The 72,089-nt window shown below is 42.7% G+C and overlaps 2 protein-coding genes across 3 annotated transcripts; one reads left to right on the top strand and one right to left on the bottom strand.

Moving 5' to 3' along the window:
* The first annotated feature begins 25,551 nt into the window (after positions 1-25,551).
* On the top strand, positions 25,552-30,404 carry PPM1M (protein phosphatase, Mg2+/Mn2+ dependent 1M). Of its 2 annotated transcripts, XM_033133229.1 has the most exons (11): positions 25,552-25,819; positions 26,622-26,745; positions 26,886-27,140; positions 27,587-27,699; positions 28,081-28,165; positions 28,254-28,372; positions 28,534-28,597; positions 28,807-28,914; positions 29,024-29,172; positions 29,518-29,590; positions 30,070-30,404. In XM_033133229.1, the coding sequence occupies exons 1-11, from the start codon at positions 25,596-25,598 to the stop codon at positions 30,226-30,228; spliced, it is 1,473 nt and encodes a 490-aa protein (XP_032989120.1). In that variant the 5' UTR covers positions 25,552-25,595; the 3' UTR covers positions 30,229-30,404. The 2 variants fall into 2 exon arrangements, with proteins under 2 accessions (XP_032989120.1, XP_032989121.1); XM_033133230.1 differs by having other exon boundaries at positions 29,518-30,082.
* Positions 30,405-34,024: 3,620 nt separating this feature from the next.
* On the bottom strand, positions 34,025-50,898 carry WDR82 (WD repeat domain 82). Its single transcript, XM_033132404.1, has 9 exons — positions 50,411-50,898; positions 46,089-46,186; positions 43,144-43,210; positions 38,362-38,461; positions 37,764-37,880; positions 37,383-37,538; positions 36,876-36,945; positions 36,158-36,300; positions 34,025-35,149 (listed from the first exon to the last, which is right to left on the bottom strand). Exons 1-9 carry the CDS (start codon positions 50,569-50,571, stop codon positions 35,120-35,122), a joined length of 942 nt encoding a protein of 313 aa, XP_032988295.1. The 5' UTR covers positions 50,572-50,898; the 3' UTR covers positions 34,025-35,119.
* Positions 50,899-72,089: the final 21,191 nt, after the last annotated feature.

The following is a 72,089-nucleotide window of genomic DNA, read 5'->3' on the forward strand; positions in this document are numbered from 1 at the left end:
TCGTGTTGTTTATGGATGCCCTAATCACTCACGGTTGCTCTTGGAAAGTTCCTGATACATGACCTATCTTGAGATGCAAGGCCTTTTAAAACTGCAAACCTTTCTCTTCTAGAAATACAAACCCTTTTCTTCTTTTAGAAATCATAACCACCTTGGTGTATTAAACTTTTTCCCATGCAGATCAAGATTTCCTGAAGCTATTATGTTTTCTATAAAATGAGAGTGATTAATAAAATCCCAGGATAAGGAAAACTAATTTCTCCAGGTAGGTCAGAGCAAGACTGAGAGCAAACTGGCAGAATTGCCTTTTTTCTCTTCTTCAGGAAGAATCCAAAGACATGTTGCAGCCCCAGTTGAGCCACTTATTGGTTTAACTTGGGTAAATTCCTTAACTACACATAATGTTCGTTTTCTAATCTGTTAAAAGAGGATAATATCACTGCAACAGGATGACTTTCAAACAGGTAAAAAGATGATACTCATGCCAATATAAAACGGACATGTGTTAAAAATTTTACTCAAGTTATTGAGGAGGAGAAAGGAAGGGAAGAAGGAAGGAAGGAGACTATTCAACAGGTAATGTATACATTCTTCAAAGCCTAAAATATTTACTATCTGGTGCTTTACAAAAGTTTTCAATGGCTGGTCTGTACCCTTGTTGACTTAAATAATCCCTGGAGGTTTGCTAGACAATGTTTGTGCTGATATCGAAAGAAAAACATCCTCCCTGTTGTCTATTTTCAAGTTTTGGATAATTTTCTTCTTTTTTTTTTTTTTTTATTCAGGAATATTGGGGAACATTGTGTCTTTCCAGGACTCATCAGCTCCAAGTCAAGTCATTGTTTTCAATCTAGTTGTGGAGAGCGCAGCTCACTGGCCCATGTGGGAATCAAACCGGCGACCTTGGTGTTATGACCGTTGAGCAAACCGGCCACCCCTGGATAATTAACACTATCTTCCATCTGAACTACCAGACAATTGTGAGGGTCAACTTAACTAATAAAGCAGTTAGTAAACTCTAGAGTGCCATATAGGTATAAAGGGGTGCTGTGCCTTAAGTGAAGGGTTGGTGGTTTTCAGAAGTAATCCTCCAGGGTGTGACAAGTTTATAACGAAATCTGCCCAAAGTTGACTCTCCAACAATATTCAGAATCCTGAAGTAAGATGAATTTGCCTCCATGAATTCTGCCCCACTGTGTCATCTTCGATCCCCTCAGGTTTTATGATAAATTTTATACTTTTGTCCTTCAAGATTGGCTCATAAATCATTAAGAATATTGGGTCTTTTGCTGAGTTTTTACTTTTTTTTTAACACTCAACTGCTTTCACTATGACAGCACTGCCCTCCCTCCTCTGTAGCACAATTATGATGGCAGCATAAGCACCTTGGTGTATTAAACTTTTCCCCATGCAGACCAAGATTTCCTGAAGCTATTAATATGTTTTCTATAAAATGAGGGTGATTAATAAAATTAAGCAACTCTTTCTGCTTGCCCACCCCAAAATAAAACTCCTACATATAATATATGGAAACCCATTCCAGTTTTATAAATACACCATTTATCTCCATTAGTTTACTACTATCTATTGACCTCCCCCTGGGTATGAATCTGCCACATATAACTGCCAGCAAATAGAAAAATTATAAAAAGATCCCATTCATGTCTCTAAGAAGCTTTAATTCTATTTAGAGAAATGAAAAAACAAAACTGCAAGGGCAAACCCATGGAATGCAAAGTCCAAAGTATGGTGAAATCCATAGGGGTGATATCCTAGCACCCCTAGGATTAGAATAGTTCATGTTCATAATTCCACGAAGCAAAAAGAAGTCTCCCATTTCATAAGCACCTTTGTAAATATTAGTTACTACTATGAGAAATTAGGGTATTTCAGATAAAACAGAGATTTTGGGGTATTCTTGAAAAAGTGCAATGAGCTAGCAAACCTGAACCCACCTTGTCACGTGACAACAATCAACTAGATTCTTACTTCTCAGAGGGTGGATGAGGAAACCATGAGCATGGCATCACTTGGGAGCTTGTTAGAAACACTGAATCTCAGCCCCTTCCCAAAACTACAGCTCCAGAGACAGGTACCCAGGTGACCGCCCCCCACCCATGCCCACGAAAGTCTACCTAAGAAGCACTGAGCTGGACCTGGGCAAGATCTTTAGATAGGCATGTGCTCTCCAGACTGGTATGGTCCCCACCAGTCCATCTTCCTTCACATATGGTCTTTTTTACTCACTTACATTACCTGCCTGGCCCATGTAAACATTCAGCTTTCAACCCTCATCCAAACCCCTTGGCGTATCAGCAAAGCCATCCAGAACAATATTTCAAAACTTTCTCTCACTGCTCCCTAGCCCAAACTCTTCCATTCAACTTTTACTGATTCTTTAATGTATCTCTTTCCTCCCATTACTTTCCCCAACATTTATTTCACCTCAAGTGCCCTTCCCTTTAGGCACCAGGCCTGACACACAGCAGGAATTTCATAACTGATTATTTCATCTATCCATTCATTTATTCACATTTGAAAGCATGCACACAGACACAGTTTACATTCCTACTTATGGGACTCTTCTTAGGGACAGTGTCTGGCATATAGGAGGCAACCAATAGTGAAACTCTGAAAGTAAGAATAAACCAATGAGTGGAGGAATGGCTTATTAAAGCCAGAACTTTCAGGTGACAAATATTGCCTATCAGGTATTGTGCTTGGACCTGCGAATACAAGGGACATAAAATATCATCCCTACTCTCATGGAGCTCCCAATATATCTGGAGAGCCTGACAGGTAAGCCATAATTGCAACACAAGAGAATGTGAGCTATAAGAGAAGTGTAACCGTTATCTATTGCTTTAATAACGCTGCATAACAAACAACCACAGAACCTCAGTGGCAGGCTACTGTTATTACTTGCTCATGAATCCAAAGTGATCATCTAAGTGGCTTTTGCCATTCTCGGCTAGAGTTGATTAATACATAGGAGCTGACTGGAGGTCAAGTTCTCTTGGCTGGAATGACTGGCTCCCCTCCATGCGTCTCTCTTCCTCTCCAGCAGACTGCTCTGGGCATTTTCATGGTTATAGACGACATGTGATTTGTTTTTATTACAGAATGCTTAAATTTATTTTTTTCTTTTGATAATGTGAAACCACTTTCCCAAGGAAAGAACCCAATTTTGCACAGAGACTAAAGGAACTACATCTGTCTTATGTTTTAGGTCTATTTTACAATATATGAACTGCCACCCCTGCCTCTTCACCTGGCAACAGTTCTTGGTGAAGCCCTTGGTTTTGAACCCCAGAGCAGGATACAGACATGGCATGAAACAGTTTGAAAGAAGTGACTCACTGCTATGCTAGATTGTCATGAAACTTGCACCAATTAGAAATATCCTTCAAAAGAATCTTAATAGTAATGTAAAGAATCTTGGCATTTTGGTGTGAAAAAACTCAGAACTAGCAGAAACACTCAATGACTTTGTTAAGCCTTTCTTTGTATCATGTCTGCTAACATCTCATTGGCCAAAGAAAGTCACATGGCAATTTCAGAAACAAGGGGCAAGCAAACAAGAACCCCTTCTTGAAGGCAGGAACTTCAGAGTCACGTGGCAAAGAGTATGGATAGAGAGAAAGAGGAAGAATTGGGCCATTTTTGTTATCTACCATAAGAAATATGAACAAAAGTGCTATAGGCAGAATCTTAAAATCTAAAGACAGGAAAGCAATTTTAGAACTTTTTCCATTCCACAATCCCAAGATCATTTTTTCTAAATACTATCTAAAGCAGAAAGAACACTGCCATTCAAAGCCATAAAAAATGACAAATAAAATGTATTGAGCCCTTTCAATGCATCAGGCTCTGTGCTAGGCATTCCATATGCTCATCAGTCCTCCTAACAAGGCTAAAACGTGTATGATTACTCCAGTTATAGGTGAAGAAACTAAGGTTCAGAGAAGTTTGACAGCTTGCTCAAGGCTGCACAGCCAGGATCCAAGCTCTCTAGAGCCTTCACTCTCCTGACCACACCATAAAAATTAAAGTTGTACCCATTACCTTGTCTTTCTTTTCCTTACTGAGAGAGGCTATGTAGTGGTTTTCACAGATAGAATATTTGGGGCCAAACATTCAGTCCCAAGAATTAACATTTCAATAAATGAACAACCAGAAGTAAATTACAGCACAGGTCAGCCATGAAATTGTAGTTGTTTATTTTTAGGGACACTATACTAACAGACAAGGCCTATTTGTTTTCCTTTTCCTGCAACATTGAATTTTGAAATTGCTTCCTTGGTTCAAAAAGTTCTGATGCCATTTGTGTTGTGTCAGTTGCAAAACAAATTAAAGTAGTCCTGACGGTCTAATAATTATGTGACAACCAAAGATGAAAGCTGTGTTTTTTCATTCTGTGAATAATGCATTTTTAATGAAACCATTTCACTTCTCAGGTTTGGAAACTATAGCCTAAGTTTTCCTTCCTATCACATTATTTTGTTCTGGGTGGTCATTTGCCTGCCTTTACTAACAACTTCAAGATGCAGGGAAGAAAGAAATCAAGACACGAATATTCAGGGTCATTTGGTATTGACTTGCCATCAGGGAAAGCTTTCTCACCTAAAGGACTGGATTCTTACTTGGTGCAACCTATTTGCTTTCTCTCCTGAAATACACAATTTTCCATCTGTTCCAGGAGTTGGCTCTCATCAATGTCTGGCATGGAATTAAAAGCTGAAAAAATCAAATGAAGCCTTGCCTCATCAAACCTGTCAAATTCTCCAGTGGAACTTCTAAAATGCCCCACTTTTCAATGTGACATGACAAGCAATGAGCCATTTATTGATTCAGATGGAAAGACAAAGCCCAGGCTGTTTATCTGTAAGCCTTTCCATAGGTTACCAAAAAAAAAAAAAAAAAACAGCAAGGAGACATAAGAAAGATAACTTTTTCTTGTTATCTACATCCAGCATGGCAAAAGGCTTCATTTCACATGACAACTCCCGTCAAGTGGTAGTTTGGCCTGGAGCACTGTGGTGAGAACGATTTTGAAGACATGATGGGAAATGTACAGCAATCAATTAGTAATGTCTGCTTAGCTATACAATTAGAAGCAGCAGCCTGTGTGCTCTTCTGGCTTTGTTCTCCCAAAGGTCACAGCTGTTTAAAAATTCATTTATCTAGAGTTATCCAGTATGCTTTTTTATATATGGACAATAAAAAGTATCTTTTGATGCTCAGCATAACTGATGGCATTAAAGGGATTACAGTAGATATCAGCATCTTTCCACAGTGGGCTACTATTCAGAAAAGTGATCTAGGGTTTTTCCCTAGACAACTGTGTAAGAAACCTATAACACACTTAATATTTATTGTTCATACCCAATCTCCACAGAATTGGCTTCACCCAATTGGATTTTTCTTTAAAAATAAATCATTGTTCAGCGGCCAGAGGGCTCATTGGTTAGAGCGTGAGCTCTGAACAACAGGGTTGCCAGTTTGATTTCACATGGGCCAGTGAGCTGCGCCCTCCACAACTAGATTAAAGACAAGCTGCCACTGAGCTGCCAGAACAGCAGCTGGATGGCTCAGTTGGTTAGAGCGCAAGCTCTTAACAACAAGGTTGCTGGTTCAGTTCCCGCATGGGATGGTTGGCTGTGCCCCCTGGAACTAAGATTGAAAATGGCGACTGAACTTGGAGCTGAGCTGCGCCCTCCACAACTGGATTGAAGGACAATGACTTGGAGCTAATGGGCCCTGGAGAAACACACTGTTCCCCAATTAAAAAATAATAATAATAAAATTTTAAAAATAAGTAAATCATTGCTTTTTCCTATTCTCTCCCTATAGTTTAGAAATTGAGTGCTATAAAGTGACTATGTAACCATGTCTTTCTGCAGCCCAGAATCAAATCAGCGGTTTTTTACTAAGGTCAGACAATACAGAGAGTCCTGTTCAATAAAAGCAATGCATCCCATAGCATGACTTCAAGGACCGCATCAGATCACCAGGGAAAAATCAACTGCCTTTCTTGTCTGGTACCTCATTAAAGTTCAAAAATAATAGTTGTTCCGACTAGTTAGCAGTTATTGTACATCTTCCCCTATCACCTTGTAGAGCCCTGGTAAGAGTAACAGCTTTATTGAGTGATATCAGTAGAAACCTGGGAACCAACAGTATTTTGTGCATTAAACAAAGGTTGGTGTGCAATCACAATTGAAAGACCAAAATAAAAATAAAATTTAAAAAAAAATAAAATAAAATAAGGCCTGTCTTTCCTTCTTTTCCTTATCCTTTCCTGCCACCTTGAGGATTTTCAAAGAACAGCTCAAACAAAGTCAAGACCTTCAACCAAACAGGGAGGGCCAGCATTCCAAGAGAAAACTCACCCAAGTTCGCCTTTTGTGAAGCCGGGCACTATGGCCCCTACTGGTACCTAGCAGGTTAGTCCTTGGTCTTGCTTCTTTCCCTCTTTGTAGTGTTTCCCCCGCCAACATAATAAATGTAAGCAAAAAAAATTCCAAACCTAAAGAAAGGTTTAGAGTTTATGATGAGCCGGGCATTTGGGGGCCCGGCCAGGAAGCAAAATCTCAAGAGACTGAGATAATGCTCCGGAGAACAGCAATTTTGCAGTTTGTTTTATTAATTAGAATCAGAGAAGACCTAAGAAAAGTCACATGAAATCCTTTGGTGGCAGATTAAGGAGGCGGGAGAAAGCAAACAGGAGCATCTCTGGGAATGGATGAAAAGTAAAATGGAGAGATAGATACATGTTCTTTCATATTGGCGGGTGCAGGATAGTTAACATTTAACATACACGTAGTTTATAGAGATTTGCAGGTAAAGGATAATAGTGAGGAATGTTGGGGTTGCCTCATGCGTACTGGGTGTTTGTCTTTGGAGGTCCAAAGAAGAGATCATTCTGACATTTTAAGTATGTTACTCTAGATGCACAAAAATTATGGACAGGGCTTGTTCAAGGTAGAAATTAATCTATTATATAGGCCTTAGGACATGACTTCCCACCATCACATGGAAATAGAACATGTGTTTCCAGAGTTTCCATTTTTAAAGGTGGTGAGAATTCTAGATTTTTGACTGTGATATCCTTTAAATGAAGGCTCAAACATTTTTAAATGTCAACACACGTCAGAAAACAGACCAGTGTACCCAATCCAGCTCTTGTGCTTCCAGGGCCCCTGGTTCAGATATGTAATCAGTTCAAAAAAGAAAGATCTTACTATGAACTATACCAATCAAAGAATGCTACAGAACCTGTGAGTCCTGAGCTGGACCTTAAAACGCAGGGAATCTTCTTGGCAAGAAGAGGGAGAATATTCCAGTTTAGAAGAGTCACTCATCGAATGGGAAGCTGCAATCAAACATCTTCAAGATCTTACCAACTCTGAGGTGGGGCATAAAGATGGGAATGCATGAGGTACTCAGCAGGTACATTTTACATGTGTAAAATGTAAGACTGAAAAACAGAGATAAAAGAGCCTTCCTCTTTAAACTCCATGCTTATTTAGATCAAGCGGAAAAGCAGAGGCTCCTGGTTCCTTTCATGACTTATGCTTGTATTCAGAGAGGGAAAATCCATTTTATAATGATCATTTTATGGGAATTTTAAAATTCAGAGACGTCTTAGTGGCAGAGAGAAGAAAGAGAACATGAGGGGTGGAGAAAGCTAAAGATTCATTTATGCATGCATTTATAAGTCTAGAGCATCTTCTATGCGCCAAGAGTTATTTTAGGAGCTGAGGATACAGCAGGCAATGCCCGATCTTTAAGGAGTCTCTATTCCAGTGAGGGACAAGAGATAATAAACAAATAAACATATAAATACATAATATAACAATTATGCAAACCATGTGACTATATGGGGAGGAGTCCCAGACAGAGGAAACAGCAATTCCAAAGGTACTGAGGTGAGACTGACTGATCACAACATGTTTGAGGAATAGCACGGGAGGCTAGATTTCTAAGAGGGGCCCCATGATTGCCCCCCAATCCCATATCACTCCCATGATTATACATGTTAAAGGAATTTTGCTGCTGTCATTAAGATTACTAATCAGTTGACCTTTAATTAGGAAGGTTACCCAGGTGGGCCTAACCTAATGACATGAGTCCTTTAAAAGCAGAGTTTTCTCTGGCTGGCTGTAGAAGGGGACCTCAGAGAAATTCAAAGCATGGGAAGGATCCAATGCACCCTTGCTGGCTTGGAGATGGAGGAGACCACGTGACAAGGACTGTGAGTAGCCTCCAAGCACTGAGAGTAGTCCTCAGCTGACAGGCAGCAAGAAAACCGGAATCTCAGTGCTACAACCACAAGGAACTGAGTCCTACTGAAACCTGAATGATTTCTGGGAGTAGCCTTTTCCCCAGACCCGCCAGACAAGAATCCAGGCCAGCAGATAGCTGATAGGCTAAGCAGAAAATGTAGCTGAAACTTCCCATACTTCTGACCCACAAAACTGTGAGATAATAATAAACGGGGGTTGTTTTGAGCTGCTACCCTTATAGTAATTTATTATGCAGCAACAGAAAACTAATGGAAAAGGCAAGGAGGCCAATATGGCAGGAGTGGAGTAAAGCCAGGGAAGTTTTTGAGAAGATTAAATCGGAGAGATAGCCAGAAGCCAAAAAAATGCAAAGCCGTCTGTGCCTTGGTCAGGCCTTTGGATTTCCAATGAAGGAGATGGGATGCCCCTGGAAGATTTGAGCAGAGGAAGCCTGGCTCCTGAGGACTCGGCACTGCTCGATGAACTGATAACCAGAGAAAGCAACTGCACTGATGGGTTCCTGATGACCTCCAGTGGCACTGGAAAATACTGGCTTGTAAAATATTCAGAAGGTGCCAGCAAAACAAATGGAGAACAACCAGAGAGCTTGAGAGACAAAGCATGTCAAATACAGCATTGAAGATATACCAGCAGTTTTAGAACAGCAAGTCCATAAAGAGAGATCACAGGAGGCCGCCTGAAATGCAACCATGCTTCCCACTTTCTTCAGCTCCCACATGCAATAGAGAAAAGGTTTTCTGTAGACATGCTTCTGTGTAGACACATCTGTGCTATACAGACTCAGCCTCAGAAATACGTATCTGGAGTTTGCCCCACGCCATCCTGGCAAATGATTAACATGTGATTAAGCCTCATGATTAGCCATGGCCAGGAATTGATTGCTAATACATATAGTCAGAAACTTGGGGGGGCAACTTTTATTGGTGGCTGAGTACTTTGCCAGAAATTGCCTCTCAGAGGGATCTGGGGGATTGGAAAGACGACTAAGGAGCACCATAGTGATAAAAATGAAACTGTAGACCCATGAGATAATAACAGCAATAGAGAGAGAGGCAGAGCCTCCCACACAGACACCAAGTCAGAAATACTTCAAGTATAATTAAACCCTACTCCGAAATTTAGCACTTTTTTATAATAAGAACCTTTCCTTGCAGTCATCAGCAGTCTGTTGCTTTGGCAAAAACCTTATCTCTTGACATTTGAGAGGTTTCTGTCCCAGTTTCAAAGAATGATCTTGGTGATGATGCCTTTAAAAATGTGTTTTGTATCTGGGATGCCGTTACCACTAACTCCCCACTAAACACACCCAGGCAGAATCAGTTCATATCCTTTACCTGATTTCTCTATAACAGGTATTCCCCCACCCCCATTTTCACCAGTAGACCGTGAAGAGGATATGCCATGGGGCCCCAGTTGTTGAAGGGTGCCCCGGCAGGAAATGACCGAGATCTCCATGTCACATCTTCTTGGGGAAGATGCCTAGTGGCCTTCTACTTCTCTTTGACCATGGTCCCTGGCATTGGTAGGCTCCTGAACCCTGTTGAGCTTCTTGAATTTGGGATTGGTGATTTATGCTTTCTTGACTGGATTCTGATCAGCTTTATCCTTGTCAGTTTTGGGGGATTCCTATTTTCCATTTCCATTCTTGCCCATATTTGCTTTCTCCTGGATTCCTGCTTTCTCTTCAAGATCTATGGTCAGAACCTAATGCTGTTGGAATAAACTATAACCAGGAATTCTGTATACTAGGAATAGTTGTGATTTGACCACAAATGGTGACAGTGATAATTTGGAAAATAACACATTTAAAGCACTGTGCAGGTGGCTGTCATATGATAACTGCTGAACAAATGTTAACCATTTCTAGTAGGAAAGCTGGTGGATGGGTGGGAAAGGGATAAGGATGAAACTCAGAGAGCATGTGCTGGTAGGAGAGGAGACTTGGGCTATGGGAATAAAATGTCAGAATCCTATTTACAGGCAAAAGACACTGTGCAGTGGATCCCATTTCATGAGCATCAATTCAGCCCTGCAGTCACAGAAACACAGAATGTGGCCCTTGGAAGTTTGTTTAAAGCCATTTAAGGTTGAGCATGCTGTGCCTGAAAATTCCAGTGATGGTAAACTCACTTTAGTCGTGCTTTGGCCTTCTCTGTCATAGTGGTGAAAATTATCATGTCTTCATTCAATAACTATATAGAGAGTTTGTGCTTGTGCTAGGTATACTGCAGAAAGCAAAGCAAAGTCCCTGCCCTCATAAATCTTAACAGTCTGGCAGGGAAGATAGATAATAACTATGTACATAAACATAAATGTTTATGTTACTGTCACTATAGTTGAAATGGTGGTATGAATAACAGGAGAGAATCTCTTTCAGATAGGGTGATCAAAGAAGGCCTTCTTGAACTGAGATTTGAGGAAAATGAGAATAAACAAAGCAAGCAAAGAATGGAACTAAGGCAGAAGGAAGACCTAAGGTGGAGAAAATGATTGTAATCCTTTACCATAGAAGAGCTGTTACTCTTCTATGCCAGCCCCTTTACAGGTCATCTCTTTTGACCCCACAACTCTATGAGGAAGGAACAATTTTTCCAGGAGTTAACTGAGGCTCAGAGAGCTCAAGTAAATATCCCAAGGCGAGTGACAATGCTGACTAATACTGAGCCACCTCAACATCTAGCTGTGGTACACAGCCTTGATTGGGAAAGCCAAGATCAGAGCAAGGCAATGAACCAGAACCAGTAAGAACAAAAATGACAAAGTTTCCAGGCCCGGGGAAAAGCCTGCAGCCGCCACGATTGATTTCAAATGGCTCTCTTAAAGAGAATTATGGTACTAGCCACTGTTCTAAGTGGTGGTCTTGTGCCAGGCCCGGCGCTAAGCCCTCCACAGCATCATGCACGTCTTCCTCCCAGCACACCACAAGGTGGGAAGCGTTGCATTCCCTGCTTTGTAGATGAAGAAATGATGTACCACCCCTCTCGGCACCCACTTCTCCCCACCGCCAGGTCATACACAGACCTAAGCAAGAGCCAAGACTTCAATCTGGAATGTTGACTACAAAGCAAGTGATGAGAGGAACTGTGACTCTTTAAACCATGTCATACGAGAATTGGTTAAAAGTAGGGTTTCCAGGCGGGAATTCCCGCCCATTCTCAGGAATTGTTTGCGCTTTCCCGTTCCCAAATCCTGAGATATACACTGTTTTCCGACCAACTTTTCTCATGATTCGGGAATGGGAAAGCAAAAAAAAATTTCCCGAGAACGGGCGGGAACTGCCTCCCAGAAACCCTAGAGATAAATAGGAAAAATGTCTAAAAGATACATTGTGAGTAGTACTTTTGCACCAACCTAGTATCTCTTATGGAAGCTGGACTAGATTTGTTGATCGCAGAAAGCAGAACACAAGTCGGTAGGTATCGTGGAGGCTCAGTGTCCCTCCCAGATCCCCCTTACCAGACCATCCTCTCAAACCCAAGTTTCTGGGAGTGCTGGCTGCCAAGTTCTCACAGTGGCACCTTTTTCTGGAGAATGTACACTGGGGATGTACCACAAAACTACTGAATGTTTGTTCTTTCTCAGCCGCTCAGTTCAACCTGAATTTTGACACATATAATGACTATCTGAAAATCCAGCCCCCCCTTCTTCTACAGCTCACTTTAATAATTACTAAAAAGCAATAAGACTTGAATTCCATCAAATCCTCATTGTCCCCAGCAAGTAGACACAAAACAAGCGGACACATCAAATATGGACCACAGGAAATACGGTTTTGGACTTTCTCCCTGCCAATATTATATTTATCCCCTGGGGCTTTTTTATCTCACTTGGACAATTTACAGGTCAATGATTTCTATTCTCTTTGCATACCTAATATCTGCCTCCTCACTTTAATCAAGGAAAGATGGAGGCAAAAAGCACGGATGTCTGACTGTAGCAAAAAGCAGTTATGAAAAGCGTTATGCCAAGATCAAATATTTATGCAGTGGCAAGCTAGCTAACTGATTGTAATATCAAAGGATAATAAATCATTTGAAAAAAAGGGAGAAAAAGCTAGCAATATGAATAGTATAATTTGCCTTTCATCCGGTACTGCTGAGATCTCGATTTTTTTTTTTTTTTTGGTTGTTCATGGAACAATGATCATTTCTGACTTTCTTTTTTCTCGTTTAAGAAATACATTTCATTTCCCTGCCCCAAGCCACTCAGATGTGCAGTGTTATTAGATGAGGTTTTGTAAAGGAGGCATTGAATTCCCTATTTGGTGCCCTGTAAAAGGGAACATGTGTAGTTTTCCATAGTCCATGTCTCTTTTTCAATGGCTCTGGCTGTTGTTACATTATTAAAAAATTGATTGAACTCCAGAGCACTTCAACGAACACCGTATTCAAATTACAGATTTCAGTAAATGAGAATAATGAAAACTTAACAGCAGCCAACTGGCCAGTATTTCTCATCCCCAGCCACCCCTCCCCCTGCTCACCAAGCCCAAATGGGTAGCAGCTAATAAATTAAAGGTAGATAACAAAGAAAGATAATAATCAACAATTTGGCATCTTTTCACCATTGTTTTCTAAAACTCTACCTTTTTAGTATTTTTAACAGCACCATTCATCTTGTTGTCTTTTTATTTTTTATTATGTACCTCAATTACAAAATCTTCCTGGGAAGTCTGCAACAAGGTCATACTTAGAAGATAAGTTACCCTAAGATTTGTTATCTGACTGTTAATTTCCAGTGAAAATGACTTGATTCTCAGAAAGTTTAGTGCTTATGTGTTTGGGCCTCTTGAATTTTTTCTTTTTATTTGCAACAGCTTTGTTGAGATATAATTCACATGACATACAATTCATCCATTTAAAGTGTATAATTCAATGTTCTCACGGTACTCACAGAGTTGATTTTCCTTTGAGTAACCACAATTCTGTTGTTTTGATGTGGTCATTTTTGGAGGGAAAGCCTTAATGAAACATCTACAAGAATTTTGAACTCAAAGAATCAATGGCTACTTTTCTTCAACCCCATGGTTTCTTTCTTTGTAAATATTTTTTTACTTCTTTTATTTTTGGACATAGTCATTCCACCAGCTGAAGTCCTCTATGCCTACTGCCAGTACAGAAGTACTGTCATTAGGTGAAAGCTGCACCTTGGCAGAAAGCAGAATTGGGGCTCTGCTGCTGGGAAATATAGCCTTGGTTTCCTTGTTTTTCCTTACAGACAGTTTGGGCACAGCTCATTACATACTGATCTTTACTATTTCACATTTACTCAAGGCAAGTGATTTATTAGCATCAGCTCCAACAAAAATTCATAGAGGAAAAATCTTTATAAAGTATCAATGGACCAAGGTTCACTTTTCACACTTTGTGGTGCCTGTGCGTGTGTGTATGCACGCACGCACTCACATTCCGTTATTCAGAGCACGATTCACAAGTCTGATTCTCCCTTTTTATAAGAGGAGATAATGAAACATGAACACTTATTGTCCATTCAATTCCTGCACATCATTCTTTCTCACCCCAGGCTTCCTGAACCTCTTGGAGGGGTGGAGCCTGGGAATCTGTATTTTAAACAAACTTTCCAGGTGACTCTGATGGCCTAACATTGGGGGACCAAGGCTACTCTGTCACATACTGAAGACTGGGTATTCAACATAAGCGGTGGCTTCACACCTGATATACAGGGAGACTGACACACTGGAATTAAACCTCCACGTAACTGCTGTGGTCGGAATGTTTATATCCTTCCAAAATTCCTATGTTGAACTCCTAACCCCCAAAGTGATGGTATTAGGAGGTGGGGCCTTTGGGTGTTGATTAGGACATAAGGGTGGAACCTCGAGAATAGGATTAATACCGTTATAGAAGTGACGCCACAAAGATCCCTGCTTCTTCCACCATGTAAAGACACAGCAAGAGGTGCCGGATATAAAGCAGGAAGAGGGGCCTCACCGAACCCAACCATGCTGGGACCTTGACTTTGGACTTTCAGCCCCCAGAACTGTGAGAAATAAGTTTCTGTTGTTCATATGCCACCCAGTCAGTGATATTTTGTTATAGCAGCCTGAACAGACTGAGATACAAACTGTTCTGAAGTCTGAAAGCACCCAAATCTGTGTGTGTGTTACTACACACCTCTCCCCTACTTTCACATAGGTCAACCACATTGCTAAAAGTCCCCGTAAGTAAAGGAAGTTCTGAGTCACTATCTTTTCTACCTTTCTATATTGTTTGCTTGAATTTTATTGACACGTATGTATTACATTTGAAATTAGAAATTTTTTAAATGTTCAGAAATATTTTAAATGCATATTTAGTCCCGTTAAGTCATCAACATTCCTGGAAATGTGCCACTCCTCACCAGGTTCACGAACTGCTAGAAAGCATCATGTTTCTGGGGAAATGTGGGAGCTTTAGAAAGGGCAAGAACAACAGTCCAGTGAAAAGGGCAGTTAGAAATGGACACTGGAGAAGGCAACCAGGAGGGACCTAGGCATGGGGACTGCCAAATGCCTTTTTTTTTTTAATGGTAAAACCAATTACAACAATAACAGTTACAAGGACTGCTACATTTAGTTGTGCAATATGTGCACTGCAAAAGGGGCTCATCCAAGGTGGGAGGGGCTGTCCTCTGCTTGCTCCTCCCCCACATCCAGAAAGCATCTTTTTCTAATTTACATAAAGGCCCCATAACTTCTACAACTGCCTCAGTGAGGTAGAATTTAGGAAAAAAATGTTACATGCTAGCTAGTGTACCAACTAGCCTAAGAGTCACAACTCCCATTGGAAACTTTTCTATTACAGAAGGAACATTCTGCAGGAAATTCAGCGCACTAGCAGGTAACATGGGTACTTGCTGTCACACATTGAAAGCTGTCACCCCTTCTTTAGCCTGTCCTTCCTCACACTGGACTCCTAAGAGAGGTGGGGGATTATTGTATTTGCCAAAGATGGCTGCAATACGCTCTTTTACTATGTAACTCTCCAACCTGGAAACCAGACAGGGTTGCAGGTGCTTCACCTAATAGAGAAGAGCAGGGTTGATGCAGTTGGATTTGGAGGCTAGGTCATAACAGGTGAGGCAACTTCCACCTCAAGTCTAACTACCTTGAGGCCACCATGCTGTGAGGTAGCCATGCTACCAAGTATAGACTCTGACTCATCCTGGTCCGGGGACAAGATATGTGCAGGAATGAACCTTCAGCAGATTCCAGCCCCCTGCTGTTGAATCACCATCAAACTTTGAGTCTTCCCAACTGAGACCTGACATCCTGGAACACTGACATGACACCCCCCACTATACCATGTCAGATTTCCTGACCCACAGAATCCACGGGCATAACCCACTTTGCGTTGCAGTAACGTGATCCACAGCCATAGTACCTAGGACAAGAGAACAGAATGCTACCTGACCTATGAACCTGGTGAGAGCCAACAGCTTCTAGCAAAGCCTAGAGAATGGAGTGGTATAAGCAAAGCCAACTGCATTGTCCTGAAATCAGCCAGAAATGGGCTGCTTCCCTCTGGCCTAAAACAGTATTTCCAGCCCATTTGACCATACCAAGACAGAAATTGCAGGACGTAAAGAACCAGCAACCAGCAAAAATGACTTTACTCTCTCATTATTGCCTTCCAGAAGCCATGTGAAGCCATATCCAGATTTTTCCACACTGCTCCCATCCTCTGGGAAAGTTTGGCTCCTCCCAAAGTTTGGAAAAGTCTGAATATCCCTGCACCCCAGAGCTTACAGAGCTCACTCAGCTGTGGGGTAGGACAGAAAATCTTGCAGGTGCAATCGGGCTAGGAGAGGGGCAGTTTGATGACTTTTAGTGCTCTGCCCCAAAAAGAAATTATGAGGCTGTTGTGTTATCCTATCCCAAATTTCTTGGGCCATTTTGAGGGATACAAAGTATAGGCTTCTCCCTAATATGAATAAGAACGTGCCTAAGAATAAGCATAACAAGTAAGCATGATTTTTACATGGAGAAGAGTTCAGCAGAGGGTTTGCAAACATTAAGAATTCCCTTACTTTGAGCAGATAGATACCCCGCCCATCTCTGGGGAAAGACACAGAAAGCTTAGAAGACACCACAAAAAGAATGTTAGAAACTAGCTACAGTTCATAAATTCCCAAGAAATGAAAAAGTCCTTACATAGTGTTGTCAGGAGTCTCAAGACCTAGGTAAGGGATTTTTCTGAGGGCCTCCCATGACGCTTGCATATAGTTTAAATAAGCCTCTGCAATGATTTACTCAAGTCCAAGAGGATGCCCCAAATCACCTCTGTGCCCACGTGGGACTCACAATTTCAGACAATCATTGCCACCAAGAAGAACAGCCAAGATCCATGAAAAAGTTTTGGATCAATTAAAGAGGTTGTACACTACTATTTAGAAACAAAAATAATGGTGCTCATTTTTCATAGTGACATCATCAGGGACAACAAAGACTACCTCTGCTAGTGACAAACCATGAACCAAATGGACCTGGTAGCAGGTTTTAAGACTTCCTGCTTATATTATATACTAATAGTCTGCCTGGAAGGGAAAGTATTAGCCCAGATGTCTTGTGAAATGATGAGGTGCAAGGTACTTCCAACTCTCCAATAAATGACATGATGTAGTGGCCCAAGCACTGGCCTTAGACAAGTTTGAATCCCAGCCTAAACACCATCCTACACAACCTTGAGAAAGTCATGAGAATCTCTTTGGAACTCATTTATTGTAACCTGTACAATGAGGAGTTTGGGCCAGTATGGTGTCTCCCAAAATGTGTTTCTTAAAATATTAATTTTACAAGACATTTTATAGATTAAAAAAGAAAAAGAAAAAATACCCTGTGATCAAATAAATTTGGAACATGCGGCATACTGAATTACCCTTTTGGAGAATCACAAAATGCACTGACACGCAAGTTCTGAGAAGTCCTGCATTAAAGGAGCTTGTTTTATTTTGTTTAACTTTCATTTCCAAAATATGATTGACCATGAAACGCTTTTAATCTGCAACTCCTATTAACACTTGGAGCATGGTTCCACGGAAGCCATTTTAGGCAATGCCAGGCTGTTTATTTATTCATTCACTCATCCACTAATGTGTGTTCTCTTCATCTCCCCAAGTTCCAGAATTCTTTCATGCCACTTCAGTAAGTTTGCTTGTTTGAGTGAGACACCTGCCAAGCGGTTTACAAGAAAGCCAGTGGAGTCTGAACCAGATCTGAGACACAACATGTTTTCTGTCAAATTGGCTGAGGGACAGCCCCAGGTCTCATCAGTAGGATACTGGAGTTAAAAGTATTAATAAATGGGGCCAGCCCAGTGGCTCAGGCGGTTAGAGCTCCATGCTCCTAACTCCAAAGGCTGCTGGTTCGATTCCCACATGGGCCAGTGGGCTCTCAACCACAAGGTTGCCGGTTCGACTCCCGCAAGGGATGGTGGGCTGCACCCCCTGCAACTAGCAACGGCAAACTGGACCTGGAGCTGAGCTGCGCCCTCCACAACTAAGACTGAAAGGACAACAACTTGACTTGGAAAAAAGTCCTGGAAGTACACACTGTTCCCCAATAAAGTCCTGTTCCCCTTCCCCGCCCCCCAAAAAAAGTATTAATAAATGAGTTCTCAAGCAACAACAAAAAAATGCCTAACAGAAGTGCTGAGAAATATTTTCATCATCACACTGAGGGTTCCTATTATTCTCTGTGATGCTACTCTCACCATTTAGCTCCTGCCAGGCTGACTAGGGTAAACCATTCCTCTTTAATAGCCCCCAAATGAGCAAGATTGCTCCCCTTTTTCCCAGAAGTAGACAGCTCTGAACAATTTTCTATTGCTATTCTGAGAACTGAATATTTATCTTGATCCACTTCAGATAAAATGCCTGTTCTTAATCTAAGGATAGCAACTACGTTGACTTCTGACCTATTCTCTCCGCTTGCTTGGACTGCAAGGCAGAGAAGGATTCTAAGGCCATGTCTGGAGTCAGGGGGAAAGAGTCTCTGGCTGATCCATGATGTCTGCAAGGAAGAGAGCCAAGACCTGTGCCATGGTCTTGCTATCCCTGGCTCTGAACTCAGGTGAGGTGGAAGCCACCATCCCAAAACAACAGGACTATGACAAAGATCGCTGCAAAAAAATAATACATCAGCAGAGGAAATACGAACAAGTGCTCGTTTTTAAAATTTTTTACACCATCAGCACCAGGGGGGAAAAATGTAAAAACATGAATCCATTTTATTACTCTCAGATCCTGTTACTGATTCTAGTGAGATTCGAGTTAATAAGCCTCTGAGATGGAAGGCTGAGTTATAGTTGCTGCAATCCCATTTTATTTTGTTATAGATAATTTGTACTCACCAAAAGTAATTTTATGATTCTTCTGACATCTTCTAATTCAGAAATGGGTGATTCCAGCCATGCGTGCTACATTCCAGAAGCTGGGCAAACCCACGTGCTGGTTATGCATGAAGAAGGGTCCGTGCTTGGCCCCTCTGGGTCTCCAGGTAGCCTCGGTGGCCCTGAAATCAAATTCACATGAGCATGTTAGTGACAGCTGCTTCCTACTTCTCAGTCACTACCTTGTAGCGATGGGGTAGGAATAATTGAGCTGCTCTGGACTCCACTCTGGTTTAAGGGCTGGGGAGAACCTCCAGGTCTAGCGCAATACAGTTACTGACCTCAGCCCGCCAAACACTCAGAGACCCCAGACTGAGTCGGGACTCCAGCAGTGCGTTAGGCAAGGAATTTCAGGAGACCTGGATTCTCAGTGAGAGCCCTGTCCAACAGCACTTTCTGCAACAATAGAAATCTTCTATAATCTGCCTGTTCGATAAGTGTCTATTGAGCACTCATATTGTGGCTGATGCCCTGAGAATGGAATGTTTAATTTTACATCATTTTAACTAATATAAATTTAAATAGCCACTATGTGATGTTGGCAATTCAATTAGCTTCTCCAGCCCTCAGTTTCACTTCCCACAGCCCTCCCAAATCCACCCACTTCTTTCCATCTCTCTGCCAGCACTCTAATCCCCGTAATTTTTTGAGGACCTTCCATACTGTTTTCCACAGTGGCTGCATCAATTTACATTCCCACCAACAGTGCACAAGGGTTTCCTTTTCTCCACATCCTCACCAGCACTTGTTAGTTCTTGTCTTATATGTAATTTTTTTTTTTTTGCTTGAATTTTCACAGAATACCACTGACACCTCAGGAAGGATCCATAAGAACGTAGTGATATTGGATGTTTCCAGGGAGAGGAACTGGGTGGCCAGGAGATGGGTTTGTGTGGGAAGCTTGTTGCTAAATAAACTTTTGCACTTTTTTAGTTTTGAGTCACGGGAAAGTATTAATTTTAAAAAACTAAATATTGGGAGTTCCGGTCAAGATGGCACAGCAGGCAAATGCTGTGCTTACCTTCTCTGACAGCCGCATCAAAATTACAACTAAACTACAAAACAACCACCATTGAGAATCACCTGAAATCTTGCCTAACGGACGCCCTACAACTGAGGACACACAGAAGCAGCCACCTCAAGACTGGTAAAAGGGGCAGAGATGCGGAAAGGGCTGGTCCCACACCACATAACCACTAAAAATCAGGAGGCCTATCTCGGCTGCGGAGGTCCCCCCACCAGAGGAGCGAGGGGTCCCAGCTACTCCCTAGCCTAGGCTTCCAGTGCCAGGGAGAGACATCCCCATAATTTCTGGTTGTGAAAATCAGCGAATATTGGTGGCTGAGTGAGACAGAGGGAGTCTAGAGTCCCAGGGGCTCCTCTTAAAGGGGCTGTGCACGAACTTACCAATGGAATCATTGGCTCTGAGCTCCAGCACTGGGGCAGCAGCTGGAGACACGGCAGGGACATATGGGGCAGGAACTAAGTTTTCTGGCTTCAGGAGGAGAGCTGGAAGGGCGGCTTTCTCCCCAACAAAGGAACTGGCAGAGGCCATTGTTTCTTTGTTGAGCCCTCCCCCTCCCTGCGTGCAGACGCAGGCAGCCGCCATAACTGAGGTCCATCAAGCTGGCTAATACCGTTGGTTCGCCATGCCTTAGTGACTCGAGACCCCACCCCACCCAACTTTCAGACACACCCAAGCTGTTTCCAGTTTTTTCGTACAAATCACCTGCCTTTGCTCATGATGCAGACTTTCCTAGGGTCTCTCAGAGGTTTGTGGAACCCAGACAAGAGCAGCATCTAGCTTAACCGTATCCCGTACATCTGGCTGAGCAGCTCTAAGACGGCACTAGCAGCAGCCAGCCTTCATTTGCAGCTTGGCCTCTCAAGGCACTTCCAAGCATGACACAGGTGGTGGCCATCTGCGGATTGCTTTGTGGCTCCTGCCAGGTGGCCCCAGGTGGGGCACGAACTGCGGCTGAACTTGATCTGCAACAATCCCCTCCCAGGTGGCCCTAGGCCTGGAGTATCCAATGGCCAGCTTCAAAATGAGCTGGAGAATCACCCAGCCTACTCGAAGGATGACACATCCAAAGGGTGGATTGGACAGGCACCAGAGCCCTGCTGAGGCAGATCCTGCTCTATAGGGTCAGCCCTTGCTCTACAACTCTTTCACTATAGTCACGGCCAGTCCTCACAACCACAGAGCCTGGAGCCCGAGGGTCAATCCTTCCCATTGACATGCAAAAGGCAACTAAGGCTCAATACAGGAGGAGGGTACACACAACCCACACAAGGGACACACCTGGAATGCATGGCTCAGATGACCAAGAAGACTGTGCCACTAAGCCCCGTGGCACACCTACTACATAAGGCCACTCTATTAAGACCAGGAGACATAGCAGCCCTACCTAATACATAGAAACAAATATAGGGAGGCAGCCTAAATGGGGAGGCAAAGAAACATGTCCCAAATAAAACAGAACAAATCTCCAGGAAAAAAACTAAACAAAATGGAGACAAGCAATCTACCAGATGCACAGTTCCTAACTCTAGTTATAAGGATGCTCAATAATCTTCGGGAGAACTTCATCAAAGAGACAGGACATAAAAATGGAGATAGAAAACATAAAAAAGAACCAATCTAAAATAAAGAATACAATAACTGAAATAAAGACTACATTAGAGGGAATCAACAATAGATTAGGTGAAACAGAGGATCGAACCAGCGATGTAGAAGATAAGGCAGCAGAAAGCACCCAATCAGAACAGTGAAAAGAAAAAAGAATCCAAAAAAATGAGGAGAGTTTAAGGGGCCTCTGGGACAACATCAAGCATACCAACATTTGCATTATAGGGGTACCAGAAGGAGAAGACAGAGAGCAAGGAATTGAAAACCTATTTGAAGAAATAATGACTGAGAACTTCCCTAACCTGGTGAAGGAAATAAATATACAAGCCCAGGAAGCACAGAAAGTCCCAAACAAGATCAACCTAAAGAGGTCCACACCAAGCTACATCATAATTAAAATGCCAAAGGTTAAAGACAAGCAGAGAACCTTAAAGCAGCAAGAGAAAAGCAGTTAGGTATCTACAAGGGAGCTCTCATAAGATGGTCAGCTGATTTCTCAACAGAAACTTCGCAGGCCAGAAGGGATTGACACAAAATATTCCAAGTGATGAAAAGCAAGGACCTACAACCAAGATTACTCTACCCAGCAAAGCTATCATTTAGAATTGAAGGACAGATCAAGATCTTCCCAGACAAGAAAAAGCTAAAGGAGTTCATCACCACCAAACCAGTATTACAAGAAATCTTAAAGGGACTTCTTTAAGATAAAAAAAAATAATTTAAAAAAAATGCGTAATAAAATGGCAATAACTACATACCTATCAACAATTATTTTCAACGTAAATGGATTAAATGCTCCAATCAAAATATAGTGGGGATGAATGGATAAAAAACAAGACCCTTACATATGCTGCCTATAAGAGACTCACTTCAGGTTGAAAGACACACACAGACTGAAAGTAAAGGGATGGAAAAAGATATTTCATAAAAATGGAAACAAACAAACAAAAAGCTGGGGTAGCAATAATTATACCACACAAAGTAGACTTTAAAACAAAGACCATAACAAGAGACAAAGAAGGACCTAGGAATCCCACTTTTGGGTATTTATCCAAAGAAACCCAAATGCTACTTTGAGGGCACATGCTTATCCAAATGTTCATTGCAGCTTTATTTACACTAACCAAGATATGAAGGCAACCTGGATGTCCCTGAATGGATGAATGGATAAAGAAGAGGTGGTACATGTATACAATGGAATATTACTCAGCTGTAAAAAAGAATGAAATCTTGCTATCTGCCACATGGATGGACCTAGAGGGTATCGTGCTGACTGTAGTAAGTCAGACGGCAAAAGACAAATGTCATATGATTTCACTTATAAGTGGAATCTCAAAAACAAAATAAACAAACAAATGAAACAGAAACAAACTCATAGAAACAGAGAACATTTTGATGGTTGCCAGATGAGATGGGTTTAGGGGTGGGTGAAAAAGGGGAAGGGATTAAGAAGTACAAATTGGTTGTTACACAGTAGTCATGGGGGTGTAGGGTATAACATAAGGAATGTAGTCAATAATATTGTAATAACTATGTATGGTGTCAGACGGGTACTAGATCTATTGGGTGATAGATGGAAGGGGGTTTGGGAGGGTAAAAAAGGTGAAGGGATTAAGAAATACAAAGTGGTAGTTATAAAATAGTCATGGGATGTAAAGCATAGAGAATATAATCAATAATACAGTAATAACTATGTGTAGTGCCAAGTGGCTACTGTTGAATATGATGTACACATGAAACTAATATAATATTGTATATTAGCTCTATTTTAATAAAAATCTTTAATAAATGAAAAACTAACTCTTGTTAAGGACAGATATGGGACTCAACAAAAGCTATTTTATTGTGAGTGGAAAAAAATGTAGCATAAAAATCTTTCTCCTTTTTCTAGGCTTGTTCCATCCCTCATATGATGGCTGAATTAGCTGAGGAGACACTTCCAACCAGGAGAGGACCCATTTGGGTTCATTCAAACCATTGAGAGGAGGGTGTCAAAAGATTGTCACTAGGGAGTGAAGAGGTGCATGACCTCCAGGAAGGGCCAGCCCAGGAATGAAAACATACCAACCCTATCGCCCCTCAACTACAATTTCAGACAGCAGAGACAGAGGAACCAGGAAGCTTCTGGAGAGAGAAAAAGACAAACACAAGCCAACCCAAAGGTCTGGGAATGAGAAGGGCACTGGATTTTAGCAGCAGCAATAGGCAAAAGACAATGAACAGAGCAGTCAGAATTCTGAGCCAAAATATCAATCAAAAGCAAAGGCAGAATACAAACCTTTTCAGACTTGCAAGGATCCGGGAAATTATCTTCCAGTCATCGTTTCTTAGAAAGTTGTTAGAGATGAGCTTCAGCAAAATGAGGGAGTAAACCAAGATAGTCAGGCTTGGGATCCCGGCAAGAGTGAACCAAGGCTCACAGGAGCTCAGGGAGCCAGAGGAGCCTGGGTGGAACTGAAGGAACATTCAGGACACCTGGGAACAAGAAGGATGGGATTGCCATAGGGCTCCACATGGCTTTGAAAACTTAAAATGGTTAAGCTGGGCAGCAGACCACCTGTGACATCTGGCTGCCAGGAGCTTCTCTGAATACACCTTCATCCCACAAGCGGAGTTCGGAGCTGGGGCAATAAACTGTGTTTGTGTTGTTTCCTCTAATTTTAGACTTTAAAAGCCTCTGAGCTGTTGGCTGATGGGGATTGAGGAGCCTTCCCCATAGCCGGAATTGGGTCTGCCCCACACTGGGTCCCTGGTCCATTTCTGTCCAATGACAGGTCATAGCTCAGGTGTCCTTTGGGAAGCTTTCTCTAACTTTGCCCCTCCCCCTCGCCAGCTGGCTCAAGTACCATCCACCAGGACTTCCACCATCACTGTAGGGGCACTCATGACCACTAGTGCTGTGCTCCTGTGCCCAGCGTGGGGCCTGGCACACACAAATGGGTTCAGTAAATTAGCCCCCAGTCTTTTTTAGAATTGAGTCATCTGAAGAAGGGGGCATTGAGCACAGCTCCCTTCCCCAAGAATTTTCCTTTTTGGGTAGCGGGAACTCCCAGTGAGGCAGGTCTGGCCACCCAGAGGAAGTGAGCATGTGCTATGCTTAGGCAAAGGCAGAAACTCCTCCCTGTGGGCCCCAGGCTGTGGCCTCAGGGGCTTTGAGTTGGCTAGCCTTCCTTCCTGGAGGAGGAAAGCGGAAGAGAAATCCCCTGGGGATGTGGGTTTTGAGTCAGCTGCACTGTCATAATGGAAACAGCACAGCACTGGGCGGCAGGACACTTCCCCTGTGTGGGTCTCAGGGTCCTCATGAGACAGAAACAACAGTCCTGTACAGGGAGTTGGGCTTAAGGGACAGAGGATGACAAAGCACCCTGTTAACATGCACATCTGAAGGGGGACAATGCTGCTGACCCCACAGTGACAGCTAGCCAGGGCTTCAGAGACTGCAACATCTTGCCTCCAGCCCAGATGAAAGTCTCACTTCTTTTAGTCCCAGGTCTGAATTCTGACCAGTTAGTTGGAGCCTTTTGAGGACCCTGATTCCTGTTATCCATCAGTCACTTAAACTCCAGTGAGGATCCCGCTGTCTGCCCATAGAGGACATTTGGTGCAGCAGCCATTTGGGAGACTGGCAGAGGGTAGGAGAGGGTTCACAGGATAACTAAAGCCAGTGTGACCACCAAGCCCCATCTGGGAGTGGAGGGGCCAGGCTGGGCAGGTGACGAATGGAGGCCACCTGAGGGAACACTGTGCTCTTGAGACTCTTACTCAATGTGTCAGCCTGACACCTCTGAGGACAGGCTGTTCCCATCTTACCCTTGCGTAAGGTCCGGACCCAGCAGAAGGAGACCTGAGCTCTATGTGGACACTGACCCAGCCTAGAGGTCCATCCAGGGTGTGCTCTGAACTCCCACAGCATCGTTATGTGGGAAGGAAGAACTTTTCCCTCTCGAAGGCTAGTGCCCCATAATCAGCCTGCTCAAGTTACTGTGTGACGCAGAGCAAGCGACATCCCATACTAGGCCTCAGTTTTCTTGCCTGTAAAGTGGGGTTGGTAACAGCGTTTTCTTATTAGGATTGTTATGAGGCCTGACAAGCCCCACAGCACCAGGCCGCACACGGGCTCCGAGGCGAGGTTGAGTTGGGGGGAGTCACCGCCCCGCCCCGCCCCGCCCCCTGACCCGCTTCCTCCTCCCAGAGGCGGGCGGCCAGGTGGCGTCCCGCCCAACCCGCCCGCCCAGCGCCCTGCAGGCAACCCCCTGCCGCCGCGCCATGTCCACCGGCTGGTTCCGGCGTCGCTTCCTGCCGGGAGGTCCGCTGCCCGGGCCGCGGCCACCGAGGCCGCGTACCAGCCCCCTGCCCTACCGGCGGCCCCGCTTCCTGCGCGGCTCGGGCTCCTGCTCCAGCACAGCCGACACCCCGCGCCGCCCGGAGGCCCGGCCAGTGCGCTGCCCAGCGCGGGGCCGCGCGCTGCCCTGGAATGCAGGCTACGCAGAGTGAGTGTTCCACCCCCGAGTGAGCCCCATCCGACACGCTCCACTCCGGCGACCCTCGTCCCGGGATCCCCGACCCCAGACCCCTGCTGATCCAGACTGGGGGAGTGGCTCAACTGAGTGATTGAGTCCCCCCATTTCCCCCAGCCCTGTGGCTCATCCCTCTCGTCTTCACTTCTGGACTCGACAACTTCTCTATCCCACCGCGGCTTTTTATTTGGGACTCCAACCTCCCTCAGAGAGCCTGCAAGTTGGGAAGGACCTGCACATGAGACAGGGACACAGGGTAGAGTGCCAGCTTTCTGGGCTTTGGAGATTACTCCCCACCCCAGCCCCGACACACACACACACACACACACCTCTGGGCTTTGGAGATTACTCCCCACCCCAGCCCCGACACACACACACACACACACACACACACACACACACACACACACACACACACACACACACACACACACCAACGCTGGGTTATGGCCTGTGCAAATAAGACAGGGATTCTGGCTGAGATGGGAGCCGGGGAATTGCCAAACTGCCCTGCCCTTGCCTCCAAGACTCCCCGCGGCACACTCCAGCAGGTCAGCGAGTTGGCTCCAGAAGGGCCGGGCCCTGAGTTTTGCCTTAGCCAGGAGCTCACTGAACAGTTAGCAAACTTACACCATCTTTGTCCACGTATAAGGGACAGCATGGAGGCTACTGCCGCAGAAGGAGGGCTCTTCCCTCTCTGCACCAGCTGTGGTGTCTGTGCCCACTGGGACATGGGTGTGTCCCTGAAGGGTCACTGATCACTTCCTGGCCTCAGGATCATCAATGCAGAGAAATCTGAGTTCAATGAGGATCAAGCTGCCTGTGGGAAGCTATGCATCCGGAGATTTGAGTTTGGGGTTGAAGAGGACCAGGAGTGGCTGAACTTGTGCCCAGAGGAGGTGAGCACAGCTGGGCTGAGCCCCTTTTACAGGCTGGGGCCAAGACTTCAGGCTGAGGTTCTTGCCCTAGTGCCCTGTGCTGAGCCAGGGGTCCACTGGGGAAGCCAGGAAGAGCCTGACATCGAGCCATTTCTGTACAGTTCCTGACAGGTCATTATTGGGCACTGTTTGATGGGCACGGTGGTCCAGCTGCAGCCATCCTGGCTGCCAACACCCTGCACTCCTGCCTGCGCCAGCAACTGGAAGCCATAGTAGAAGGCATGGTGGCCACTCAGCCCCCCATGCACCTCAGTGGTCACTGTGTCTGCCCCAGTGACCCCCAATTTGTGGAGGAAAAGGGCATTAGGACGGAAGACTTGGTGATTGGTGCTCTGGAGAGTGCCTTCCAGGAATGTGTAAGTGTGGCTTTTGGGTAGGGAAGGCAAGAAAGTTTTGTCCCCAGGGACCCGAGGGACTCTGAGTTATGGGGTATCCCTGCACACTGTGGTAGTCACCTGGATCTTTGGATTGGAAGGACACGATTGGATTGGTTCGTTCCTTACTCATGGCCATCATTATCATAACCCCTCCCATTTATCCAGCGCTTACTATTTTCTAGGTGCTTTTACCTGCATCCTCTCACTGCACACTATTGGTCCTTGGTGCAGGGGCTGCTTTCTCTTTCTCACTGTTTTAAATAGGACGTCCCTCTCTCCCAAGGGATATGTCCAGATCTCCTGACCACAGGGATCCTGGAATCACAGTTAGATGTCAGGCTGGGACTGCCAGGCTTGCTGGTGGGGAAATGAACTGCAGGCTGGGGATTGGGGACTGCAGCTAAAGTGGCCTCGGTTTGCCCCAGGATGAGGTGATCGGGCGGGAGCTGGAGGCCTCAGGCCAAGTGGGCGGCTGCACAGCCCTGGTGGCTGTGTCCCTGCAGGGAAAGCTGTATGTGGCCAATGCCGGAGATAGCAGGTGAGTGAGCCCAGGAGGGTGGGTAAGGTGGGTAGAGTAGGGTGGGGCAGAAAGGCACTAGGGGCAGTGGGGACAGTGAGAGGGGGCTGGAAGTAGAGGAACGGAAATAGGGAAGATTGACTGGCTGAGCTGTTTGTATACCTGGCATGTGTGGAGTATGAAGGTGGACAGACGATGCCAGGGAGGCCATGGACCGCAAGTGCCAGGCCGAAGGGCTGAGTCTACCCTGCAGGCTGTGGGCAGCCATGGAGGGCTTTGAACCAAGGATTGGCACTGGCAGAGCTGGCCCCTAGTGGTTGCAGGAGAGGCCAGAAGAGGGAGGCCATGGGTGGGATGGGAGGTTGCCCCAGCCCTCTCCCTGTCCTCCCCAATCCCATCCAGGGCCATCTTGGTGCGGAGAGATGAGGTGCGGCCCCTGAGCTCTGAGTTCACCCCAGAGACTGAGCGGCAGCGGATCCAGCAGCTGGTAGGTGCCCTTGGCAGGGGGAGGCTGTGGAGCCCCAACTCGAGGCCATCAGAGGGAGCCTGATCTGAGCACGGCCTCCCTACCCCAGGCCTTTGTCTATCCCGAGCTTCTGGCTGGTGAGTTCACCCGACTGGAGTTCCCTCGGCGACTGAAGGGGGATGACTTGGGGCAGAAGGTTTTGTTCAGGGATCACCACATGAGCGGCTGGTGAGCAAGGTGGGGGTGGGGAGATACAGTGGGGAGAACCCTGGCGTTCAGGCCCAGCTGTGTGGCCTGGGGCAGTCCCCTTCCACCTGGGCAGAGTGAGTCATGTGCTGGGGGAAGATGAGGTGTACAGCCCAGGTTGATGCTGGATCTCCTCCTGGTAGGAGCTACAAGCGTGTGGAGAAGTCGGATCTCAAGTACCCACTGATCCAGGGACAGGGTAGGCAGGTCAGTGAACGGCTCCCTCCAAGAATCCCTCTTCAGTTGCCTGTGCAGAGATGGGAGCACCTTTGTTCCTTGTTGGTAGCTGTGACTGATGTGGCTCCAAGGCCACAGGATGTTTCTCCCTCAGCCCAGGGTGCGTGAGGGTCACAGTCCACCTCTGTGCTTTACTTGTGCATTTGTTTGCTGTCACCTCACACCTCCCTTGTCCCCAGGCTCGGTTATTGGGAACACTGGCCGTCTCCCGGGGCCTGGGAGACCATCAGCTCAGAGTCCTGGACACAAACATTCAGCTCAAGCCCTTCTTGCTCTCTGTCCCAGAGGTGAGGGGGCAACAGCCCACCCCAACTGCCATCTGCCCAGAAAGGCAGACATTGAGCCTGGTGGGAGCCAGGAAGGGAACGCTGAAGGATCCTCACGCTGAACTTGCAGGTGACAGTGCTGGATGTGGACCAGCTGGAGCTGCAAGAGGATGATGTGATTGTCATGGCAACTGATGGTCTCTGGGACGTCCTGTCCAATGAGCAGGTGGCACAGCTGGTACGGAGCTTCCTCCCTGGTAATCGAGAGGACCCACACAGGTACTGTAACTGCTGGGGACCTGCCTGGGCCTGGGTTGGTGCTGGCAGCAACACCAAATAGTTATGGCTGAGAAAGAAATGACGATGAGGCCAGCTACGGGCAGATGATCAGGATTAGTGCTATCTGGATGCCTGGGGGGGGATGACAGTGGGTCCCCAAAATTTCTGGGTCCAGACTCTCGTGGTCCAACCTGTGGCCCTCCCAGGCTTGTAGTTTACCTGGCCCCACAGTTGGACTGCATTGCTTGGTCCCCAAGTATCTAGCCCAGTACAGAGAATTCTCCGAGGGCTGGCCTTGACTCTTTGCTCTGGCCCCAGAGTACATCTACAGGATGGTCCCCACAGGTTCTCGGAGCTGGCCCAAATGCTGATACACAGCACACAGGGGAAGGACGACGGTCCCACAGGGGAAGGACAGGTATCCTACGATGACATCTCTGTGTTCGTGATTCCCTTGTACAGCCAGCGCCAAGGGAGCAGTAACCACTGAGGACTCAGATACCACATCCCAGAACCACTCAGGGCCAAGTGCAGTCTGGGCATCCCTCCACCGTAGTCAACAGCAGGCCTGCCTGCCCTGGCCCCAGACACAGCCCAGGGTTCATACCACCCCACCCTACCCCAACCCATTTCAAGGGGCGCATTGATAGCAGGCAATCAGAAGTTCAGAGCGTGGGGAACCCTGCTCCCCAGGTCCCCCGTGGCAGGCAGGGAAAGAGTGCTAAGTCATTAACATTCCTCTGGCCGAGGCACTGTACCTAGGACACCCACGTGAGGATCCTTGACAGCCCCAATATATTATTCCCAGACAGGGGCGGCTGGACTAAGTGAATTGGCCAAGGGTGCCGGGAGGGGCAGATAGCCTGTGTTTGGACCCAAGTCTCCCATCCTTGTCAGGGTATCTACTCAACAACCCCCAGCGCTCATGCAGGGTGCCTATGGGAGGCTATGGACAGCCTCCTACCTGCCGAACAGTATCTTGAAGCAGCCACTTGGGAGAAACCAGCTCAGGTCCTGCCCTGCTCTCCTCTGCCAAGGCACAGGCACTGGGGCTAAAGTTGGGGGAGAACAAAAAGGAGCAACAGGAGCCTCATTTGGCTGCGTGGGAAATGTCCTCCAATTGCTGCTCCTGCTTCTGGCCTGGCCTGCCGATGGCTCCTTCCGGGCAACAGCCCTGCCCTAGGCCGATGCCCCAGTAATGCCATTGTTTTGTTGCTCCCCTTCACCTTGTGATTAAATGTCTGTGTGCAGAAGAGCCCTTGTGAATCGTGAAGTGCTGTACGGTTTGGCATTACAGTATACCTTTTGCTCTTAGACGTGCCAGAGAATCAGTCTTAGCTTCACCTTGCAAGCTTGCATATAGTCAGGACTTTATTTTTCTCTGTGGCCTCCTTAGTTCCAAGCTTGGGGTGAGCCCCAGTGAGAGAATTGTTACCCAGAACAGAAAGGTCTCCACCATCTATGAGCTCTCAGCTTGAGGTATCAGAAGGGCTGCCATTTAACTTGTTTTTTAATGCAAATTTCTATAAAGCTAGACTTAGCTGGAGACAAGTCATTTGGGGCTCCAGGACTTGCGTTTTGATGAGCAGCTTGGCTTACATCTTCTTCTTCCCCAGGAGACTATTTTATCATCTAGCACTTGCCAAGGTTCAGGTGCGGGTAAAGTATTTGTTCAGTTATAGGCAACCACTTTCATGCCCTAGGCCTTACCCAATTCTTCCTTGATCCACTCCTACTTTAGTTTACATTTGAAATGAGTTCTTACCTGGCAATTTACAACTCTAGACTGCAGCCAGGAAGGACAAGGGCCAATGAGCCCCAGAATTAATAGAAAAACTTGTATTTATTAACTCATGGAGGAAACTCTCAGACCCCCTTTCCCTGCCCATGAACTCATTTTTAGACTTCCATTTTCTATACATTCTCCAGGGACAAGACAGGAAAACGTACAAAATTTCTCATTTTTCAGTCATATTCCACAGCCCAGCACTTCTGGGCCTACGCCTGTCCATAGCTGAGCCCTGATAAAGTGTGGTTGGCCCCAAAAGCCCTGGGCAGCCTCTCCAGGATTCCTCTACGTAGGCAGCTGTCAAATGCAGCAGTGTGCCCTACCAGCCTGCAGTTTTCCGTCCTTCCCTCAGCAGCCTCCTTCCCCACCCCAAGCCCGTGCCTGCCTCTCACCCACATCCACAGCTCAGCCTGCTGACCCCACAGCCCCCTTGCTTTGCTTCTGACCCAGCCCACCCAGTCCACTCATCTACTGGCTGTCACACCCTGGGGAGCAGGTAAGCAAGCCACCTGACAGGAGTGACAGGCTGCTGCAGGGCAGCTACCTAACCCACCTGTGCAGGTCTCAGCACAGTCAAACGCTGCAGCAGCCTTCCCAGGGCTGTGTAGGGGTCTCTTCCTCCTTCAGCAGTCTGTGTCCGGGATGCACACACATGCCCTACCACTCACAAGCTGGATGTTCCCTCTGCTGCCCTTCAGAGCCCTTAGCCAACCTCCAATGACTATGGGCAAAGTGACAGGCCCAAGGTTGTCCTCTCTGGTTCGAAAGCGTCAGGAAAGAGGCAGGCAGCAGGTCCTGCAGCTCTGAGGATAAACCTAGAGAACTGGCTCTAGGAGTTACCAACGCACCCGACTGGCATTGGGTCACCAAGTAACTGGCCAGGCCTTCTGCCAGAACTGGTGCAGGAACCTCAGACACAAGGCCCCTGCCCCACTATCCTTGCCCCCCCAGAAGCCACGGCCTAGCAGGATGAACCGTATTCCAACTAGAGGCTGCCAATGTGATCAAGGGCGCAGTAAGTGCCGATGAAAGGCAGCCCGAGGTACACGCTACATGCAGTCTTTGAAGATCAAGGCTGGCGTGGGCTGGCCTTTCCCAGGCCCAGTCCCTCATTTCTGGCCTTATGGTTGCTTATTAGAGCCTGGGGTTGAGGAGACCCAGGCTGCTATCTGTTGAGGGCTGGGCCAAGGGGTTCCTCTCACCAGTCCATAGGCCTTAGTCACCAGGGACAGTCAGGGGCAGTCCCAGGGAGACCAATAATCCACACAGTATCACAGCGAGTCCCAGTATGAGCCAGGAGACAACCCATCCTTCCCTCCAACTCTAGGAACCAGGCAAGCAATGCTACAGAAACTCAATGGAAGAGACTGCAACCATAAAATTCTGTTTAAGACAGATAACATGGAAAAAATGTTTATATGTTAAGTACAAAAGGGACATAAAATTGTATGTACAGTAGAATAACAACTATGTAAACACCGAAAATCTACACACAGAAATGTCTAGAGGAACATTTAACACCAAAAGATTAACAGTGGTAGCATTTGGGTGGCAAACTGATTCTTTTAAAAATTCCCAAATTTTCCTTAATAAGCTTTAATTATAATTTCAACAGGGAAGTTTTTTCCTAAAAGAAAAATACCCCACTGGCTGGTGGTTGAGCAGTGCAGTCTTACTGTCATACAAATTGGTGGCTTTGGCCCTGCCTCTTGAGAGCATGGGGAGCAGCCCCTCCCCCGAGAACGCAGGCACCTGTGCCCCCTGAGCATGCTCGCAGCCCCAGCCCTCAGCCTCTCTGGCCCACAGCCCCCTTTCTCCCTTTATTCGGCTTTATTCCCAGCACATCATCTCCAGTCACTTGTAGCTGCATCTTTTCCCTTTCCTTCCCAACTCAGGAGCCAGCTCTGCAGCCATAGGTCCCCACAAATAGAGGCCATGCCGTGCATATTTTCAAAGGACATGGTACCTCCGCTTTGGACATATAGGAGCTCAGTACAAATCATTTTCCTGCTGACAGGTGGCTGCTCTGGTTACAGATGTGTTCATTATGCAGCCTCTTGTTAACCCCCAGTTCGGAGCACTCTCTGAACAGTTACTGCCCCCATAAATTTTCTTCCCTGGGAAACCAGGAGTGGACAATAACAGCTCAGATCATTTGGCTTCTATAAGTCCCTCCACTCTGACATGGCAAAGCCATACAGTGGGTGGCACTGCAGAAGCTGCAGATTCTAGTCAACATTTGGGAGAGATCCGTGCCCTTGCCCTTCAAGTTTGAGGAAGAAGTCAAAAAGTAATCGCTAAAAAAAACTGAAACAAAACAGTAATTGCTAACAATTCACAGCCTATTCCTGCTGCTGAACCGCGGCGATGATGGCTTGCTTACTCCCCTAGCAGCTATGTACTGTTGGGCAAATCATAACCTTGTTGAGTCTGTTTCTGGATCTGATCTGCAGAGAATATGATACCTGCTAACATGTTTGGGAACTCAGTGAAATAACATGCCATTCATCCTGCTCTAAAAAGGCCATGCAGGGGAGGAAGAGGCCATGAGCCAGCAGCAGCTCATCTCAACCCTGATCAGGACCCCTCCCTCTCCCAAGAGAAGGCAAGGAAAAGAAACATGAAGGCAGACATACCAGGTAAACAGGAGTGACCTGTAATTGGTAAAGAAGCCTCAGACAAACTGAAAATGCCATTTTCAGCATCCTGTCCCCAAATACTGCAAGCCAGACACCAAAGGCATGCAAAAGTGACTGTCACATATATAGGCGCAGACAGAGCCATCACCAGGCAAAAAAGGGGGCTAATACTTCAAAGGGCCCCAAAGTGCGGCTTGAGGAACACAAGGGGCCCTCAAGGGTCATCCCAAGACCCTCACTTAGCTGCCACGGGAAAAACAAACACTTGAAGCTTTGCTTCATTCAGTCTTCTGAAAGGAAAAATGTAATAGGGAAGACTCACTAACACTTGTGGCAAACACTATTAGCAAAGATGCAGTCTTTCCCCCGGGGTTCCAGGACTCCATGTCCTTCGGCTGAACTCTGAGAAATGATAGGTATTTTATATATATATATATGCATACATACATATACATATATATGTATGCACACACAGATATATTTAAATGAAGGTATACACACTGTGCTAAAATACAAACAACAGAAATCCCAGGTCATATATAAAAAGGCTAGATATAACATATAACACAGGCCTACAGCCAGCTCATGGTTGGGAGCTGGGGAAGGGGTGGTATTATGAGACTATGTACACAATTTGTGGTGGGCAGGGAAGGCATCAATGTAAACAACTCAGACTTACTCCACAATACTGGCCCACAGGAAAGTGTGATGTATCGCATGTACAAAAATAGACTCCCACTTTGCTTTTGTACACAACCAAGCTGGGTAGGCACCCAGGAGAACCAAGGGTTTGTCTTGATGATGAGGGACCACACCCGGCTGCTGCTAAACCTCCCAGCCCTAGGAACTCACCTGCTACCCCTCCCTCCCTTGCAGGCTCTTGGGCCTTTTCCCACCCAACACCCAGAGCCTCCAACAACTAACTTGCAAGGCTTCCTGACAAGCAAGATCACTGTGTATCTGTCCCTTTCTAACCCCGAGATACATGAAGACTTATTTTTGTAAATGTTTGGCACCTAAGTAACATGATGGTTGTGGCTTGTACCACAATGACACAGGGAGACCCAGTAATAAGACATGCAGGGTGAGGGCGAGGGGCACTGAGCTGCCCTAGCATCTCAAAACCAGAACTGTGGCTTCCCATGCATTTATGGGGGTAGGAGAAGGGATGTGCAGGATTAACAACTTCACCGGCTCCTCAGCAGCAAATACATTCAAAATTGAAGGCGTCTTAAAGGCCCCACTATACCCTAATCATGAGTCTGGAGGAGCTCAGTGCAGTGACAGCTGGAAAATCTGAATCCCGATTGAATCTGCTGCACCAGGAGTCCTTTTGAAGAAGCTCGGCAAAGTAATTTTTTTCTTTTGAGCAGATGTACAGCACATCCTTGGGAGGGCCATGTGGAAGGATGCTCTCCAGCCCAGTCAAATGATCCAATCCCACTGCCTTCTCAGTCCCCTCTGAGTTTTTTCCTGCTGGCCACCCTCGCTGTACAGAAACAGCCGAGCAGCATCAAGGTCAGTCATCAATGGTGGGCAACCAGAAGGCCTGGAAGGAGAACATAAGTCAATTTTTAAAAGCCAAGCCTCTCTCTTAACTGCTGAGGGCTCTTCTTACCCCTTCCCATGGCATCAAGCTGTCCAATCTCAATAATGGAGGTGTTATGGCTGGTGGCAGCCTCCTGACCAACTGACTCTGGCAATCTATGGAGAACTATTCCCCACTCTACATGAAAGTAAGCTGGTTCTGTTTCCCCCCAACACTGTCTACCTTCCACCACAGTGGCCCAGTAGTTAAGGGGGAAAAAAGTAGTGCTATCCAAGAGGTAGGGGGTCTGGGTAACCTGGCCTCACTGCAAATCTACAGGGTGACCTCAGGCAGGCCCTTTCCTTCCTGAGCTGTAAAAAATGAGAGGGATTGGACTGGATGGTTTTGCTGCATTTTTTTTCTGACACTGTGTTCTTAGTTTTAAAAAAAGGAGGGGGAGAAGAAGCAATGTATTCTAGGTAAGATAGCACTGAAGTGCCTCATCCCCCAAATACCCAGGAAGGTTTAGGAGATGCCAAGAGGAAACTGGAGACAGAGACTCGTGATGCTTTGTTCTGCTAGTATTATCTAGGAAGAAACAGGGACCTAGAGGAAATTCTAAGTGGTGAGTTATGATATATTAAGAATTTCTGAGGAATTCAGCATACACTGAACAGAAACTGAAAGGTTGCAGCTACAAAAGGCTTGTTCAAAGTATTTTAAGAAGCCAAAAAGCTGTAAGTATAGCCCAGGCAGTTTGGGTATAAAACCAGGAGCCAGAGCAAAAACTGGCTTAAGATCTCCCAGGAGCTCAGAGGTGATCCCAGATCACAGAAATAAAGAATAAAAGCGAAAAGACCAGCCCGATCAGAGATTAGAGGTGACAGAGGGACACCACCAGCTGAGAAACATGAACTTGGGTGCTTGTAATGTACCTATTTAGAACACAGCTTGCTGTACTCATTGAAACACCCACCACCCAAATGGAAAGGGCCACTCAGTGGAGGACATCTCTCGTTGTTCACATACCATGTTGGAACACGCACTGGCAAAGGTCATGAACTTGGGGTTGAACTGCAAACAGGTAATGGGGCCTGTGTGTTTGCCATCCAACACAGCTACTTTTATACCGCTCTCTCCGTTCCAGACATGGATCTTGCCATCCTCTGAACCTAAGAGAATGATCAAGGAAAATACAACAGCTCAAAGCACAATATAAAGACTACAAAGACAAGTAGGAAAGAGACACAGATTGACATCTGGAAAGAGGCCAAGTTTCAGGACCTAGCCCTCAGCAGAAATCAAGGGAGGGGAAGCAGTGAGGAAAGGACACTTCGGGAGATTAATTTTAACCCTAGTTATTTGATCCTAGGCAAGTCACCTACCCTCTAACCTCAGTTTTCTCATTTAAAAGAGGATTGAGTATCACTACACTACCACCATCTTGCCAATAAGATGACTGAAAGCAGGGTTACATCGGAAAGTTACTAGTAAAACAGCACTTGTAGAGCTTAACACTAATGCTGGTTCAGGGAAGACCTATTAATGCCAATTCCCAGGAAAAACATGCAAAATCAGGATAGTTTAAAGACACTATACTTTTTACATATTGTGCTATACAAAAGTCATAGAACATCCATCAAAAGCATGATAAATAATGATTAGCTAAAACTAACAAAAATAATATGAATAAACAAATGCACAGTACGAGGGAAATACCCCCCCAAGGGGGGTAAAGGAAGCTTACCAATCATAATAAACTGGGAGTCTGGAGTAAACGAGGCCTCCAATGTGACAGCTTTGCTGTTGGCATAACCCTAAGACAAAGCACAATAGTTCTGTTATAGCACCATTAACAGAAACAATTGCCTAGAAACGCTGATCCAACCCGGCACACACATCACCTTCCTTTCTGTGAACCCCTCTCCTCATGCACAGCCCCATCCAGATTGCAAACTTGGTCACCACCCTTTGCAATTCACCCCCTACCCCCAACAACTCCATATTCAAGAGGGCAAGAAAATGTTTATGGTCAGGAATTATTTTATATCTAAAAACCAAACTTGGGTCACTGGGTGAGAAGTGAATGTCTTAGAATCCAACAGAAATAAGTTCATGTGCAGGAAGAAAATGCAAGTCCAGCCTTACTCAGTGAGTCAAGGATAACCGCTGGTTTCCACCAACCAGCTAACACAATGCTCAGCCCGGAAGGAATGAGCATGGAAACATCCACGCTCAAATGTTGTCAGCTCACCCCAAACGTGTGCATCACCACTCCTTTAAATGCATCAATGAGCCGGATAAAGCTGCCGTTGGTGGAGATGAGGATGAGTTTGCCATCATTGCTGAACTTAAGTCCTGTCCACTCACAAGTCCGATCATACTGCATCTTAAAGGTCGCAAATGGCCCCTGTAAAAGTAGCAGCCCCAGGCCCAAGGCACATCAATAATTCCTGCTGCCAGAGCCAACTCTCATTCTATCCCTTTAGATTCCTCTTTGACTAGGATAAACAACTGCTCTGAGACTAATTAATCTACCACATCCCTCCTCTTCCATAGTAAAGGCTCTTACATGTCCATGTCACCCTTCAACACTTCCATATTATCAAGATAGCATAAAGATTCAAAGATTTACCTTATCAAAAGAGCGAAGGTCATAAAGTTTGACCATTTCAGAATTGACACCTGCAGCAAAAATTAACCCTTCTGGATCAAAAGAACAAACTGGCTTGCCCTGTAAATGCATGAGTCCCTAGGAAAAAAGAAACCAGAAAAAAAGTTAATGAACCTAGGATCCTACCACTATAAAAATTACTTTTCCCAGTGAAAACTATAATAAGAAAGTGACACAAATAGATACCAGCCTACCTACAGAACAGAAAAACTAAAATGAGGCTTTTAAAAAAACAGGTCTCCATATAGCTGATTTCAGATCAACCCTAACTGTACAATTTTATAAATACTGAATTAAAAAAACAAATCCCTTGAGGCTAAAAGCTATAGCCCAAAGGCTCCAGGAAAACTGTTTTTTTAAAAGCAATAAGCCACAGAGCATAATGTAATATGTAACAGATTAGGGCATTTGCTTAACTACCAGCTAACCTACCAGGAAAACAGATTTTCTCCCAAGTTTAAACACTCAGGGATCCCAGAACAGAACCACTGTTACCCCCTTTCCTTAAGAGGGAAAGCAGATGACAGTTACTCAACGTATAACTGTAAGGTACCATTACCTGGCAGTTCGGAGACCGAAGGTCCCAGAGTCGAATGGTCTTATCCAGAGACCCAGAAATGAACGTGTCGTCCACAGGTGACATGGACAAGGCCACCACCCTGCAATGCACCGAGACAAACAGGAGTTGAAGCAAAACAGTTGCAAACTTGGATGTGAACTTTAAGCCACTCTACCATCCTAATCTGTATATATCTATTCTCCCCAAATTACCATTTTAAGAAACATACATACACAAGCAATCGGGAATAATCAAAGGTAACTATTACAGTAAAAAAGAAAAAAACAACTTAAAGCTGCAGCATAAAAATGTATGATTCCAATGCAAATCAAACCACAATAAGATATCACTTCATAACCACTAGCCATATCAAGACATTATCAAGGTAATTCCACTAGCCATAATATCACTAGCCATAATATCAAGATAATATCAAGATAATTCATACAAGTCCCTATAATCTGAGATTAAAAAAAAAAAAGGAGGTAAGTGTTGGTGAGGATGTGGAGAAACTGGACCCTCATACATTGCTGATGGGAATGTAAAATGATACAGTTGCTTTGGAAAAGTTTTACAGTTCCTCAAAAAATTAAAGCTAGAGTTGCTATGTGATGCAGAAATTCCAATCCCAGGTATATACCAAGAAAATGAAAATACGTATCCACACAAAAATACACACATAAATTCACAGCAGTATTATTCATAACAGCTAAAAATTGAAAATCCAAATATCCATCAACTAAGAATGGATAAACAAAATGTGGTACATTTCCATACAACAGAATATTATTCAATAATAAAAAATGAAATACTGATTTATGTTACAACATGCATAAACCTTGGAAACATGGTAAGTGAAAGAAGTCAAACAAAAAAGGCCACACATATAGTCTGATTCCATTTATACAAAATGTCTAGAAGAGGCAAAGCTATAGAGACAGAAAGTAGATTAGTGGTTGCCAGGGACAGAGAGGAGGGGAAATGGGGGGAGAGGCTGCTGATGGGTACAGGTTTCTTTTTGGGATGATGAAAATGTTCTGGAATTAGATAGTGGTGATGGTTGCCCAATTCTATAAAAACCACTGAACCAGGGGCGGCCAGATAGCTCAGTTGGTTAGAGCGCAAGCTCTTAACAATGGAGTTGCTGGTTTGATTCCCTCATGGGCCAGTGAGCTGCACCCTCCACAACTAGATTGAAAGACACTACTTGGAGCTGATGGGCCCTGGAGAAATACAGTGTTCCCCAATATTCCCCAATAAAATTTATTAAAAAATAAATAAATAAATAAATAAATAAATAAATAATAAAAAAATAAAAACCACTGAACCATATATTTTAAAAGGGGAACTTTAAAAGGGTGAATTTATAGTACTGAACTATATCTCAATTAAAAACAACAACCATGGTCCCGTAACTAGCCGTTTATGCACTATACCAATATCCTAAACCTGAGTGGCATCGGCAGGCATCACCTGGTGGGCTGAAACAGACTGCTGCGATCCACTCCCAGAACTAATCCAATAGGTCTGGGCTCGGGTCTGAGAATCTTCAGTTTCTAACAAGCTCCTCGGTGATACTGAGACTGCTGGTTTGGACACTAGACTTAGACACAGATCTGTGCTAATAGCAACTGTATTTCCAATATGGGTCCCTTTTTATGGTTATACCATTAAGAATCACTCACTGAAAAACATTTCTTCCAAGGGCTCATCCTGAGCTCTCCTGTCCCTTCTGCTCATGTTCTCGCTCTGTCATGCCGTGCTCTGCCATGCCATCTCCCCAGCCTTTGGGCCTGGCCTGCAGAGAAGGACCACATGTGGATCCATTTTACCTGCCTCTCAGAGCATACCATGGCCCTGAACATGGGGTCCTTGAGGGCCGCGAGTTCTGACCTGTACAGTGCCTGCAATTCTATAGTACCACCTATGGAGAAAGCCCTTGTGAAAGCAGACATTCAGGTGGCTCTTCCTTCTGGGTGTTATGGCCAAGTAGTTCCACATTCTGGCTCGGCTGTAAAACACTTCAGAGGTATAGGAGCTGGTATCACAGATGAAGATTACAGAGGAAATGCGCATATTGTACTGTTTCATTTTGACAAAGAAAAATTTGAAGTAAATAAAAAAGGTGATTGAATTGCACAGCTTATTTATGAATGGATTTTTTATCTAGAAATAAAGGAAGTTCAAGTTTTAGATGACACTAAAGTGGCTTCAGGAGGCTTTGGTTACACTAGAAAAAATTAAAATGTATGCCATGAATAGAAAGTGAGAAAATTTTTTTAAAGTTTTTGCCCCCCCAAAAAAGGCTTCCAATAAAACTCAGTATTTGCACTAGCTCCTCAATTTAAAAGATACTGTGAGCCAAAATTTCCTGAAAATGCTGAGGCAATATTGAAACAGATGAGCAGAATGCATACAGACATAAAATTTTATGCCATGGTATTCAAGCAAAAGCTTAGAGTTAGTCTATCTTGGCAAAGGCTATGCTGAGAGGTACAAGGAATACAAAAAAAGCTTAACTGTCTAGTCAGGCAACTCCCAGAGAGGGTCAAGGAAGGCTTTCTGGAAGAAGCAGCACCTGTGGCCAACAGGGTTTCAATGGGAGATGCCTTTACCAGAAGGTGCAAAATAGGAAAGTCTGAGGCACATGTTCAGTGCGCCTCAACTGGAGTGGTGGGAGAGAACGCTGGGAAAACATGTCAGAGCCAGAGGGAAGAGAACCTAACTCCAAGGGGAAAGAGCAGGCAGATGTGGAGAACCACTAAGGCTTCCTAAGGGAGGCTGTGAAGTGGTCAGAACTGTAATACAGGATGCTGAAGCAGGATGGTGAGGGATAGGGAGATTAATTAGGATTTGACAATAATTCACCTGACAGCATTAAGTCAGAACAGAAGCAAAGAAGAGAACATAGAGGAGAGCGACACCTAAGGTTAAACCGAGGTAGAATCAATAAGACCTAACATCTCAGTGGATGTGAAGGCAGGGGAAAGGGAGTAAACAGATAACACAGGCTTTGAGGCTGGAGAATTGGAAAGGACAGAGATGAAACATCAGGCAGACAGAGAGGAGCTGGCCCAAGGAATATAACGATGGATGGAGTGTTGGACCTGTCAGGCAGGATCCCGTTGGATCTGCGTGGATGTGTATAAAACCTATAGGTGGAAGTTGAGTCTGGAAATCATGACAGACATGGACTAAAAATACTGATTTGCGAAGCTCTGAACAGAGGTAAATGAAATCAGTGGAGATATTTGAGAAAATACCAACAAGTGGGGAAAGCTAGGAGAGAATCTTGTTCATTTTAGATTCAAAAGGAGAAAGAGAGGCCAAGAATAGCTAGAACACAACCAAGATGGGAAGAGTCAGCTGCCAAAAGGGGGAAAAAAAGCTTTACTGAGAGCATGAGCATAAGGGGGAAAAAAAGCCCAACGCAATGGATTTTGACTGGAGGGAGCAGGGAAGTAATAAAACAGCTTAAAAAAAGCCCCATGACTCTGGAACTAGATGGAGAGTGACTTAAAATAGTGAATGAGTGTGAGGAAGTGAAGATGGGAGTATGCAGATTATTCTTTCATGTTTGACAGTGAAAAGGAGTAGGTGATAGGCTCAAGAAATAGATTTCAGATAAGGAAGACCAAGAAAGTGTGTAGGCAGCAAGGAAAAGTACAGTTAAGGAGATGGAAGCAAGGGGAAAGAGAAGCTGGTTTCGTCAAGGAAGAAAGGCTACTTCTTTCTCAAGGAAAGGATTCCCAGGAAGAGAAGAATTTAGGTGGAAGGGATAGAAACTGAAAAGAACTCATTTTGGATGGCTTTGATTTTCTCAAAAAAGGAAAGACAAAGTCATCTACTAAGAATCAGGAAATAGAGGTTGAATAATTGGGAAGATTGGAAAGAATTTTGAATAACTGCAGTCAACTCTTAATTACAGACAGTACATCTGTGAACACTAATTTGATTATAAACAAGCAAAACATCTACCTGTCACAAGCCATTCTTTCTGGGAACTGCACAGTAACCAACAGCTGCCACCTCTTATCTTCACCAACATAGAAATGCCCTGCCCAATCAGAAGTGGGCCAGAAAACAGTGCTGTTGGCCAACCTCCTGCCAGAGTGCTCAACCACTCCAAGCTGGTTTTCATACGTTTGCAAGTGAAAGCAGGAGGAAATAACCCCTTCCCCCATGATTAAAGTATCATCCAAGGGAAAAAGTGTTTAACATTCAACCAAAACTTAAAAAAATGAGAAAAAATACTGGGGCAGTTGGGGTAGGAGAGAGAAGCAACCTGCATTACAAAATAGAATGAGGAAACAAGATCCTTGGCTTTCAAAAGTAACAAAGGACAATTATTAATTTTTTTTTTGCATCCTCCTTAAGATCTTCTCATAGTCCATGTAGAGCAGGGGCCTGCTAAAATGGGGGCCACCAATGCTAGAAGGTTTCATATATGTAAATGACCCTTTCATTAAAGGATATATGATATTTGGGGTTCCTAAATGCCAAGTGTAATTTTTACTACATAGGTTTCCACTGAGTATCTTGAATCTACCTTATTCCTAAGTATGTTTTAACTAAGATTTCGGTTTCTCTATGAAATCCTCCCCCTGCCTCCACAGCCTCAGTTAACCGAGAGGTGACCGTTCAGCGGGGCTTAACAAGAGAAGCCTAAGAGGAATGCCCAACAGCAGTGAAGAACCGGCTTTAGTTCGCTGATAAAAATCTTTCCATTCTTCTATTGTTTGGATAAAAGAAGAATCTACTTCTGCAACACTTGGGTCTTACCTTTTGCTATGTCCAGGAAAGTATCTGATGTATTTGTTGTCATGCAAGGACAGGTACCGAATAGTATCTGGAAGAAGACAAATAAGGTATGATGGTATCATAGCCTACTATTTTTAAAGGAATTTACTTTGCATTTTCATCTTGAAAAGACAAAGTCGAAGAATTCATTGTTTTCCATAACCCAAGCAAGGTGTGAATAAATACTGGGCATAATTCCTATCCACAGCTGAAGAGTGGGCACTACAGATATGACATAATTCAAAAGCACAGTTCTTAAGTTGACAGCATATAGAGCAATGTTTAAAATCATTGTTACTACCAATCTTTGGCTTCTGCATACAAGTAGTTACAATGCAACTTGTTCTGTAAATATACCCTGTCACTCCCTACCTCACACCCCCCCCCTAAAACCACAATAGTTTCAGTGCCCACAGAATGGCAAGCCTTAAAGAAAAACATCTGGCTGCTGAGGATACAGACTCAAAGAATTAAGCAGCCGTGCCAAGCTGAGGATCAGGCTGGACTCGGGCATAATATTTCTGTCTAGAGTTCTCTAACACTGTGTGGATGCACCCCTAACCTCACCTGAATGTTAACTGGATATACAATTTACATTAAAACTAAACAAAATGGAGAGAAGTAATGTCCTACTGCTTCTTTTCTAATTAGCCAACTATCCACTTGTCCCTTGTACCAGAGAAGTGAGTTAAAAAGAATAATAATAATAATGTAGTCAAAAGAAGTGAGAAAATTGAGATTAAAAGATCTCAAGACATTTCAAAACCAAACTCATGAACTATACCAAGTCATAGCAGTGAGACTTTTGACAATATCAAAGAAAGGAATAATCATTGAGATTTGTGTTTGGGTAAAATAAGACACTCTTAAAAATCAAATGATTCTATCTGAAAAAGTAAACAAACAAAAAAAAATGATGATGGGAAGGGAATGAAGTACCATGAAGACTAGAACTGGAGAGTACTATGCCCCGAAAGACTATGAATAAGGAACAGTTGTGCAGAAAGAGGTTAATAGGAAATGGTGCCAAAATGCAGAAAGGAAAGCACAGAAAGAACATTCTTGGAGGCAAACAGGACACAGGAACAAAGAGGCTGAAAGCACCAAGTCATCCCAGTGGGTCACAGGGGTACTTTCTAATAAGAGGGCATGTAACCTGAGAGGGAAAAGGCTCCTCTTTCTATGTTCCAAAACTGACTTCTACATGGTTTTCCTTGGAAACATCTTCCAAGTTCTCGAATGACAGCTACAAAGTCTTCCTGGTTATTCTACTGCTAGGAACTACTCACCTGCCCTAAGCAGAAAAAGGCTTCCTCCCATTACCTGGTTTCCCAGAGATGAGCAGGGCGTCGCCATCCTCTCCGCCCCACTCGGTAGCTGGCGCGCTGTTCCTGGCAAGGCAGTGGCCTGTACAGTTATCTCCTGTACCGGGTGGTATCATAGACCCTCAAACTGTACAAACTACTACCTCAGCCTGGAATCAGGCAAAAGGAAACGAAGCGTTGGAGAACTCTTCAGGATGCACTCGAGACAGGAAGGGCCACATCCTCACAGCAGAGGCCTGGCAGCAAAGCTGCAAGTGCCACACATTTGCCTCATCGTGCACCCCATTTGGACAATCCTCATTTAACCACCCAGAAAAACACCCCAACAGAAGAAATATACCAGTCATGCAGAGGTCAGAGATGTTTCCTCTGGATTCTAATGTTTTATATTCTTATCCAAAAGCATCAAATGCACGCTTACTTAGAACACCACTTCTGAAATAAAGTCATGGAAAGTAGAAATATACTTACTAAAAGTCAAGTACAGGCAGAAAAAGTCAAAAAAAAAAAAAAAAAAAAGACCTGCCCACCTGCTCTGAGATAGGCATAGCTAAAATAGCAGTCTAAACAGTCTGTTGAATGACATTAGAAAAATCTTACTACAAAAAGTGTGTGTGGGGGGTGGGGGGGGTCAATAAATCAGTAAGTTAAATGGAAAAAAAAGTCCTAACATGAAAGTGAGTGTTACTGCTCAATTACCAAGATGATCTGTCAAGTGAAAATGATTTCTCCCAGGCGAAATGCAAGTAAAAACAGAGGCCATTTATTAGAGAAAGAAACTCACAAGTTTAATTTCTACAAATAATTCTTTAACCTTCAAAGACGTTAGCTTTATTTAAAAGTAAAGGGGAAAAGGATAAAATTCAGATCAAAAAATATGCCCAGAATCAAAGATAACCAAAGTCAGTACACTATCCTTTATGACTCAGACCGTACAAGGTTGGGCATACACCAAAAACTCTTCTAAGATGCCCTAAATTATCATAGCTCACATTTGTGAAAACTTTTCTGAGATCTCTATATTTTGAACAGGAAGTACTGTTGTTTACCCTTGCTGTGTGTCAACTATTCTTTCCTTTTGTTCTAAAAGAATTCTTTCAAGTTTCAAGAAGTACAAACCATAAATACAATTTGTTACTTCCTATTCCCACTTTCTACTCTTTCATACTGTTTCAAGCCCTTCAAAACACTAGTGGCTTGTTTCCAGCATCTCTTCGTCATAACAATGTTATTAGCGTTGCTAACATCAGAGGAAAATACTTAAACTACCGTGTTTCCCCCAAAAATAAGATCTACCCCAAAAATAAGACCTACCCAAAAATAAGACTCAGTTAAGATCTCAGCTAGATGGATGCATTTAATACGTTATGACGATGTTCTAGAAGATGATATGACTGTATTTGAATAAATGTAGGTTGCTATACATGGAAACATAAGACAGCCCCTGAAAATAAGCCCTAATGGAGCAAAAATTAATATAAGACCCGGTCTTATTTTTGGGGAAACACAGTATAAACAAAATAGATGTAGTCACAAACAATCCGCGAACTATTTAACAAAGGAAACCATAGCCATAACTTCCTAAAAAGAAGGCTCGCTTACCGTCTATTTTGTTAGAGCTGTAAACGACTGTGTTTGCTGCATGAGTGTATCTGATGAGGTCCACGCCATATTTCTTACTGTACAGGGTTCTCTTTGGTCTGGTGAGGAAATGGATAGAGAAAGAAAACCATTAAAATCCTCCATCACCAAAATCTGGGATCTTAATAAAGAGAGAAGCCCTTGAATGATGTGGTAAGGGTGAGGACTCCTGGTAAGCTATAAAACTGGAAAGAAACAAAATTTCTTCCAAAAGGGAACAAACAGAATCAATCAAGTGCAACAACTTTCAGCTCTGAATGCCAAATGCCAAGGTTAGGAAGTGGAAGTAAATCTGAGGACTCTGTTCAGTCTTTTTATTCCAATGTTCAAAAGTAAGCTTTGCAAAAAGGTACATCTATTGGTAAGAAAGGCACAGAAAACAACATTAAGTCATAACATAACAAAGGGGGATATGGAAAAACGTCAAACCAATAAGGCCGGAACTTTTTCTTAAGCCACTCAATTATTAGGTTCTTTGTTCAAGAAGAAATAATTCATCAAAACTGAAACCTGATGCAAAACTTCCTAATATATATAACCTGTTGCAGAAGCTATCCATCCTCCCTGTCCTAAAGGTCCAAAGCACTTACCGAGCCTTTGGAAAGGCAAGCTTAACTATCCCTAGCAAAATAGTCATCAGTTTTCTTTTTATTTTAATGTAAAATTACACATTTCCCATCTAGAGAATGTCAATCCATTCATTGAAGCTCCTTAAATGTCTTCTTCTATAGAAGCTTGAAGATGAAGCTGAAACCATACTCAAAAACTTACAATGTTCTACATTTCAGCGTAGGAGGATTTCATAAATCCTGTACCAATGTTTACCAAGAATTCCAATTTATGAAAAAGACGTTCACCCTGTCAATGCAAAATCCTCTTGGAACCTAGATGCTAAACAATGAGATAGATGCCTCAGGCAGCTTTATGAAGTCAATCGTTTGCAGTTTCAATTTTTGTTAATGTCAGTGAGGCTAAGGGTTTCCCTACATAAAACTTATTTCCAAACAAGACTTCTCCTTCCAAATGCACTGAATGTTCCACATCCTTACCATACTGAAAAATCAGCTAGAAAGATCAGCTCAAAGGCTACCTTGTTTAGTCCACTGTCCCAGGTTCCGCATTGGGGTTACTGTGTAGTAAAACTAACCAGTGAGTGAGGGAGGGAAGGAGGGAGTGAGTATGAGCATGTGCACATGTTCTTGCTCTCAAAAGATAAGCTGACTTTGCCTCTACCGGTGGAAAGAAAAGCTTACTTATCCCAGTATTTCAGTCTATCTACAACTATGAAAACAGAGCCTAAAGAGCCAACGTTAAAGCGTGTGGAGTAAGGGAAAATTTTTCTGTGGCCTATTTGTCTCGAATTTATCAATAACACTAACCTGAGATTTGTTCTTAACAGAAATATTTTACCTCTTATCATTTCCTACTTTGAAAGCAATATCCTAATGTATTACGTCCATTTCAGGTGATCTTTACAAAGCCCAGGAACATTTTTTCACAAATATTTTGGTAAGCTTCTCTCCACTTATTATGATTCTGGTGATCAATTATGAATAAATAAATAATATTAAAGCCTTCCTTTGAATAATTCACATCACCTACCACAGATTCATATTCTTTCAAGTTGAAAAAAAATCACTCAATGGATAAACTCCATTATAAGTTTAAATGAACAGTAAATTAGAAAATATCAAGCATAAAGAACATTGTTTTAGCTATAATATAATGTTAACATTAGTACCATCTAATAAAGGTATTATGCCTTACAAGGCAACATTACTTTTCTTCCAATGTTAGTTTGACCTACACTAGTGGCAAATGTTTTCTTATTACCATTTAGGATCATGGACTCCTAAAGGCTAAAAGAGGTCATCTAATATCCAGAGAAGTGATCTGACCAGTGACATACCGTGTTTCCCGGAAAATAAGACCTAGCCAGACAATCAGCTCTAATGCGACTTTTGGAGCAAAAATTAATATAAGACCTGGTCTTATTTTACTATAACACACCGGGTATAATATAATTTAATATAATACAATACCAGGCCTTATATTAATTTTTGCTCCAAAAGTCGCATTAGAGCTGATTGTCTGGGTAGGTCTTATTTTCAGGGAAACACGGTACCTGGTCACAAGGACAAACTAGAACTCAGGTCTCCTACCAAACCACTCTCCCATCACAGATCACAATGAAACAAGTCCACAATTGATAAGAAAAAAATTTTAAAAGCATGCCCTATACTATTTTATCAATATTAAATTTCCTAATTTGCATAACTGTGCTCTGGTTATATAAGAGAATGTCCTTATGTGTTTAGGAAAACCATGTCACCGGAATCTGTGTTTAGGGATAAAGGGGCTTGATACATCCAATCTACTCTCTAATGGTTCAGAAAAAAAATGCATACATATAAATACATATATAGAGAAAAAGTCAAAGGGGGCAATGTAGCCAATTACTGGATCATATGGGAGTTCTTTGAAACACTGCTGTAACTCTTAAGTTTGTAATTATGTAAAAATGCTATGTAAGTGAATAAACTGCATTATATCATAAAATTAACATTTTACTTTTAACAAGACAGGACTTCAAGTCACTGTCATCCCTTGCAACAAGTTGAAATTAGGAGACAAACTATGAAGAAATGCTATCACCACCTTTATTTCCTTTGAATGAGGATATACACCTCCATCCTCAGATTTCAGGGAAAGGTTCCAATCTGTGCACAAGCACTAAACATTTCAAGTAAGCCAGCTTCAAGTTACTTCTAGCTCCAGGACCCCACAACGACCCCGCACCCCCAGCTTTGTACCTTATTCTCTCTTCCAAGCTGATTCAAGTGGCCAGACAAGGAAATCCAAATACTAAATGAGTAACACTAACTCAAATAACTCAGCATAGGTCCAGCTGACAACCCTCTCTCCCCCCAGGACCACCACTATGGGCCATTCTTCCACATACTGCAGGCAGATGCAGAGCCAGTTACGTAATACTCTTTCATAGCCCCAGTGGGGGAAAAACTGGGGAGAACACTATAGCTCAGACCAAAACAGCATTACTTTGGATAACCAAACTTACAAACGAAGAGACAAGTCCCAAAAGAAGTTTACAGAAGACACCAGTTTTGTTTTTTGTTTTTCAGGCAAAAGAACTGGAGAAAGTAGAGAAAAACCCAGATTCCAAAAATAAGATGTGGATCAAGGCAACAAAATGAAATCTGACAAAACCAGTAGCCACCGAGTTACATCAAACATCTGCAAACCTGTTCGGGGAAGGTGACTGAGAGGAAATAAAATTTAGCTTAATCCAGCTTCTGCTCCGAAGGAGCTCACAATTTAGCAAGGACGTGGAGGCAGTAAGTGTGAGGTGAAGCTGACATGGTCCCCAGGGGAAAAGGGAAAATACTGTGCTTGTAAGATTTTGCAGAGATGCAGGTGTGGTGGGTATCCAGCACTTGGGGCAACGCAGAAATTTCACGGTCAGACTAGACTTGGAATTAAAGTGTTTTTTTTTCTTTAAACATAAGAGGAAACATGAAATTGTTATACGATGCTTTCTTTGTTCTAATGGGAGGTTCACATTCAGGTCGAGCCAAGTTCGGTCGTGTCTGGCAAAAAGGAAAAGTTTCAGATGTTGCTACAAAGTTCACAATAAGCGTGGGCAATGGGTCTGAGGGAGGAAGAGCATGATTTGAAACAGAAAGGAAAGGACACGGGACCCAAAGAGGCACAACAAATAAATCCTGACAGCTAAGAACTGCAACCCACGCGGCCTTCCGGCAGAAAGACCGCGGGAAGCAAAGGGGCAGGGGTTGGGCGGAGTGCCAGGGCTGAATCGAGGTCACCGAGGAGAAGGCACAGAGAGCAAGCTGACGCCGTTTGATGAAGCAGGAGAGCAGCCTCTGAGGTTCTCCGCGGAGGGCAAAGCCGATCCGCACCTTTTGGAGTCCGAGCGGTGGAAAAGCTACCAGCTGGGGCCAGGGTGGGCGGGTCGGGCGCTTAAAGGTCAAGGTCAAGGTGGAGTTGGGCAAAAGATGCAGAAGTGCTCTCAGAGACCAAAGACACACAAAATATTAATGCTATCATTAGTTGTTTGTTTTTTTTTTTTTTAAAAAAAAAAGGTCTCCTGGACATCTCTGGAGTGGAAGAGTGGAAGCGGCCTTGGCAGGAGCGAGCACAAAATCGGCGGGGGGCCGGAGTCGGGGAGGGGAGCTGGCCGCGGGGCGAACCACGAGAGGGAGGGAGGGACTCAGACCCGGGCCCTGGGCCACCGCCGCACTCACTTGCCCTCCTGGCAGTCATAGAGCACGATGGAGTCGTCGTCGCTGCTCGAGATGACCGTCTCGCCGTTCGGGCTGAAGTCGAAGCAGTTAATCTTGTCCGAGTTCTCGCGGAACACCTTGGCGACGCGGAAGCTCCGCAGCACGCTGTCGGTCAGCTTCATGGCGGCAGCTGCTGGCAGCAGCAGCGGCGGAGCAGGGCTGGGGCGGGGCCCCGCGGCGAACGGGCGGGCGAACGAACGGGCGGGCTGCCGAAGGGCCCACCCGGGCGGGGCGGGCGCCGCGCCGGCGACGAGCTGGAAGGCGGCCGACAATCAGGCCGCCTCCTCCTCTCCCTCCTACGGCTCGTGCAATGTTCTTCTGCCTGACTGCGAGGCCTTGCCTACCGATCCTCCTCACAGTCGCCTCAGGGACAACCCAAGCGACGCCCGCTCATTGTGTCCGCCATCTTGGGGCGACAAGCAGGAGCCTAGGGCGAGGAGCCGCATCGCGGCGCAAGCCGGGAAAGAGGGCGGAGCGGGAACGGCGGCGCGAGGCGGGGAGGCGGGGCGATGACGTCAGCACGGCGGCGTGGAGTGCAGTGGCGGGATGGCCGCTGGCTGTGGGGAGGAGGGGGGTGGGGATGTCCACGACCTCCTCCGTGGGCGGGAAGACCGCTGGTGCCTGGGAGCCGTGGGCCTTTGTGCGGTTAGCAGCCCCACTGGAGACTCGGGCGCGTCCTCTGCAGAGGCCCCATCCGCATTTTACCAGGAAGCAGGTCCTGCGGGGATCCGCCAAGCCCCTCCAGGGGTCAGTCAGTGAACCCATCAGCTGGCAAGCAGGCAGGCTTTCGCCGCAAATCCACATGTCCTGAGCGGGAGGTGACTATCAAAGTAGCAGTCTCATATCAGTTTGTGTCTCCCCACAATGTCAGGCTTTATTAGAATGGATCTAGTCATGGATCTAATCCTACCTAGTCGGTTTACCACGGGCATTAACCAAGGCTCTAGCCAAAGGATAGCCTCCAATAGTAAAGGTAGGGTGATTTCACAAAAGAGGGTCACACTGGTTTGCAAACAATAAGGTTAGGCGAGGTGAACAGAGTCTTACAAAAGAAGGATGAGGAAGAGTCCTGCTCAGTGAGAGTCCCTGCGGTGCTGAAGTGCAGAGCCTCCGCGTCAGGCCGGGCTTGTGAGATGGTCAGGAGCGAAGACTTCAAACGGTCTATCTGGGAGGAGTGCAGATGAAGCTGTCAGCTGTTAAGGCCTGAGCGATGAGCTGTCAGAGAGCCTCTGTTTTTATGCTCAAGACTGGGTGCAGTGCACCCATCTGCAGTCCAATAAAGCTATCTGCAGTCAGATAAAATGGTCCAGGTGGTCACACTCCATCCTGCATCTGGAGTTATCTGGTTAGGGCCTTCACTGGGTACACCTTTCATGTGACGCTCTGGCATGACTGTCACTTTGTGACTGACAACTATCAGAGTCATAATGCTCTACACATCATGACAGAGTCAACATACTTTCAATTTCTGTATTTTTTATTGGTATATAATATACAGTAGACAGCAAAAATTTTTAGTGGATGAATTTTTTTCATTTGGATATATGTGGTGTAATTAAAAGATATGGTGAATATTTAAATAAAAAAATGTATTACAGTAAAAGACACATTGCCATTAGTCCCCCTCAAAATAACCACCCTCACTTCGAATACACTGATCCCATCGTTCTTGCCACTTTCTGAAACAGTTCTGGAAGTCCTTATTCCTGAGTGTCTTTACTTCATTGTCCATCATGACAACACTCCATGTCACACATCGCTTCTGGTATACGGCAATTTCTGTCAAAAACATTGCAGTGTGTCCTCATCCACCTTATTCACCGGATCTGGCACTGTACAACTTCTGGCTCTTCCCCAAAGTCAAGATGACCATGAAAGGAAAACATTTTTTAATCAATTCAGTCCATCGAGGCAGCCACGACAGCGCAACTAAAGACAGTCACGAAAGAGGACTTCCAGAACTGCTTCAGAAAATGCAAGAATGATGGGATAAGTGTGTTCGAAGTAAGGGAGAGTATTTTGAGGAGGAGTAATGGCAATGTCTTTTACCATAATAAATTTTTTAAATTTAAACATTCAAAAAATAAATAAAAAGAAAAAGAACTTTTAAAAATATTTTAAAAAATAAACCTTCACTGTATTTTTTAATCACACCTTGTACACCGATGTGACCACCAGGCAGAACTTCAAGCCTTCTTTTAAAATTTTAATTGATACATAACATAAAGTGCATACAGTGAACAAATTTTAAGTGTTCCACACATTTTTATAAACACTCATCTAAGTTTTCAAATGTATTTACAGCTCCAAAATTCAGCATCAATTACAAAGAAATTTTTAAGAGGGAGAATTGTCTCCTCATTCAACAAAATACAGTTTTAAATTCTCCTGAGTTCTCCCTCCTTATTTATATATCTACATAAACCACTTTCCCCTTTTTTAGTATTGTATAGACCACATTTTTCCATGTTCGAGGTATAATTTATGTAGAGTAAAAATTGGCCTTTTTAATCAATAGTTCTAACAGTCATATACAGTTGTGCAATCACTACCACATTCAAGGTATAGAACAGTTTCATTACCCTCTTTGTAGTCAACGAAATTGTTTCAATGGTTCCTAAGAAGGGATTTATTTGCCTTAAAGGAAGGAAAGTTGATCCCTAACAAAAGAAAGCGATATCTAATCACAAAATAGGTACCACGAACCCTGGCTTTAACCTTCTGTGCAAGGAGTTAAACTCGGTGCAACCCATGAGAGTTCATAGATCTCTAACTTGTGCTGCAGCTTCTCAAAAGTTTAATGGCCTGGGACCTCCAACAATGGAGATGGAGCCTATTTACTTTGTTTCACTAAATTGCAGTGGCTAAAGAGGAAGAAAAATAAAGAGGAAAGACTGTGAAACATTTTAATCACTGATATTATGAAGATGTGCTATCCAGAGATCCAGATATAATCTGGACAATGCTAAAAACAAAACAAAAACCCTGGGACAGGTGGGGTCCCTCCAGAAAGAACTAAGGCTGTGTCCCATCCTCTGGGTAAAGAAAAGGTAAAGATCCCTACACATAAAAACAAGTTATTGGAAGCATTTGAGATCTTGCTCCCTGGCATATGTTGTCAATTTGGCTCAAATAAACTCTTTCTTATAAAAATTCTCTACAGATTTGGACATTTCTTTACATCAACACTTACTTGGCACAGTATGGCAGGATTCCAAAGAAGCCCACCCAGAATCACTCTGTGGACCCTAGCTAGGGCCCATTGTGCCCACCAGTTCCCTGCTTCACTTCTGGTGAACTTGGGTGAGTTTCTCTCAGAATTGTGGGCTTCCTTGCTTTAAGGAGCAGGCCACTACTTTATTTGAGCTGTTCTTAGAAATTCTTAGAGGTGGATAAGGGTTGAGATAACCCAGGGAAAGGAGAAAAGTGAGTTGCTGCTTTTAATCTCGACTTTTTAATTAGATTGCTTACTGAGAGTCTGTGACAAAATCTTGCTGGGTAAATGAGAGACTGAACTGTCTAGCTCCGAGAGAAAGGACACTTGCTTCCCCAACCGGAATAGCCAATGGGATGATGATAGTTGTTCAGATCCCCAAATCTGGAGTGGTAGAGAGGGGTTCCTGAGTCATCCAGTGCGGTACGGTACTATAGATAATCGCAGAGAAGCTGGGAGGAGCCCCAGGGAGAAGAAAAGGGCACCCTGGAACAAGTGCATCCCAAGAGAGAGGCCCAGGAGAGGGGTTCATGCCTAGGAAAGCATCAGGGTTCTGGTGGCATCTGCTAAGCTCTCACTGGCCCTTGCACAGGTATTCTTAGGTGACTAAGAATCTCCATGGGGTTGTCTAAGGAAAATTTTCCTCTAGGGCGTGAAGCAGTCCTATAGGGATATCTATGGCATGTGGCTTATCTGCAGATGTGCATGGAAGGGCTGGTTTTCCCTAGAAGTTTGTTCAGATTCTACAGATCTCAACATTAATATGCAAAATCATGCCTCCCAGGCCAACACGGCCCACCACAGTTAGCCTCCTATTTATAACTAAGATGGCCAAGATGAGGATCTTTTGATACTTCTAAATTAATCTTTTGTGAACACAATTAGAAAAAGCCAGCTACAAAATTAAGCAGAATTTAATTGGTCTCTCAAAGCTTCAAAAAGAGAATTTAGAAAAATGGGTTAACCCATGATGTCGTTTTGGTGTCAACCCAATTCTTTGAAGTATTCAAAATGGCTGTCTTTTAAAAGGGGGAAGGTCATTGTAAATTGTAAATTGTAAATACCTCCAAAACAAAAATTGTATCCAACTAGTCTCTGTTTGTGTCTGTTTGTATATGTCTATATATGTATGTTATAAATGAGAGATAATTTTCTACCTCCAGATGGTATTGTTTAAATTAATTTAAAGGCAAGCACTTATAAGAATTGGGTATCTAAAATTCTCAGAAATATAGAAACTAACTCATATGATTTTCAAGTTCACATGATCTAACATTAATTATTAGTGAATAAAAGCTAGCTTAAGTTTATTGGTTTAAGAAAAACAGACATGTCTCTATTTTGCCTGGGTTTTACAAAAACATGTCCATGTTAATAATTGACCTTTATGTCTGTGAAAAATATTTCTAGAGATTATAAAATGTCCAAGCTAAAGAATGCTAATTGATTACTTCTTAGTTTTTATTAGACATTAAGTTTTTAAGGGTTAAAAATCTCAATATATGTAGGTAAACTTCTAGAGTATAGTGTATGGGTAAACAAAGCCTGTAAATTAAATGATTAATCAGGGCTTTGGGAAACCTGAGATGGCCACTTGGTTCTTCCCTGTACCTTGGCTCTACATTTTTCAGTTTTTACATTTCTTCATGCATCACAGTGGACTGAAGCTGGATTTAGATGAAGGAATTATGAGCTGACATAATTGAAAGGAGACATCTTACACTATTACCAAGGTCTGACAGAGTCACTCAAGAAAATGTCAAGTTGGTAACCACTTCCTTCACAGCGAACTCACAGGAGACATGTCTTTAGATATTGTTTATTGGAAAGGACACCAAATAAAAGACACTTTCCAACCTCACTGGAGACCCTATAACTATGAATGGACATCTACCCCTGTCTACAAACATCAAAAACTCCTTCCTCTAGGGTGAGAAGTTGATGACATCAGAGATAGAAAGCTATCCAGAAGACATGGGATAGCTTATACCTATGGATTGATCCTAAACTCAGAATCCATTTTGTTTGATTGTCTTTACTTGTCTGCTAATGATATTAGTCATAATAATAGTTAGACTTATTCTTTGGGTTTTTCTATATAGTACAATGTTTATGATTACTAAACATGTATAAGGTAACTTGTTAATATTCTTTTTATGGCTTATATAAATGTTATTATAGTAGATGCCAAAAACAGAAAAATGAGACAGAGGCAAACCTCAGATCATGATAGTTCACTGGATAGAAATGATACAGTGCTTCATAATAAAGGCCATAAGACCTGACTGCCTTCCATTTACCTGCCCTTCCTGTTTGGGGAAAATTCAGCTCAGATCCTATGGTTACAGTATTGCCCCATCCCCAGTGGTCAAGACAAACTCAATACAGAGAACTCCTAGGAATGAGACTTCCTAGCACTGTGAGACCACACTATCCGACCAAAAGGTTGGTCATCAATGCGTCCTTCAGATTGATTTATGATCAAAATGGATGAAAAATAAGGGGTTCTATGGAAAGTAACCTCACAGGGTGATCTGATCATAAATTCCTAACTGGTCAGGTCGTGGGAGGTAGTCACGCCCCAGGCATATAACTTTTTAGTTAAAGTATTCTCTTTGCCTTAAGCAAGCTCTGTCCATTGTTTTTGTGCATTTAGGTTAACACATCTTTAAAATAAGCTATAACCACCCTCAAGAGAGCACATAATCTTGTTAACTGTCCTGTAATCCAATCCCTGCCTTGCTTTTTCCCCCAACTCCATGTAATCTTCCTTGCATTCCCTCCTTAATTTCAAATGTATAAAAAAAAGCTGCAAAACTTATTCTCTGGAGCATTTGAGATCTCACTCCCTGGCATATGTCGTCAGTTTGACTCAAATAAGCTCTTATAAAAATTTTTTTTAAAAAGAAAAGTTGTCCTCTGAGGGGAGAGGGCAAGATCCTGGCTAAGTCTGGGTTGCAATTTGCCTGCTGACAAAGAGCAGAGCTTCTGGCTACAATTTGTTCTGGGGTTTGGAAAAAGCCTGAGTGAAACCCAAGTGGATGGCAACTTTCCAGAACACTCACTTCCCTGCAATTCCTGCTTTTTTAATTTACAAGCTAGAAAGGCTGCTTTGAATAGTTAGACGGCAACAAGGACAGAGGGTACCGTGTCCTGGAAATGTTGGAAAGTGAAACACCCAGTGAGATACCGTATTTTGGACCCTTTTAACCTAAAAAATAACCACAGAAACAGCCATAACCTACTGAATGTTTTCAGCCAAAAGAAATCTTTGCAGGGTATCTTTCATGTTTTGTACTTCCTGTAACTTTCCCAGATTTTACTAGTAAGACCAAAGCTCTCTTCCAAGACTTGACTTCCTGAATTATTTTTGGAATGGAAAAAGTCATTTTTTCATATTTTAAGAGTGTCCTGAAATGATTCAGCCTGTTTCACATTCTCTCTGTTTCACATTCCTAACCTGGCTCCCTGCCCTGTTATAGTGAGACTCCTAGCTTCCAGTCCAACAGTGCCTTAAAGGCTGGACTTTAAAAAGTAACCCAGAAAGGCTGGCTCCAGTGGAGGGAGTGGATGGAAGGGAAAGATTGCAGTCAGAAGTGAATCAGGTTGCCTTAAAGAGCATCAGACTTAATTTTTTATTTGTCCATGTTACTAAACTTTTTTTTTGGGGGGGGGCAGAATATTGTGGAAGAGTCTGTTTTTTCTAGGACCCATCAGCTCCAAGTCAAGTCATTGTCCTTCAATCTAGTTGTAGAGGACGCAGCTCAATTCCAAGTGTAGTCGCCGTTTTCAATCTTAGTTGCAGGGGGTGCAGCCCACCATCCCATGGTGGGAATCAAACCTCAGAAACTGCAACCTTGTTGTTAAGAGCTCAGAGTTGGCGCTCTAATCAACTGAGCCATCCAGCTACCCCATGTTACTAAACTCTTAAATCATCATTTCACATATTCACTTAGTTTTTCACACAAGTAAATACATGTCCATTGCAGAAAAACTAAAGTACAAACAAGTAAGACAGTTTAGTTAGTATGATTGCTAGGTAGATAGGGGGGGTCCCTGGTGGGATAAACAAAAAACAGCCATATCCTAAAACTCCAGGTTTTGAAATCACTCCTTCGCTCCAGGACATAATGTAACAAGGCCTTGAGGTTAATCATAAAATTCCTTTTGGCCTGACAAACAGAGCAGAGCTGATAGATAAGAGTGGGTTACTTTGCTAATTCCTTCAGGATGGGCCAGCAGAACAAACCTGGTAGACGAATTTCATTAGAAGGCGCCAGTTCTCTTCTTCAATCAGCAACATTTCCCCAAACTGGCAAGGGAAGGTATAAAAGTAAAAGCCTTTTGTCTCAGTCACGGGACACCCCCATTCGGGACCCCCCTCCCACTCGGGAGTTGCAACCTCTTCTCCTGCCTCTAATAAACTATCCTCTTTTTAAAAGTTTTTGCCTCTCCCTGGTCTGTGTGTCCATTCTTCAGTCTCATGAGACACGATCCAGAAACTGCCAGCGGATCCAACATCACCTACATCATAAGTAATAATAATAATGAAAAAAAGCAGTATCCCGAAATAGCTACTATTACATTTGTTTTTATTATGGTAAAATATATATAACATAAATTTTGCCATTTTGATGTAGAACTTTTCAGATTTTTCCCCTGAGATCTATTTTAATGGGTTCATAATATAATATTATTTATAAGCTACCCTTTTCATATAATACTGTGAACATCATCCAAGTCAATAAACACAGAACTACACAATCGTTTTGAATGGCTACACACTACTCCACCATGTGTTTGTAAAGTAATTTTTTTCACATTTTATCCAAAGTCAAGCCAGAGTCTGGCTCAACATATGTTGTTAATTGGAGAAATGAATTTAGCCAGATAGTTGATTGGCCCTTTTTTCCCCCCATTTTTTCTCCTTTTTACAGAAAAGACTTTTGTTTTAGAGCAGTTGTAGGTTCGCAGCAAAATTAAGAGGAAAGTACAGAGCTTTCCCATACACCCCCTGCCCCCACACATGCACAGCCTCCCCCAATATCAACATCTAACACTGGAGGGGTACATTTGTTACAATAGATGAATCTACATTGACACATCATAATTACCCTAAGTCCATAGTTTGCATTAGGGTTCACTCTTTTTTTTTTTTTTTTTTTTTTTTTCAGTTTATAACGAAAGCCCTTTATTTTGAATTTGAAAGAAATCTGTGGGATGGGAATGACATCTATATTTAGGCTTCTAAATTCCATTCTTTTATCGTATGACTACTCATCTAGACTATCTCTTCTTCAAGGACCAAGTCCCAGGTCCTTACATATGGCAGATCTCAAAGACAATTCCAAAATGGGTACCAGTCTTCAGTTTATGATCCTCCCAATAAGGCGTGAAGTTTAGCCCATCGCCTGATGCCTGCTACTGAAAATTTGAATGAACCCTTTCCTCTTCGTTTACCAGAATCTTGATGGATCACAAGGACGGGACTGCCAAATCAGAGATCTTACCCAGGCTCAAGCTTTACTACCATGTTTCCCCGAAAATAAGACCCCGCCGGACAATCAGCTCCAATTCACTCTTGGTTTTTATACATTCTATGTGTTTGGACAAATGTGTAATGACAGGTATCCCTCATTATGGTATCATACTGAGTATTTATTTTCCCCTAAAAATCCTCTGTGCTCCTGTTCATCCCTCCTGCTCCCCCAACCGCTGGCAACCAGTGCTCTTTTTCCACTGTCTCCATAGTTTTGCCTTTTCCAGAATGTCATATAGTTGGAGTCATACAGTGTAAATATACTTTCAAAACTGTGCTTATCCAACACTTGAGATTATTATCTCTATTTCACAGATGTGAAAATGGGGGCCTAGATAGGTATTCCAGTGAGACAGTTTAGTTAGTATAATTGCTAGGTAAATAGGGAGGTCTCTGGTGGACTAAAGAAAAGACAGTCATATCCTAAAACTTCAGGTTTTGAAATCACTCCATCACTCCAGGACATAATGTAACAAGGCCTTGAGGTTAATCATAAAATTCATTTTGGCCTGACAAATGGAGCAGATCTGATAGATAAAGAGTGGGTTACTTTGCTAATTCCTTTAGGATGGGCAAGCAGAACAAACCTGGTAGACGAATTTCATTAGAAGGTGCCAGTTCCCTTCTTCAAACAGTTCCCTTCTCCAAACAGCTCCCCTTCCCCAAACAGACAAAAGGAAGGCATGAAAGTAAGAGCTTTTGCCTCAGTCACGGGCACCCCCCATTCGGAACCCCCTCCCACTCGGGAGCTGCAACCTCTTCTCCTGCCTTTAATAAACTATCCTCTTTTTAAAACTTTTTGCCTCTCCCTGGTCCGTGTTTCCATTCTTCGGCTTCAAGAAACACGATCCCGGCCCATACTCAGAAACTGCTAGCAGATCCAACATCACCTACATCACCAGTAGCAGGTGGCAGAAACTGGACTTGTCTATAGATAACTGTATATATGTGAACCTGGATAATAGATGTGCATAAATAGAAAGAAGTAGGTGAGCATTGATGGGTAACTAGATATATCTGAACATATGTGGAGACAGATGTGTAGAACGGCAAATACACGACAATGTGCAATCCTTTCCCCCACAAGCACGACCTCTTGTCTGTAGCTTAGGACTCAGGATGTGGCTGTATTTGAATATGAGCTCAGAAGACTAAGCTGTCTCGTAAAATTATTTCACTGTTCAGCAGTAAATCAAAACCCTATTGCCTCCTCTTACCATTCAGCTAGTTATCTGTATTCCAGGAAAACCAGTCCCAATTCTAGGAATGAGCGCTAGCACTTGGCATCAGTAGCAGATAATGATATGTAAATAACTTTGTATTTTGTATAACTACTCCCATGTGTTGACTTCAAAATAAAACTGCTCTTGCTAAGATCAAAAGATCTTCTAGTTGTTAACCTAAAAATAAAAGTCCGAAGTGAGAGGCAACAAGCATTTATTTGAGATCAAAAAAGATTAGCTATATTGGGAAGCATTCATTTATTCATGCATAAACCCAAATAGTGTTGTGGGACAATGGAATAGATTTTTATTTGATTGATAAGCAGAAACTTCCAAAAGACAAAATGATGTCTCTAAAAGGATCCTAAAATAAACTTTGGCCATTTGAGCAGGCGTTTTAAAATTTGTACTGTTTGTCCTGTCTGAAACCTGACAAGATATTTCAAAGACTTTAATAACTATGATCAGAAATTTGACAAAATTAAAAGTGAGAGGATTTTTTTTTTTTTAAGTCTCCTCAGTAACTTCCAAGACCTTCCTACAGATAACCAGGAATATAAACACAGCCCACAACTGCCTGAGACTAAACAAACCAAAAGGGGAAAATGGTTAAAGAAAGCTTTTTTAAAAAGTGTAAGTGACTGAAAAGACTCCCTTGCCTAAGGGGTCCCCTCCGCTGGGCTCCTTAAAAAATTGTTTGTCAAGGACAAATAAAAATCTTAAAACTTTAGCCATCTGAACAATGACTTATTCCAATTATTATAAATTTATGGGTTTTGCTTATTGTACCAGTCTCATGGCTGAATTTTTTTTTTTAATGAAACTATCAGATCTCTGGTTATATCTATCTCTCTATCTATCTATCTATCTATCTATCTATCTATCGATCTATCTATCTTTTACCTCCAGAGGAAATTATTAGAATTGGTTTATAAAAAGAGCTCTGTTTAATTGTCTGAAAGGAATTAAACATTTATATAAATTAAGAAATATGACAGAAACTATCCCAAATGCTTTTCAGTATCTTATAATCTGGAAAACTATTCAATATTGAAGCTAATTTAAGTTTGTTTATTTAATTAAAACAGACATGTCTTTAGAATTATCAACTTTTAATATAATAATTTTATCTGGGTTTACAAAAAATTTGTGTTATTTCTGTTACAAGGTTTATCAACAGGAAAATACCTTGGGATAATAGCTAACTTTGTCCAATGTTTCATAAAATTTTCATGAGTAATCTAAATATAATTGTTGAAAATTAATAAATTAAATAGATGCAAATAAAATTAAAGGTTTTTTCAATAAAACTTTTCAACAATAATTGTTCTATGGTATGTGTACTTAAAAATAGTCCCCCAAAATCTTTCAATAACTTGAAACCTTAGAGTTTTATTAAATTAGATTAAAATATAAAAATGATTGAATATCTAGATCATTTCCAAATAAGGTAAAATACTGAAATATTAATTGTTAAATGAATCTAAGTTTACCTACTTTTGACTTCTTAATATAGAAAAACTAAATATATTTGGGTCTGTTATTAAAATGTCATTTGTTATGTTAAGGAAGTATATGTTTCTAAAAATTATGAAATATATTTGTGAGCCAAACAGCCTATATTTCTAGAGGTTATGAAATGTGTTCATAAATTTACCACTCTAAAGAACACTAATTCTTTATTTTCAGTTGTCACTAAAATTAAGATTTCTAAGGGTTAAAAATTCTAATTACTATAGAAGAAATTAATATATGTTTTAAATAAAAGATGGTATAAGAATATAAGACATGGAGATGTATTTTTTTTTAATTAAAGTTTACTGGGGTCACAATTGTTAGTAAAGTTACATAGATTTCAGGGATGTGCAATTCTGTAATACATGGAGATGTATCTTCATTAAGGGAAATTAAAAATTTTTGTGTTGGTTATTTCAGAATGGGAAGAGAGAAAGAGAAAATATCTCTTATATTTAAGCTGGCTAAAGTTCAATTGTTAAAACTTTTGTAAACTGTTAAATTTTAAAAATTAATTACGCTTTAATATCAAAAGTGTGCTTATGTAAAGCTAAAACTTAAATTCTTTCATGTACTAAATGGACAAAGTTGTCCTATGTTATTGTTCTGTTCCCGATTGCATATAAAGATTTTTGCCAAAAAAAAAAACAACTAAAGTTCAATACATTATGTTGTCTTAATCAGATCCTTACGAAAACTGAATCCACTCAATAAAAACTAAAATTTTATTTATAATCATGTAACCTTCTGTATTTGTCTTTCAAATCTTTTATTTTCATTTTGGTTAAATGAGTAATTAAATATTATTTCCTAATGATCTGTAATCTTTTTCATCTTTAATCAAATATTTTATAAGTTTTAATATGTTTAACAAACTTTCAAAAATCAAATTTTAAATAAAGTCTTATTGACCTAAGATTAACTTTGGGGTGTTCCAGATGGCCCTTGAAACACCTCAAAAGATTTATTCTTTCTCCTTATAAAAGAGAAATATTAACATAATTAGACTTGTTTGGTATGTTAAATTACATGTGAAGCATTGTAAAATAAATAATATTAAACCTTTGATTATACTTACATAGATATGTTATTAAAATAAATATTCTAAAAATTATATAAAGTTCCTAAAATTCTGACCTGTCCTGGTATAGTGCTAAAAAACTTACTTTTTTTTCTCTGTGTCTGAAAGTCGTAAATCTTACCCCGTTTTTGAAATGTAAACATCCTGGAACTAATCAAAATATTGCCCATAAAGACAGGGGTGGGGGGCGATGTAGAAGAGGCCTTTTTAAAATACAGACTGCTGTATAAATTCCCTTGCCAAAATTACTTTATAAAAGAACTATGGTTTTTTTAATAAAGCTACTGGAAAATAATAAGGATAAAACAAAAGACTATTATGAAAAATAAGATATGTATTTTCAATAAAAAAAGATATAAAGTACAGAGTTATAGTTTTATTAAAGGAAAATAAAATAAAATATGTTTTTTGGATAAGAAAAGATATAAAGGACAGAAGCTTATTTGTTTGTTTTTGATAAAGAAAATAATAATAATTTTGTACTAAAAAACAATTGTTTCAAAATAAGGAAGAAAAAGATAGGACAAAAGCTGAAAAGTATATGAAAGTTACAGATGATTTGTGTTGTATAAAGTTTATGGAAGTTACAGAAGGTTCATGGAAAAGGGATCTTGAGAAAATAATTTTATATACGGTCAAGCTAACTACGATTGAAATGGATAATTAAGTCAATTGTTTTATTTATATGTGTACATGAGTATATGTAAACTCTCATCAGATTTTTACCATGGCCATTTTTTAAAGTCTTTTTATCATTATAGACAATTATTGTTTTATTTTGATGCTTTGGGAAAAAATATTTCTATAAATGTGTTTTATCTAAAAGAGATTCATTAAAAAAAACTGACAAATACTCTAAAATACAGGTTTCTGATAACTTTAAAAACATAAAATTGAATTGGGTAAAGATTTAAAGAACTCTCAGAAAAAACTGGATTCGTAAAACTGCTGACAAGAAGATCAAGATCAACAAGGATTAATAGCATGGGACTAAATGAACTGATAACGGTGATTATAATTTTTATGACTTTTATATGAAATATTATTGAGTTTTGAATGCTTTTTTTCTAGAAATAAGAATGTTTCTCTCCCAAGCTACCTATGACCTACAGCAATTTGGTAAATTAAACCTTTATGAACAAAATTAAAACATTTTTCTTTCCTACCAAAATTTCAGGTACTCTTAACTAATTTCTCTCCAAAATTTCAGGTACGCTTAACTAATCCATGTATGACCAAATTTAAAGCTGTTAATTCTTGGGTTCATGTTTCCCAATATAAAGAAAGCTCTTGTATCTAATTGAACTGTTCAACCAATAGAGGATTTAAATTTACTAGGAAATAAAGCAGACATCTGTTATGAACAACTAACCCAAGATTCTGGACCAGGCCTGTACAATCTACACCTTCATTTCTCCTTTTTTCCTTACTTCAGTTCCTTCCTATCTCACAAATAATAGTTATGAGAGGCTAAGCACTCACTATAATAGTTACTGTTTCCTTTTTCCCCTTAATTTCTGACTAGAAAGGTAACACTGTACATTAATCATCTTTAAACTTACTCCGGCAGGTCAAAACATGCAACTGATTGTACATGTAGTCAAGGATGTTTGATGCTTGGTGATGTCAACTCCAGTAAAGGTACCATATTTAAAAGAATACTTTTTCCTAGGGCAGGTATTACAATGACTGCCACAGCAATAGCCAACCAAGGAAAACATCTTTTAATTCCCTTGCATGATGTATCGATAAGTATTATCGATTGCTGTGCACAGACTTATTTTCAAGGCCCGATACGCAAGACACACCACCACAAGCCCGGATGAAGGGGTTAAAGAGTTTTATTACAAAGTGAAAGTAAGTAAGACAAGACAGAGATTAGGGGAGTATATCATCATACCACTAACAAGCAAGGAGGCAATTCATCATACCCCCAGGGCCCAGTCAATTACTCGTAGAAACAGCAACGGCCTTTCATCAGCACGGGCAAAACATCATGCGCAGAAACAGCACCGGTAGTTTATCAACACGGGCAAAACATCATGCGCAGAAACAGCACCGGTAGTCCATCAACACGGGCAAAACATCATGCGCAGAAACAGCACCGGCCCTTCATCAGCGTAGGCAAAATCTCAGTCAAGTGCATCAACCCGGGCGGAATACCTTGCAGCAGCCCAGGCGGCTGGAGAACAACATCTACTGCTACGCCCTACTCGGCTTTCTGGGGTTTTGAGGACTTTACTAACAACAGCGGCAAGGAGCCAATAAGCATACGTGTTAACAACACAAGGAACTGGTCTCGGATCTGGCTAGGAGCCGGGGCCAGGCCTTGGTAGGAGATTAGATGTGTCGGGGCTCGGCCCACCTGCGCCAAGGCGAAGGCCAGGCTCCACATCCTGTAAATATTTTCTTGGTCCCTGGGAGGGTAGCCAATCCTTCCAAGGCCAAGCAGGTACCCCAGCCACTGTGAGAGTTTCCATCCCCAAATGTTCCCATGCAGACCTTCATATTTTCTATTCCTTACACATGAGTTATGTTAGACAATAGACTTGCTCTTGACCATATCCTAACTGAAAAAGATGGGGTTTGCTCTGTTGTTTATATCTTCACCTAACTTCCCTCAGACATTGCCTCCTGATTCAGATCTGTCCTTCAAATTGGACTTAACATTTGTTTATTATAGAAATTTTTACTCTTGTAAATCTTTGTATGTTTTACATAGCTTGATGTTATGAAAAAACACCACTCTAATAATGGTTGCTCAGCATTTTCAGATGATCACTAAAGCCTATGAGACTTCATGTAAGAAAACTCAAAAAACTACAGACAAAACATGACAATAAAACCTTCTTCTGTTCTGGAGCTCCTATTGCTCAGATATGGCCTGAGGCTCCTAAGGGGGGAGAAAAAAATACACTTTCTCCCAGGACAAGACATACTGGGAATGAGCCTTCCTGGTAACAAGGGACCGGTAATGGCATAATACGCTGAAATGAGCCACCCTGACAATACAGGACCAACAATGCTTTTAATAACTGATCAGTGTTTATTTCCAATCATTGATCAGCAATGCTTTGAGGAAAAGATCTTAATCAAAAGGGTAAAAAATATTTTAAAATAATATAAACGGAGCTACTTTAAAATGGTGTCAGAGCTGTCATCCCAGAGGAACTGCCTTGCAAGTTTTTTGCCTCAAACCTTTGGGATATTAAAACAGGGCAAAATAACCTTTGGACTGGGCCTAAAGCAACATTATGTCCCAAAGAACTATTTTAAAATGTATCAAGAAAGCAGATATGACTACCAGACTAATGACTATCAGATGGAAATTAAAACATTGTTTAGAATTAGTGTCACTATGTTAACTTATTTACACAAATAAATATGCCTCCCATTGGTCTAATTGTTCCGTTTCTCTTTCTCATAAATACCAGAACACTATTTGGGTTTCTGCCTGAATCAGTGCTTCCTGGGTAGCTATTCTTTTTTGATCTCAGATAAATGCTTATTGCCTCTAACTCTGGTCTCTTATTTTTAGGTTAACATAGTTGTCCAATCCAGGGGTCACTTTTCAGTGCTTACCTCCTGACCCTATTTATGACATTAACAGTGTTGGTGACGCTTCTTTATGGCTCTCTTGACATCATTCCATTCTGACATTTTGCTTGCCTGCCTGGACACTCTCCTTCTAGTCTCTTCTTGGCTTCTCTTTGGCCACCCTTTGCAGACACTACGGGTTGCCTACCCAACAGTTTTCTCTCCTTGCTCCTTTCTGATGAAACCCTGATTTTGTTCAGATACCCTCCCTCCTCAAAGTCGCCATGCATTTCTCAAGAGTTGAGCCCAATCCGCTGAGATAAATCCTGATCAGTCCAAACTGCTAGTTTTCAAAGTATGGTCCCAGACCAGCAGCATCATTCTCACCTGGGAACTTGTCAAAAATTCGAATTCTCAAATATATGGTGATGGAAGAACTGACTCTGGGTGGTGAACATACAATGGGATTTATAGATGATGTAATACAGAATTGTACACCTGAAATCTATGTAACTTTACTAACAATTGTCACCCCAATAAACTTTAATTAACAAAAAAAAATTTTGAATTCTCAGAACTTACACCAGAACCAGAGCCCAGAAATCTATGATTTGACAAGCCCTCCAGTTGATCCTGATACATGTTAAAATTTAAGAACCACGGGCCCAAGCCAATCATGATGAGTGGTCTTGTTTCCTTCCCGGTGATGGGATTAGCCATGCATATGTGATGAAATTTTTGCTAATGAGAAATGAGAAGAAGTCTGCTGGGAGAAGGGGTCTTGGAAAGGTCTCTTTGCTTCTAAAAGAGATACCAAGAAGAGATGACCCCTCTGATGGACACTATTATGTTGGATTTGATGCCTGGGACTGCTGTAGTCTGGTTTGACCATGAAGAAAGCAGCCTTACGTCCCAGAAAGTTGAGAATGGCAGAGCAGAAAGATGGACAGGGTCTGGTATGGGTTGAATTGTGTCCCCCCAAAAGACATATTAAAATCCTCACCTCCAATACCTGAGCATGTGGCCATATTTGGAAATAGGGTGTGGCAGATATAATTAGTTAAGATAAGGTCATACTGGAGTAGGGTGGGCCCTAAATCAAATATGACTGGTGTCCTATTTGACACACAGAAAGAAGACGTCCAAAAAAAAAAAGAGGGGGAAAAAAAAAGAAAGAAGAAGTCCATGTGATTATGGAAGCAGAGATTAGAGTCTCCCACAGATTTCAGAGGGAGTATGGCCCTGCTGACAACTTGATTTTGGACTACTAGCCCCAACACACACAATAAAATTCTATTGTTTTTAGCCACCCAGTTTGTGTGACTTTATTTTGGCAGCCCTAGGAAACCAACACAGGGTCCTTGCAACATATACACCAACCCTACTGCCATCCTACCTTAAGATCACTTATTATGTTACATAAAACATTTTCTTTGTTGTTTAAACTAGTGGGATAGGGTTGTTTTTTATTTGTTTGTTTGTTTTTCGAGCTTTATTGAGACATAACTGACATGTAACATTGTGCAAGTTTAAGATGTTAGCAAGGAAAACATTCTGTGATATCCTAAATTAAATTCTAGTAGGCTAGAGGGTGGAAGGAAGAGACAAGGGAGGTTGATCGGTTAATAGCTTCGGGCCAAAAGCCAACAAGACTGCTTACATTCCTGAATGTATGTTGAAACTTTGAATTAACTTCCAGGTGGCTATTTCCATGATTATCTGGCAAATAGCAGACTACCAGATGCCACTGCATCCGGCTTACGCTTGAACTTTCCGGACTCTTGCTCACAACCAATCCAAAAGAGCAAACACTTCTTCCTTACCAACTATGCACCTATCCCAGAACCAGCTCTGTTTCACTGTTTCTCCCACCCCCTTTATCTATAGACAATGTAAATTCTTGTAAACAACTTACATTTTTCTTCTCCAAACTCTGTCATCCCCAGGACAACCGACACGTTTGTCTTTTCCATCTAGCTCTCAATAAACCCTTTCTTTCAGAAAGGTTTCAGCCATGAAGGTTTTTGTTTAACAGTATACAATGTGATGATTTGATACACTTATATATTGGGAAGTGATTACCACAATAGGGTTAGGATTGGCCCATTTATTAAATTATTGTATTTCATGCCATATAGTTAAAGTGGAACATGTTCTACGCGATATATCTTCTTTCCAAAATTGATGGCTGCTTATGAATTCCACTGCTTTGTGATGAATTTTTGAGTTAGAGTGCCTCGTGGAACTTCTCTGGAGCTTGATTACGTTTGTTTGGGAGGAAAATTTTTCCCTTTTTACATTCTAGGTTAGTTGACTGGTTTAATAATTAAATCGACACAAGAGATTAACAGGAGAAAAACAAATTTAATTATGTATCTATATACAGGAACCCCACAAACACAGACTCCAAGGCAGTCAGGCAATTGAGGTTTATATACCATCCTGAGCTAAGAAGAACAGGGTAGTGGTCTTCTCTAAGAGGAGGAAGACAATTCAGAAGATGAGAAGAGCAAATATTTGATAAACAAATGCTTGTCATGCCATGCAGATAAGTCTTTCTGATATACAAAGTTATCTCTGGTAATAAGTAGCTCTCTTCCTGGTACAGGCCCCCTGTCTAAATTCTTTTAGGCAGTTAAGGGAGAGGTAAAGCTTTTCCTGTCTGCTGGCTCTTAACTGCCTTCAGCTTAAAACAATCCACATGCCAAAGTGGCACTTTTTTTTTTTTTTAAGGAGGGAGCAGCTCACAGTGGCCCATGCAGGGATCAAACCGGCAACCTTGGTGCTACCAGCACCATACTCTAACCAATTGAACTAATCAGCCACCCCAAAGTGACACAGTTTGAACCCAAAATGGCACATTTTGAGGTGGCTTATTCTGCTACCCCCACAACTTTTTTTTTTTTTTTTTTTTTTTTTTATTGGGGAAGAGTTTTTCCAGGGCCCAACAGCTCCAAGCCAAGGGCACAGCTCAGCGCCAAGTCCAGTCGCCATTTTCAATCTTGGTTGCAGGGGGCACAGCCCACCATCCCATGGTGGGAATTGAACCGGCAACCTTGTTGTTAAGAGCTCCCGCTCTAGCTAACTGAGCCATCTGCCTCCCCTCCACACCCTACAACTTTTTACATAAGCGTTTACAATAACTAGGGTGAGGTGACTCTGGGAAGGCCCCGTATGTGTGTGTGTGTGTGTGTGTAAGCTTAATTGCCAAAGAGGATAAGCAGAATGTTGGAACACAGTTGCAACCCATGGTAATTTTGAATAGCATGTTTCAACTGCTACACACAGTTCACATATAACCACTTCTTACCTGACAAATTGCTTGATTTGCTAAATGTGTGCTTCATTTCACCAAGAGGGAATAAATGTTTTATGATGGCCATGAGTACAGGTAACATTTTACATCAAATGGAAGTTACATACCTCTTCTGTGCAGTCTAAAGGCAACCTCAGCAATGATTTTATTGATTGAAACATATTTTCTACTGGTTTCTCAGGGCTTTTTTTTTCCTTCTGATGATCAAATTAATATATGCTTAAAAGCATTTTAAAAGATTAGAATATTTGACTTGGGGTTTTTTTGTTTGCAAGGAACCTGTGGCTGATTTCATATAATTCATGCAGCTTGTGCCACTCCTGAATTACATGCTATGCTCAGTTTCCCCAAGGGATCAGCCTCTGAAAGACTCAAAGTGTGGCCTTCAGCTACTGAGTGAGCCAAGTCTAGGGTTTTTAGGCCTCTTTAAAAAGTCTCCTAAGCCAAGTGGCCAGGACATGCCTATTATAGCAGGGGAGCTCAGACTTTCTCCTTACAGCCTTAGTACTGATACAGGAGAGTTAGCATGTCCCTAGGTAGACAGGGAGGTCCCTAGTGGAATAAAGAAAAGACAGTCATATCCTAAAACTTCAGGTTTTGAAATCACTCCTTCGCTCCAGGACGTAATGTAACAAAGCCTTGAGGTTAATCATAAAATTCACTTTGGCCTGACAAATGGAGCAGATCTGATAGATAAGAGTAGGTTACTTTGCTAATTCCTTTAGGATGGGCAAGCAGAACAAGGTGCCAGTTCCCTTCTTCAAACAGTTCCCTTCTCCAAACAGCTCCCCTTCCCCAAACAGGCAAGGAAAGGTATAAAAGTAGGAGCTTTTGCCTCAGTCACGGGCACCCCCCCCATTCGGGACCCCCTCCCACTCGGGAGCTGCAACCTCTTCTCCTGCCTTTAATAAACTATCCTCTTTTTAAAACTTTTTGCCTCTCCCTGGTCTGTTTCCATTCTTTGGATTCACAAGACACGATCCTGGCCCATACTCAGAAACTGCCTGCAGATCCAACATCACCTACATCAGTACTGCCTGGAGAACACAGTGACACCTCTCCCTCACCAGTGTGTAGCACTGGCATTCCCAATGTGTGCCCACTGACTGGAATTCCTCAGAGACATCCTGAGACTCTAGGACTAGGGAGCCTATATGCAAAGAGGACATCTTCCCCAGGTAGTAGGACTGACTACAGAATTTGCAGGGTCCGGTGCAAAATAAAAATATGAGTCCCCCCTCAAAGAACTGTTAAGAATTGCAAGATGGCAACAGCAGAATATAAAGGGAACCCTTCAGACCTTGGTTCCCTGTGTGATTACACAGGTCACATACCCATGAATCTGTACCAGCTCAGGAATAAATACAGCCACAACTTTGAGCCTTTCTACATGCACTTTAAACACATTATTTAATGCTCTTAACCCCATTTTAATGATGAAGGCTCTGAGGTTCTATAAGGTTAACATTCCCAAGGTCACATAGCCAATAAGTCCTAGAGTCTGAATTCACACTCTGTTTCTAGACTAAAACTCTCCAGTCCTATTTCCAGGGCAAAGGGTAGGTAATTGTTCACATTTAACAAAGTCCATTGTAGGTAAACAATGCCTTCTTGTTCTGGAAGGAAGGGATGGGATCTTCCCAGATAAGCCTAGATGCCCAGAGCCAGGAAGAACTGCCCAGAGCCCTAGAGCCTCTTGTCTCTAAAAGTACAGAACTGTTTCAAAAATACTTAACAACCCTTTCAGACTATCTGGCCTACACTGCTTTAGCAGCCCCTCCTTTTCAGTTACTCTCCAGTCACAGTTGAGCTGTTTGTATTCTCCCCACTCCTTCTTCCAAGAAAAATAGCTTTAAGGGTTTTTACAGTCCTTACTTAAAATAGTTCCATTCTACCCTGCCTGCAGCACTGCCTGACCCTCTCCTTCCCACTGAGCGACTCTTGACAACACCATTCTAGGCCTAGAGCTCTGGGTCTCCCAGAGCACCCCACCTTGGGCTTGCCCTCGAGCAGTGCCCAGCGGTACAGAGCCCAAGGTGGAGGTGAAAGAGGGGGTTCCAGAAAGCTCATTGCAGAGCTCTTTCACCCCTTGATGCAAACTCTTGTGAGGCATTAGGGGTTGACTGCTCAGGAAGAGGGTGCTGAACCTCAAGGTCCAGGATGTCAAGGACAAGTGGAGGGAGGCCACAGAGACCAGAGTGCTGCTCTGAGGAGG

The sequence above is a fragment of the Rhinolophus ferrumequinum genome, chromosome 17 (genome assembly GCF_004115265.2).
Source record: "Rhinolophus ferrumequinum isolate MPI-CBG mRhiFer1 chromosome 17, mRhiFer1_v1.p, whole genome shotgun sequence".
NCBI classification, from domain to species: domain Eukaryota; kingdom Metazoa; phylum Chordata; class Mammalia; order Chiroptera; family Rhinolophidae; genus Rhinolophus; species Rhinolophus ferrumequinum.

Coding starts and splice junctions, on each gene's coding strand:
- PPM1M (XM_033133229.1), top strand. CDS start 25,596: ATGTCCACCGGCTGGTTCCGGCGTCGCTTCCTGCCGGGAGGTCCGCTG. Junction 28,166..28,253: donor GGCAGCGGATCCAGCAGCTG/GTAGGTGCCCTT, acceptor TCCCTACCCCAG/GCCTTTGTCTATCCCGAGCT. Junction 28,915..29,023: donor TCTTGCTCTCTGTCCCAGAG/GTGAGGGGGCAA, acceptor CTGAACTTGCAG/GTGACAGTGCTGGATGTGGA.
- WDR82 (XM_033132404.1), bottom strand. CDS start 50,571: ATGAAGCTGACCGACAGCGTGCTGCGGAGCTTCCGCGTCGCCAAGGTG. Junction 37,881..38,361: donor TTCGGTCTCCGAACTGCCAG/GTAATGGTACCT, acceptor CTTTTTTCCTAG/GGACTCATGCATTTACAGGG. Junction 36,946..37,382: donor TGGTGATGCACACGTTTGGG/GTGAGCTGACAA, acceptor GCTTTGTCTTAG/GGTTATGCCAACAGCAAAGC.